The sequence below is a fragment of the Sebastes fasciatus genome, chromosome 19 (genome assembly GCF_043250625.1).
Source record: "Sebastes fasciatus isolate fSebFas1 chromosome 19, fSebFas1.pri, whole genome shotgun sequence".
Lineage (NCBI taxonomy): Eukaryota > Metazoa > Chordata > Actinopteri > Perciformes > Sebastidae > Sebastes > Sebastes fasciatus.
Window position 1 is genome coordinate 4254221 of NC_133813.1, and position 67651 is coordinate 4321871.

The window sequence follows — 67651 nt, forward strand, 5'->3', positions numbered from 1 at the left end:
ACCTCCAGATATGTGAATGTAAATTTCTAGCACCTTAATATTCCCAAAAAAGGGGTTTAAGGCTCCCTGATACCAAATGGCCCCAAGTCAGGAGTGCTGGTTATCAACTTGTGATGACCCAAAGTATAGGCTAAATGGAAATAATAGTGAGAAAAAGGTAGCAGACAACATCCTGAGAGGTGGACCTGGCTCCCGGCCTATAGTCATAGTCAAAATATTGGGACATTATAGTCATTAAAATGGATATTTATAGTCTTTTTTTAGCCTTTTGAATTGAACACGTCAGCACACTTTCTTAGCTTTGACTCCACTTAACTGTGTAAATTATAAATGAGTCGAGAACAGCAGGCGGTATGCGGAAGAGGTAAATGACAGGAGCTAAATAAGAGTCTGAATCTTGCAGCATTGAGTCATCACGCTCCTCATGTTAGACAGATTCAGACTGCTGGGATCCTTTCCAGGCTTATTACGGGAGCTCCATGAAAGGCTTTCCTCATTATGAAGCTTCTCACAGTTCACTAGCTCAGCGTATCGTCTTTCAGGAGTTAGATTCTGTAAATCAATTATGGGAATAGCTTAGCAAGCGTAGCATGACAAAGTGCTTTAATGGAGTTCTGAAAGTGTGTGTGTTGCAGCCGTATACGTACTCCGTATACCTGCTCCCTTTAGGAATGTATTCTTATTATTGAAATAAACAGAAAGTTTTCTGTGAACAAGTTACATCCCTGTGTTTCCACTTTAGATCTGGTACCTGCAAAAAGCATAGTTAACTGTCAATATGTACATAACAAAGGATTTATTAACCTTAATAAGGTATTGTTCTCGCTTTACATCCGGTATCTGCAAAAAGCACAATTAACTGTCAATAAGTGCATAGTAAACTGCTAATAAATGCATAAAAAAAAGTAAGTATTTATCTTAATAAAGCAACAAAAAAGCTTAGTAAAGGTTTAATAATGACACAATAGGTAAGATAACCTCAATACAAACTCAGTAAATGTGTTTGTAATGCTGTTTAATGCTGTGTTAAAAACTGTATTAATGCTCTTAAGCAGTTTATAATGCTATTATTAACACATATATAGTCATATTAACACATTATAATGCTAATAAGCATCTTATTAGCTAATGCTAATTACAAGGCCCTTAATATAAAGCGTTATTGCATAAAGGGACTACAACTACATTTCATTGTGCAACTGCAACCCTGTGTTGAATGACAATAAATTAACCTTGAACCTTGAATTGTAATGTTTGTAGTAGAAGTTTTAATGTCTCAAAACAAGTAATGAACTGTAGCCTGAACATAGAGTTGTTTGAGCATAATAAAAGCTTCTTGTTTCTGCTGGTGAGCTTCCTCAATGTGTTAAACAAGTGAAAAAGACGAGAAAGGAGAAGTGATCATTCAGTCTACTCAACCAAAACACCACACTGCCTTCTACTGGTCACACTGGACACAGACGAGTTCTGTGGTTTTCCTCCCTGTGATATGAGCTCATTCTAGTAGAAAGATTTCTATTTATCAGTAGCAGCTCTCTCTATTTCTATTGCTATACAGAAAAAAATTCTACTGAGGTTGCAGATTCATAAACATAATGTTTTATCATGCCTTACTGGAGGTGAGAGTTCATGTAATTGAAGTCTAACACTATTGAATGTAGAATTACATTTTTTAATTTGCAGCGCTGCACTCAAGAATAAACTGATTCATTCATTTTATTCTACTCATAACTAAAGAGCACAGGCAGCAGTGGAAACTAATGAGTGATAAATATGACCTCCTTCCTCCTCAGTACTTCATGTGGGCTGAAATAGTCTCTAAAGGGAAGAGAGTATCTGTTATCTGTCTGGAAATGTTCACTTCTTTATACACTTTTTATACTTAAAGGACCGTCTGTTCAGTTGAGAATCCTGAACATTGATACTGAGATTATACATGGAGGGAAAATGACCCCGAGTGCTTGAGGACTGAAATAGATCAGACAGACAACGCCTGTTGCAAGAAACTTGTACAGCAGTTTCAGAGTGTAGTTTAATAACATAAATATATGCAGGCTTAATCACATCCTTTATGAAGTTCATGTCTTCACATTAACAAATCTTTCATCCACTTTTATATGGACAACACTTATGGACTGGATCACTGTAATACAATGACATGCTGTATTTAATTCCGTTATACAAAAAACAATGTATTGGTTTTAACTGTGAGTTTGTATTAATTCTTCCCAGAGCTCTTCAGACTTACCTGACCAGTTCAATAATTTGAAACAATAAGTTGCTGAGCAGGTGTGTGTGTGTGTGTGTGTGTGTGTGTGTGTGTGTGTGTGTGTGTGTGTGTGTGTGTGGATTGAGAAGATGCACTGCGACAATTTAAATTAAATTCAACAGTGCTCTCAGGAGGAAATTGGAGCCACTCGAGGCAAATATTTCTCATCTGTCTGGACAAGACAGCAGCGAGGACAGAAACCGGCTTGACAGCATCCATAATGCATGAATGAGTCCACGCTGATCTATTATATATATATATATATATGTGGCTGAGCACACTTTGAAATGTCTAAGAGTTAGACTTTATACAGTTTATCTCTTTATTCTCAGCTCACAGTGCTCCGTGGACAGTCAGAGATATATACTATATAAATATGCCTTTGGGGATTATGTTTGTTTAAAGTTTGCTTGAGACTTCAAAATGTTGGGATTTTATTTCTTATTGCAGCAGCATAAAGGTTCATACTGCATGTAGTACTGGCCTCAGACAGCAGAGGATGCTGCTTCCTCTATCTTCTGTCTCTGTTTAGTTTTGGGTGTTTTACTAATAAAAATATTTTGTAAATTTGTTTTTCAAAGGTGTATTATTAAATTATTTTATTTTTATTATTATTATTTTTATTATTATTATTATTATTATTATTATTATTATTATTATTATTATTATCAAAAATATGCAGCAGATAAAATAAACTCTAAATTAAAAAAGTACAAAACTTATTTTTATGCTTTATTTTTATAGCATAAAAAAATATTTTTTCAAAATTCAAAACATTCATTTCAAAGGCGCTATAAGTAAAGTTGTTATTATTATTATTATTATTATTATTATGAATAATAATAATAACAATAATAATAGCATTATTATCAATAATAATAAGGATAATAACAATAATAATAATAATAATATTACGATTATTATTATTATAATAATGACAAAATAGATTCAAATAGACTAAAAGTACAAAACTTTTCCATGCTTTATTTTTTATTTTTCATGCTTTATTTTTTAGAATTCAATTTTAACTACACCAAAAAATTAAATACAGTAGAATAAGATTCATAAATAAATTATATAAAATAAAAAGATTTTACAAAAAAAGTAATCAGTACATTAACTATCACAGTATACATATAGAAAATGCTATGCTGTTAAACTGGGAACTTTGGCTGCCCTCTGGTTAACTCGTGCACATGACGCACGCTGCCTGTAAACATTTTAATACTTCCTCCCGGTATCCTGGCTACTGTTTCAAAGTCCTCTATTAAAGGATGTTATGGTGTCAGGATTAGTGTCACAGCTGTTGCATCTTGATGAGATAAAACCACACACACACACACACACACACACACACACACACACACACACACACACACACACACACAAACACCTTTATTATTGTCTACAGTGTGTTTAAAGCAGTGCGGGCCGCCAGCAGAGGGCACAGTCAGCTTATACAGTAAGGCAGGTTCACCCTGCTCCAACCTTTGCTGAGTTGTCTTATGCAAGACTCTTCCTGAGACTGTCCTCCCTCACATTCTGCTGCAGTCACGTCCACATGCAGCTGGTGCAAAATAGCCTGTTACTGATAAATATCTTATACCTCACCACTCTAGGAACTGTTGTAATACAATCAGTGCCGCCAAACAACTTGAAAGAGTTCCTGTCAGGTTTTTATAATTCCTTAAGGTCCTACTTTCCCTGACTTTACTCTATTGTTATATTCTTGTCCATTAGGAAGTGTATGACACATATATGAAGTAAATGAATCCATCCCGGTGAGCCAGATGCTTCCTTCCCTCCCTCTTGCCCACTTGCTGCTGACCCGTGTGGAACATGCAGCTAGAGAAAGAGGATGTGATTTAATCACATTACTGCCTGAGTCATGGTCCTCGACTCCTGGCCTCTAAACGAATCACAGATCCACTAAGTCGGGGACAATTTGTATGTCACCGTGATTAAATCAGCTGCTTGAATCTGACCCAGTCAAACAACAGGTTATGTGTCCACGCCCTTCCCCTGGCAGTACCACCAGGTTGGAGAGTGAGTTTTTTAGGATTTAATGTGAAATCAGGGGAGTGATTTTACTAGTAAAGTCTTCTTCTAATAAAGTTTTCTTACCCACTTAAAGCTGAAGAAAGTAATTTTTATAAAACGGTCACTATATCCTGACAGTATAGTGCATGAGACAGGTAATCTGAAAAAAATCGTGTTCCTCTGTGTCCTCCGGTGTTCAAAATGTCATCTGCAAGATTTCACAGACCGGAGGAAAACAACCAATCAGAGCTGATCTGGAGCCTTGCCGTCTCTGAGCAGCTGTCAATCACTCGCGAACTCCAATCAAATGGTCAAACTAGGCAGCGCTGATCAAATATGAATCAATATTATGCTACTGTAATGCCTATTTCTCTCCTCAAATTTTTTCAGAAACATCTTGTAGTGCACTGTTTAGCTGTAAATGAGAAAGTTTGTGACCCATGTTGAGATCAGTTGAGGAAATATTAAACACCGCCCACCAGCCGGAGCAAACTTTCTCATTTTACAGCTACATTTGTATGCAATAAATAGGCATTACAGTAACAGAATATTAATTTAGATTTGATCAGCGCTCCCTATAGGGTGACAATTATTAATTTCGAATTATACAGGCTCATTTTGCAATTGGACAATATACTATATATACTGTATAACCATCCCCAGATCATGGAGAGGTATGGTTATTTTGCAAATTCACATCATTCCCCAACATCCAATAACTCAAGAATCAAGAACCTATTAATATCCCAAAGGACCATATGACAAACATGTAGAACCATCCACTATATAAAATGGTTCTTTAGTAGGGGATGGTTCTTCGTGGAACCACACAGCCATTTAAAGAACCATTATTTTCTGTGTGTAGTTTGACCGTTTGATGGAGTTCGCGAGTGATTTACAGCTGCTTTCGTTGAATGAACAGCCTATAGAAACGCTCTCTCTCTCTGAAATGACCTGTGATTGGCCAAAGTCCACCGTCACGGGCCTGAAAACAGAGCCATGAGGAGGTGCAGAAGTCTAGTTATCTCTCAGAACACTTGAATTACAATATGCTGAAAGGTTATTATGGTATTTTTGCCCAGTGATGCCAAAAATATCCTGCTACTGTCGCTATAAACTATGTACTTCCCTCTCTTGTAGTGTGTTTATCACATCTGATATGATGATAAATGCTTTGATGGAGGAAATAATCAATCAATCAGACAATATTTCCAGAAGCCATTAATGAAATTCTCTTTCTATGAAATTCAGTTTGGATTAGTGAGTTCACTACTGGATATTGTTGTGGCAACAGCTTTCAAAAACCTGTTAACTGAACTCTCGGCTTCCTGCCACTCACACGTTTCCTTTTAATGGAGGAGGAGAGGAGTTGGATTGTGCAGCTAATAGAAGTCTTGTGGTTTCTTCGGTTCCGGGTCTCATGATTTCATAGAACTGCTTCAGACTCACAAAAACACATGACGGCTAAAAGCTCTCCTCTCCTGTAACTCACTGTATGAGGTAAATCGAGCAAAGGATTATCACATGACTCATGGTTCACATTAGTACAGGCAAGCTTATGTCAAGAGAGGGAAGGAGATGAAGAGAAGCGGCATTCTTTATGTATTAATCTGTTATGTCGCTTATTATGAAGTGTTAAACAATAGAGTATCTCCCTCCAATACATCAGACCGGAACATATGGTTACTTCGTAAAAAGTTAACGCCACGCCCCCTTTTGGGGGAAAGAAAACCGAAGATCCCATTGACTTCAATGCAATTTAACGTATGTTTGGATTGTAACTTTGACAAATCTGTATGTATTCATCTCTTCTTATACAAACGTTTGTTTTATACACGTCTTATAATTATTTTGTGACCTTGCCTGAACCTGAGCGTTCACGATACCTTAATAAATTCAGGTTGATCGCTGCCATGTCCCTTCAGTTTTGCCCCGTCCAACACAGTGGCCGGATATTGCTTATCATAAAGCCCATAAAGCCCCTCGATTATATATTTTTTAGGACACGGAAGGGGAACAAATTGGAGATCCACACAGCAACTCTTCTGCATATGCGTTATTTGTTTAAAGTAGAAGTTTGGAGACATGTTTCAACTTCTTCTGTTTACTCTGTTACCGTCTATGAGGGTCACGGGGTTGTTTTCATGGTGGTCATGAGAGGCTACTCTGGATGACGTATTGCTGGTCTGACGTACCCGTAAGCACGGAAAGAATCATGGAAACCTAAAACTATTACTCATTATTTGAAGCCCTTACTGAACCCATGATAAAATGACTAATGCTGTAGTTAATTTGTACATAGGTTGCTCCATTAACATCATAAACAGTGAGACAACCTAAAAACAAACTAAAATGTTGTAGAAAAAACACACAGGTTTGTACTGTGTGTGGGCATTAAAGCAGTGGTTCCCAACCTAGGGTCTGGCCTCCCTTGGGGGACGCCAAAGATCAGAGGGGGTGCACCAGGATTTGTCTGCTCTGAGGTTGTTAAAATTAGCTTTGCACATGTATAACTAAAATCATAATAACACACTTAATGGATAATTTATACAAAAGTCTGTATATAAAACTAGTTTAAAGGATATATTTTGTGCTACCTAGTAGGCCTAATTCTGTTTAAACTCTGTATTTGTGCACAGTGTCAGATAAAGATCAGGGTCACACTATTATTATTAGTATTACTATTTGTAGAATTAGATTCTAGTGGTGGCTGCGGGGGATTGCTTGTGACTGGTGTGATCCAAATATTTCCAATAACTCTTGAGCGTTGTAAAGTCATCACTTTATTTATGTTGACGAGACTGACGGCTTTTCTCGGATACAAGTAGAGGGAGCTTCAAGGGAAATAGGTTGGGAACCACTGCATTAAAGCAGAGTGGTAATGTATTCTGATTTATGAGTGCATGCAGGCAGATAAAAACTCAAGATTGTAGCCATCAACGAACACATGAACGTGGATATATAAATAGATTTTTCAGTGGATATTATCTCTGCCTCTGCACCGCAGATGAAACCTTGTTTGACCTCACATATATTTGCTAATGTTCCTGTGGACAGGCCTCATAAACGTGTAAGTGCTGATCCTGACTGCAGTCTTTGTTGGTTGGTAAAGTGACTCTGGAGACGGTGCTGCTGGGGCTCCAGAGGGCCTCATTATAAAGAGGAGGCGCTTCATTTCACCATAATTTAATTCACTAAAAATACTCCTCCCCTGGTGTAAAGAAAACAGATGATCACTAAATCACTTACAGTACAGTTACTTTCCTGGGATGAATCTAATCAAACTAAGGAGCACACTAATGAAAAATGTTCCTCCCAGAACTAATATACAGATTTAAAGGCCCTGAAAAAACTATTTTCTTCATCAGCTTCTTACTAGTAGAAACAGGAAGACAAAACCTTCTGACAAAGTTTGAAGAGCTTTAGTTATTTCATATAAGAGATTTCTGTATTCGTGTTTTTTTTGTGTATTTTGCAGTGACCTGGACTCAGCCGGATGAAGCGATGTCATACACTTCCACATGTTCAGTTGAGCAACATGTGAATCAATATGTGATGACACTGACACTGTCAGTAAATGTTATCAAACCTCACCCACACTATCTCGGTGAAGCAGATTAGCAGGCTTGATAAAATGTAGAGTGTCAGAGGGTTTAAGGCTAACAAGAATCACTCTAATGAGGAAATGTGTGTCACAATTGCATGTAATTTACAAAAACAAAGACAGCTGTCTTTGGTTAATTTGATTAATTGCCAATTTGTTTGGGAATACGCACCTCTAATATCAAGTCAAATGATGCAAGCCTTAAGTATAAGTACAAAAGTAGCATCAAAATATACTTAAAGTACCAAAAGTAAAAGTACACATTATGCAGAATGTATATTATATTACTGGATTATAATTAGTGATGCATTAACGTGTTCCCTTTAATGTTGCAGCTGGTAAAGGTGGAGCATTTTTTGTATTACCTACAGGCCTACTGCTGGGTAGCTTAATCTATAATAATATGACATAATGTATTATTTGATGCATATTTTGTTTTAATAAGATGAATCTGCAGAGTAACTAGTAACTAAAGCTATCAAGTAAATGTATATATATAATATTAACTAATACATTATGATGTATTATCATAGTTTAAACTACCAGCAGTATATAAAGTAGTTAAAATCAGCTCCACCTTTACCAGCTACAACATCAGTATGCTTAGACATTAATGCATCAATAATTATAATTCAACAATATAATATATATGATTCTGAAATCACTCACTTTAATAGGCTACTCTATCACAAAGTAAGCACTGCTACAAGCCAAGTATACCTTTATATAGGCCTATATGGCAAGAATACTTAATTATACTTTTCTTAAGTATATCTCGATCAAAACATTAAGTACAAGTAGGCCTATAAACCAAGTATACTTACACTCTTCTGAATACTTCTCAGTATGAGCCAAGTATACTTTTGTTAAGTATATCTCTGATAAGTACAGAAAAAGTAAACTGAAAGTATACTCTCTTATTTTAAGTTTAAAAGAAGTATACTAATAGCACACTTGAATAATCGTATTTTTAGTAAGGGGGGACATTCTGCATAATGAGTTTGTACTTAAAGTGTATTTTGATGCTGATACTTTTGTACTTTTACTTAAGTAATATTTTGAATGCAGGACTTTTACTTGCAACAGAGTATTTGTACATAGTGGTATTGCTACTTTTACTTCTGTAAAAGATCTGAGAACTTCTTCCATTATTGCTAAAGTTGTGAAATAAATGTAGTGGAATAAAGAAATACAACATTTGTCTCTAAAATGTAGAGTACAAGTATAAAGTAGCATACACTGGAAATATCCAAGTAAAATACTCTACAAGTACCTCCAAATTGAATTTGAGTAGCCTACTGTAACTTGATATATTTATTGTTATTGTTGTTATTATATATATCTTGTTCTAATTATTTGTTATCACTATTATGTAGTCAATTATGTAGTCATATTATTTCTTTATATTAATCTTGTCTCTAGGTGGAGGCTTCAGATAAGCCCAGTGTTTTTTTTTGCCTCTTCCTGCACTGTATATTATTCTTTTTTTTTTTTTTTTTATGTTGTGTAGTCTTAAATTGTGCAAAACAAATAAACAAATAAACAAATAAACTGTAACTGTACAGTACTTGAGTAAATGTAATGTGAATTATTGTTTTGGTAGCAAATTGACTGATTCAAATTCAGGGATTCCCTTCCAGTGTACTAAAGCGAAATTAGGTTAATAGCTGCCCCTTCTTTAATCTGGAGCATCAGACTGTTGTCCTCTGCTCTATTTCCCTGCTCTCAGTCTATTTCCAGGGTCTATAAACAGGGGGCGGGGCCTGCTTCCATATAAGGAGTGGTGATTTGATGCCGTCATCGCAGCCAGCGCCCCTGCGCACCACCTAGTGATGGGAATTCCGGCTCTTTTTAGTGAGTCAGATCATTTGGCTCAGCTCACCAAGAAGAGCTGGCTCTTTCGGCTCCCGAACGGCTCTTCGCTTTACCACTTCTGCCTTTTATAATTCAGCCAAATTTAGCTTTAGCTGTTTTGACCTATGATTAGTATGTGCGCAGATATATCACTTAAATTATTCAATATAATTATACTTAACCTTATAATTTCCAGAATACCCTAATTTTACATGCTGCTTCGTTTCCGACTGTCACTCATCTTGTCTGCTATTCGCACTCCTCTCTCTTTCTCTCCTGCTCTGTACCTGTAGACCGTCAGCGCGCCGCACACTCCCGCCCCTCGCTGCTTGATGTTATGCTCCTTGTCTGTCATTACCTGATTGGTCGCACGGATGTCAATAACACAACATTCAGTCACAGTCAGTGCATGGAGTGCCCGTGGCGCAGAGAAGATCGTCCTATCATTCTGCCTTGAATTAATAAAAAAAATTAAAATAAACGTCTTTCGGATAAGGATGTCACGAGAACCAATACCGGTTCAGTACCAAGTCGATGCCAACATTTTAAAATAGTGATGGTACTCTTTTTCTACAGTACTGAAGGTACCGTACGATGCCTGTAATGGTCGTTGGTAGGGATGCGACAGTGAGAAAAATGTTCCCATCGGTTAATAAACTTGTGACAACACCGGTGTTACCGATTACACCGGACATTTTACAAGAAAGATTACGGTCAATATGTGCAGAGCGCTGACTCTGATCTTTACCGTCAGGTGGCGGTGTGTCTGGCCTCTCCGGTAGAGCTTTTGCTACGGTGCTCTGCTGCGGGGGTCTACCTGGCGCCGCTGCTCTGTGCACACCGGCTGTGACGGCTCCATCCACCTCGCGGCGATTACCTCATTAACGTTATGGTAACCTTATAGCATTGGGATTAAACGTGAAATATTGCCAAATAGGTGCGTTTGCTTTTCACTTTGACAACAAATCCTCTGCCTCTTGCTCCTGATACTCTGAGATTACGGACCAGATGGTAAATGGTAAATGGACTTGGACTTATATAGCGCTTTTCTAGTCTTCCGACCACTCAAAGCGCTTTACACTACATGTCAGTATTCACCCATTCATACACTGATGGCAGAGGCTACTAAGGTGCCAACTTTGCCCATCAGGATTTTAATCTAAATACTCATTCACACACCGATGGCTATGCCTCCGGGAGCAATTTGGGGTTAAGTGTCTTGCTCAAGGACACATGTCGATGTGTCCTTGAGCAAGATCCGGAGCAGCCAGGGATCGAACCACCGACCTTCCGATTGGTGGACAACCTGCTCTACCCTCTGAGCCACTGCCGCCTACCGATGCATTCATGGTCAGTATGTAGTGTCTGTCGTCTATCGATTAATAGAATGCCGCTGATGCGCCAAAATGAACAAAATGGGTCAATTATTTTTACTTATTACTTAAAGGCTACATGCCTCTGTTTTTTGTAATGTTCAAATGTTTTTAATAAGACTTGTTGTTGTTGTTTGTTTGTTTTTACCGTGGTATCGAATTTGGTATCGAGTATCGTGGAAATTCACTGGTATTGGTATTGACTACTAGATTTCTGGTACCGTGACATCCCTACTCTCGGACGGGAGCCGGCTCATATCGTTCACTTAAAAGAGCCGGCTCAAAGAACCTACTCGTTCGTGACTAACACATCACTAGCACCACACAAGCTGGGACACGCGCTCACCGCTCGAGCTTCACCCAGCGAGGAAGAAGCTCCAGACGTCAGTTGAAACATGGCGCTGACGAGGAGAGCTGTCATCACCATCAGTCCACAGGAGGAAACAACAACCACTACCACCTCCACAGCTTCTCTCTGAAACTCAGCGACGGGATTACCTGTTTACTACTGAAGCTTACTGGAGCACATTTACCTGCATTTCATCCTTTTGTCTGCCACCTCTCGAGGACTCAACGTAAGCTAACGTAAGCTAACTATTACCTGGTGAAAGGTGTGCTAACCTGTTAAGCTAACCAATGCTAATTTGAGAGGAGCTATCTAGCTAGTTATTGATCCAAGTCAGCTATTTGTGTCTGTAATAACACAACATGATTCAGTGAACTGTTGCTGCTTATCTGCTTGTCACTCAGGTGCTGTCAGTTCACACCTGAGCTGAGTTTTTGTTTTTATATACTACAGTGTTATGTTTTTATATACATTACACTGTAAAATATATAAAAACATATAACACTGTAGAGTCTACAGTGTTATGTGTTTTTATACTACAGTGTTATGTTTTTATATACTACAGTGTTATGTTTTTATATACATTACACTGTAAAATATATAAAAACATAACACTGTAGAGTCTACAGTGTTATGTGTTTTTATACTACAGTGTTATGTGTTTTTATACTACAGTGTTATGTTTTTATATACTACAGTGTTATGTTTTTATATACATTACACTGTAAAATATATAAAAACATAACACTGTAGAGTCTACAGTGTTATGTGTTTTTATACTACAGTGTTATGTGTTTTTATATACTCTACAGTGTTGTGTTTTTATATACTCTACAGTGTTGTGTTTTTATATACTCTACAGTGTTGTGTTTTTATATATTCTACAGTGTTATGTTTTTATATACTCTACAGTGTTGTGTTTTTATATACTCTACAGTGTTATGTTTTTATATATTCTACAGTGTTGTGTTTTATATACTCTACAGTGTTATGTTTTTTTTATACTTAAGTCTTGTGTTTTTTTATACTACAGTGTTAAAGTGCCAAAAATAACGTTGAGGAAACATGTCAGACAACCAGAGCTGGAACTCCTCCGGTTCCGAGGAAGATGTGGAGCCCAGAGATGAGTCTGGACATCTTATTGGTATCGTGGACTTGAGTGGAGTCCTCAGTAAGGTAAGTCACCTTTTTAATAAACTGGAATTTCCTGACAAGCTGGCTTGGTCAATGTCACTGCCAAAAAGGGCACGGCAGGGAGGTGTTTGTCTGTCTACGTATCAGGGTGAAATGAGGATAGTGTGGGAATGGTTTATTATGACAAATCATGGCATGTCTATTTTGAGATTAGGGTTTCAAAAAACACCTCAAACACCACCTGTTCATCAAGGCCTCTGATCTCAGCTGACTCTTCATACACATCACTCTTTTAATTACTTAGCTATAGTTTCCCCTCTGTGTTATTTATTAGTATGATTTTGTGTGCCCCCTTTGTAAAGCATCCTTGGGTTTCTGAAAGGAGCTATATAAGTCCAATTTATTATTATTATTATTATTATTATTATCCAGCATCCTATGCTGCACAGGAATATAACACCGGTAATCCCCACTGAAGCAAAAGGAAAGACCCCTATACAAACTGATCAGAGGGGTATGCAATGCAGCAGCCAGCAACATTAGCTCATACATCCCTCTAAGATAGATTTACTGTAGGTTTATACACGTGACATTGTATATTAATTTTAAACATGTAGTTTGCACTAGCTCTGCACTGCCAAGCTAGTGCACACTACAATGTCACTGCCAAGAAGGGCATGTCAGGGAGGTGTCTGTCTGTTTTCGTATCAGGGTGAAATGAGGGTAATGTGGGAATGGTTTATGACAAATCATGGCATGTCTATTTTGAGAATACAGTTAGCCAGCATCCTATGCCATCCATCAACATTTCCACTTTGCTGCACAGGAATATAAAACCGGTAATCCCCACTGAAGCAAAAGGAAAGCCCCCTATTGAAACTGATCAGAGGGGTATGCAATGCAGCAGCTAGCTACATTAGCTCATAGATCCCTCTAAGATAGATTTACTGTGATAATGGGTGGGTTTATACATATGACATTGTATATTAATATGCACTAGCTCTGCACAAGATCACAGTTGGCTATGGCAATGTTTGCACACTGCTCTTACCTCTATAAATACAGCTATTATTTTTGCCAAGTCTACATTGTGCAGACATTAATGTTTCCCTATCAAAAAGGGTAAAAGTCTGCTCATCTTTGCAGGCCTCCTGCATATTCCTATGCCATGTCTAATATGATAACAGTGTGGGTACAGCAAATGCTGTTAGTGTTTATGGGCAAATATGCAGCGATACTGTAAATATTGATTAGACAACAGTATGCAAGGTGCAGGGGAACCTTTGCTGGGCTGCTGGTACAAGTAAACTATGCTTGTTTAAGTGCATGCACTGTGTAAATAGGCTGTTTTTCTTTAGTAAACAGACACTTTAAGTCTCCTGCTAGACAGTCTTAGTAACCTATTTGGCCATATGCTTCTGCTTACTTGTGCAAGGCTTTGTTTTTGCCAAATTGACCACCGTTTTAAGGACTTAAGCTGCTCGCAAGCTAATGTGGTATTGATGTCACTGTACGCTAGTTGCCTCTAAACAGATTGCATGCTGACCCGCTAACCAAGCATATTGTGAGATTAAGCAGATCGGCATCCAGAAAAGCTCACCTCTTCAATCATACTAAGCCGTGTACACGTCACGAGTCTCGTGAGGATTAATGAGTCCATAAAATCCCACATATGTACTGGTTGTCCCAGAAGTGCAAACATGCACATACGTCTTTATGTTTGTAATGTACACTGAGTTACCAGTAAAACTACTCTTAAACATTTAACAAGAGTCATTTTAATAAAAACCTAGTTGTTGATTAAACTCTGTGTTGAATGTTTAAGCTGTAGTTTGTGGTTTTGTTGTACTAGACTGTTGGGTGTTAAATGTTTTTTATGTAAATAAGGCAGACAATACGAGCTGGACACCTTTCAGTACAACACCACCACAAAGTCAAGCCTGTAAACCATTTGAATTCAACATACAAAGAACCAGAGTAGTAGTGTCAACAACAGCTGACTTTAAGTAAGGTGGCATTTATTGAATATAGGGCTGGGTGATATGGAAAAAAATTAAATATCACTATTTTTTGAACAAATACCTTGATATCGATATTGTGACGATATTGTAGGGTTGACTATTGGTGCTTTTTGAAGATTTTTGATAAATAATCATCAGTATTGTGGATATAATGATTAAGTGGATAAAGGCTAATAATAGAACAGCTAGAAAAATCTGTTAAGTTCAGAAAATTACATCTCTTTACTGTTAAATAAATGCCATATTACGATATACCCAAAATCTAGGACAATATCTAATCTCATATCACAATATCGATATATTGCCCAGCCCTAATTGAACAGATATCCTATTCCATTACATTGTAGAGTTTTTTTTTTTTTTTTTTTCTTGTCCCTCAGCATACAAAGATATTAACTAAAGTGCTTTATTTTTCAGTGGACAAATTACATCCATGGATGGCAGGACCGTTGGGTGGTCCTAAAGAACAACACACTGAGCTACTACAAGTCTCAGGATGAGACGGAGTACGGCTGTCGGGGTTCCCTCTGCCTTAGCAAAGCTGTTATTACTGTGAGTACTATTGAGTTTCTCTACTACAAAGCACTTCCCTTTTCTGTTAACTGCGCTTCAATATGTCACAATCCTTTAACTGCAAGCATTAGAGCATATTTGACGACAGCTCTGTGTTCTTGCAGCTGTTCTTTTGTGCAATATTGGCCCTTTCAAAATGTCTTACAACAATGAACGCTATTGTTTGTGTAAGAAGGGCACATTTGTGAAGAGAGAGGAACCATCACTCTCGCTATTAAGCCACCAAACATCCAAATTTACTCTGGCACACATCCACTGCTATTCAAGACATGAGAGGATACTCTGTGGATGTTTATTTACATTGCAAATGTAGCCACACACACTACCCTTGTTTGTCCCTTCACCTAGAGCTTCAGCTGATTTGCTGTAGATATGTGTTGCTCTAGTTTGACCTTCCCTTCAGAAAAAGGCCAAATAACAGCCAGGCGGTGTGGTGTGCAGGCATTTTGGTTGCATGCCCGTGGTAACCACATTGGATATATTTGGTACATATCCACTACAACAAATGTTTATGAATGGAATAGAAATGACTGACCGATGAAACATGAGGGTTGGAAATAAGCACCATCCACCAGCCAAATGCTGGTAAAAGTGGCTGCTAGATTTGCATCACTCACCAGCTGAAAAAACAATGGTAATCTATTGTGTGGCTGCTAGATTTTGAAATCAACCAGCCACAGTGGCAGGTGGGCAAAAAAGTTAATTTCAAAGATTCACGATTCAAGAACTTTATTGTCATTATGCAAGCATAACGAAATTGCGTTTGCCCTCAAATGGTGCATTGTATTAAAAATAAAAAGACTACACTCATATATATATACAAGGAATAAATAAGGCATGAATGAAATAAAAGATTGGTACTAAATATCAACAATAAAAAGTGTAGAATCATGAGCAAAATAGAGCAACATGTGTATAATAAAATAACGCTAAAATACAACTAGCAAGTGTGCAAACATCAGCACACTTGCTAGTTGTGTTTTAGCATTATTTTATAATACTGATATAATCAACCCTGGTCTTGACCTTCCCCTTATATTTGGATGACTAGCTGTAATATGAAGTGGCTAATCGGTGTAGTCTGACTCAGTTATTTTGCTATTTGGAGTTGACATATCTTTGTAAACCTTTCAATAATCAGATCAGCAATTTGGGGAAATACGATTAAATTATTACAAGAATAACTATTGCTATCAGCTGATGAACTCACTGGTTAATCTGTCTTTATTGTCAGTGCCTACACAGATGATTTTTATCTGCCGGAATGATGCATGGGTAGCTTTTGTGGTTGGTAATGAGGTGATCAAAAGGAAGATGAAGGCTGGTAGGAGAATTGTGCAATCAGCTCTGTCTGTTTTTGCAAGAAAGACTGACTCTTGTATGGCAAATACACCAATGTATAAAATTCACTGAATTTTGCTTTTTCCCACATTGCTTTTTTCAAATCTCAAATAAGTTTTAGTTGTGTTGTTGCATATTGCATTTGGTTTGGATTGCTTGTAAAAAGAACTGCAGGAGCAAAAACTCAGTTTGAATGCTTCACCAGTTGTTGCAGTGCTGTTTTAACCTTAATAAAATGCTGCTTCAATTTTACCTGATCAAAGTATACGTTTTTCAGTTTCCATGTTATTAACACAAAGCCATGTTTTTCTAACGCTGTTATATACCATCCAAATCAACATGAATGGGATGAGTTGATCACATGAGGAGCACATGAGGAGAAATCTAAAGAGCAAAGATAGACTTTTCTGTTTTCTGCTTCCCATGGGCGTTCTCCCCTACTCCCTCTCTTTCTCCCTGAGCCTCTCACATAGTTTTGAGACGTTTGGTGAATGATATATTAGATGTGATTCAGATGTTAGCCATCCACCATATGGTTCTATTAAATTCACGAAGGAAAGACTCTAGCTCTTTCCTGGATCCAAGTGCAAGCCTGAGGCTTGACTCACTGTTGACAGTTCTAATCAGATGATGAACTTTACTCTAGTTTCTCAAACTTGTTCTTCAACAGCAGGTGATGTCCTATTTTTTTTTACAAAGAACTCCTGATTATGTCCTAAGTTCTGCTTGAGGATAACTGGCCTGTCAGGTGACTGTACTAGTTTCAAAACAACATGCTATGTGGTAACACTTTACTGAAAACTTCATCATGAGATGCCCAATCACTCTGACCTGGAAAAAGTCATTCATTCATCTTCTCAAGACTTGACTACAGTAACTCCGTACTTTCTAGCATCCAAAAATCCCTCTCTCGCCTCCAACTAGTTCAGAATGCAGCAGCGAGGCTTCTCAATGGTTTTAACAGACGACATCCCATCACCCCAATCCTGCCTTCTCTCCATTGGCTCCCTCTTTGATTTAGAATTGATTTTAAGGTTTTCACACTGGATGCATGAGCAGCGTGTGACGGCTACCCTGCTGAACTGCTGCGTCTCTCACGCGTACGGTGTCCACATTGCTGCTGCTGTCGGTGCAGAAAAAATAGGCGAGACCTTGAATCGGTAGAAGAGGTGCAGGCGTTCACACTGTTTCCAGCTCAGTCATTGACTGAAGCTCCGTCTGCGTCTCTCTCCAAACAGTAACAAGGAAAATGAATAAGTTACTGTTCCCTTAAAGCAGGCTTTGCTATTAACTCTATTTGTTCAGCTTCATCTATTCCCAGCTTATGTAAATATTAACCTCCATGCGGTGCTCTACTGTAGTCATTTCTCATTCCAGTGGAAATATGCCTCAAAAGTCTGGGGCATAAATAACAAAGAGTTATACAGTAGCTGGTGATGGTCATGCACAGACAGTTATTGCCTTTTTTGAACACATTTTTTCTTTCTTTTTCGTCAGTATTTCTCTCTTTGATTTTTCTCTCTTGTCATTTCTCCTCATGGCTCTCACATTAACTCTCAGACACAGATGCAACATGGTTTAGTATGTTCTCAGACATAAGGCTTGTTATATGTCCAGGTGTTTGTACTCCAATCTGCATCTCCATGCATTGTATCAGCTTGGTATAGAGTTGACCATCTTTGCATTTACACCATACTAAGTGTTAACAGGTTGTAGGCTTCATATTTGGCCCAGAGGTCTGAGGTCAGAGACTTTTGATACTATGGGAATTGAAAATATTATAATTCTGAATAATAAGATTAACTGCAACTATTGGTAATTTTATTTATCACTTAATTTTTTAATTGTTTTCTCGATTAATCCATCCAGTGTGCAAAGGAATATTTAGATTAGATCCTGATGGGCAGGTTGGCATCTTACATTGCAGCTTCTGCCATCAGTGTATGGATGTCTGTGTGAATGGGTGAATGCTGACATGTAGTTTAAAGCACTTTGAGTGGTCGGAAGACTAGAAAAGCGGCACATTAATGCAAGTGCATTCACCAAGTCCATTTAATCGTTAGTATTGAATAGTGAAAAGTGCCCAAGGTGCTGTTTTCAGATGGCTTGTTTTGTCCGATCAACAGCTCAAGGATGTTCAATTCACTATAACATATGGCACAGAAAAGCATTACATTTTCATATTTGAGAAGCTGCTGCCAGCAAATGTTAGACGTTTTTGCTTAAAAATCAATTATTTGATTATCAAAATAGTTGCCAATTATTTTCTGTCTAATGATTCATAGATTAATGGACTTATCGTTGCATCTCTAGTGTGCTTTCAGTGTGTATATATGTATTTAGTTCAGAGGGAAGTCTGTGGTTTAAGTTGCACAATGAGTCATTCACAGATATCAGTTAGGACACTAAAGTTCCTTCATTGCAGAACAGCCCAGAAGCATTTCTCAAAACTCCTGCAGCTTGTTGCTGGTAACCCTTTCTTCTCCTGTGTTGTGTTTTTCATGGTTGGTCTCTTCCAATCTAGTGTCTGGTTTCCATCATTCCCAGCATACCCAACAAGAGCATTGTTAATAGGTGGGAAACACAATAAATCAGCCACAAAAGCAATTAAAATGCAATGAAATAGACCTACACTTTAAACTACTGCCTCAAATTTCATCAGACTGGAAACAACATGTGTTTGACACAGTCTCAACTAGAAGGGAGGATTCATTGCAGAGCTGCTGGATTGGATTGCATTATACACGGTTCATTTCTTTGTGTCTACCACCTGTCTACACAATAGTATAGGTAGGTCATAATCGCCCTCTTTGTGTGTTCACATCCACCTCCGTTACTAGGGAACTTGATGACACTTACTGAATTAGATGACATTCAGTGTTACAGTACAACCAACATATCTGGTGTGCACAGAGAACGAATGTTACAGACACTAGCATTAGCAAGTTACAGTTAAAATAACACAAGTTATTACAATAAATACAGTGGAGCTGAAACGATTAATTGATTAGTTTTCAACTATTAAATTAATCACCAAATATTTTGAGAAACTATTAATGGGTTTGAGTAATGTTTTAAGAAAAAATAGTCAAAATTCTCAGATTGCAGCTTCTTAAATGTGAATATTTTCTGGTTTCTTTACTCCTCTATGACAGTAAACTGAATATCTTTTGAGTTGTGGGCAAAACAAGACATTTGAGGACACTGATCGACATTCTTTGCCATTTTCCGACATTTTATAGACCAACAACAACTAATCAATTAATCGAGAAAATACTCAACAATGAAAATAATAGTTAGTTGCTGCTCTAAAATACAGTTGTAGCATTTGCTGGTGTTAACCATTTATCTCCCTATGTTCTATACATTCAATGGCAAACAAGGAAAACAATCAAACTCTGTGTTGACAGTTAACTTGGACATGGACTATCTTCAAGGCGGTGGCACGGGATGCAATGATCTGGCTTCATCTTCTCCATATCCGTCATAAAGAGATACGAAAACAAAGACTTGAGGTCAAGTGGAAGTTGAATAGATCATTCCGAATGACGTTAGGCTTGTCGTGGAAATTGCAAAGTGTCTTCAGCCAGGAAATGAGACTCTTCCTCACAGCATGTAACTTCCTCTATTTTGGGGGTCATGAGGAGGGTTAAGACCCACATACCCGTGTGTGAATGTGGTTCTCCCCCTTGTTTATTTAACCTTCCCCTTCCTTTTTCTTTCACTCTGACCACTTGGTGAGTCAGTGTTTCCTGCAGCGGGGCCACTAGGATCCCGTTTTTGAGTATACAGAAAGATGTTCCTGGCACCAGGCCTCAGTAGTAAAGATGAAGGAACAAGATACTATATTTGTCTGAATCTCCTCTGCAGAGAGCATAATTCTAAAGTTTAAATTTGTACAAATGAGTAATGAAATCCAACCGGGTGCGCTGGGTGCAGCTTTGTAGGTTTCCGTAGTGTTTGCATTGGTTTCAATCCCTCTGTTGTTTTAGGTATTGGAAAATCACAATCTTTTTTTAAATGGGAGCTCCCTTCCATTCAGTTGTGGAAACTGTGACTGCAAACACGTACACCAGCTCAAAATGTGTTGGAAGGGAGAGGACAGAAGGGCAGTCTTTTTGAAGCTGAGTAGGAAAGTTGTGTTTGAAGAAAATAAAGACATAATAAAGCTGTTTTGTCTCATCGTTTTGATTTTGGCATTCATATTACTTCTACTAGGGGTGGGAATCACCAGAGGCCCCACAATACGTTATTATCATGATACATGCAGTGTAAACATTGTTGTCTACAAAATGCATCTCATCATGGTCACCTGGATAGTTTAAAAATGTGTTGTGAAGTAACATTGTGGGAAAGATTTCAAGGCGTAATATAGACTTAATGCCTTTTTGATTTATTCCTTATTTGATTTTGTCCTTTTAACTCACCGAGATAATCAAAATATTGATTTGGAGCCAAAGTGCTTTGCTGCAGTCGCATCTAAAATATCCATCCATCCATTTTTATTTTTTTATATTTGCTTGTCTGGCTTGTTGGAGGGTATCCCAGCATGCACTGGGCAACAGAAAGTCTCCTTCATATTGACTCTGTTCTGCATTGCCCTGCGTGTTAAGTTGTTCATTAATCAACCTACACACACATGCACATGTACACAGACACACAAACCAAACACTCCATACAGCTTTTTTTCGTCTGCTTGCCTTTCACATAGGGTCGAGGCTGAGATCAACGACAGCATGTCATGTCATCTTGTGATGTGCAAGGCTGCTAAAATGACCTTCACGTGATGGATTATTGTTTACTGTATCCTTGGATCCCAGTAACCTTCTCCGACCCAGTGCAGGCTTTCATTCCTCAACCAGTCAGTATACCCATGACCCCGTAGTCCCGAGGTGAATCCATTTTCTCACTTTCCTAGCAACCAAATCCCATCTACCAACCAAACACTGCAGCGTTCTCTGTAATTTCACATGGTTTTAGTGTAGTATAGTCACACAAAGCTGGGGAAATGCATGTGGTAGGGCTGTCAAAATCTTTTGTCTTCTTTATAACACATACACGGTTAAGGAAGCATCACACTTGTTTCCTTCCTCTTCTTGTGCTACCTATCTGGTGTTGATCTAATGCACAACATGCTGTTGGTGACTTTCAAATGAGCATCTGGTTTGGCAAGCTTTCAGCATCCAGCCTCATATTGTGCATTATTGACACTGAGCATCTGGTCTTGGCCTCAGTGCCGTCCAGGTGTCGGGCTACGCAGCCAAGTCGCACTCCTCCAATGAAACCTCTTTAAAGATCCCATAGTGGCCCATTTATTACTCTGCCAACCCACTGAAGCAATACAATCTGCAGTAATGGTTTGGGCTCAGGCTGTCTCTGCGCACAAGCATTCTCTGGGTGATATTAGACTGCAAGCTTGCAGTTGTTAATGATCAAATGTGCCTGTTTTATTACAGCTCGTCTCAGAGAATATAACAGTTTTAAGCAGTGCTAATCTTGTATAGATTAAATAGAGTTGGTAGACAGGATTAATCAATAAGGTATAATTATATTTAACCTCACAATACCATATTGATTCACTAACTCAAATAATCAATAAATGCACTAATTGAACAAACAATTTTAATTCTTTCTCTCTGAAAGTGCTGATCAGTGGAATGAGTGGCTGTAGTTGTTCTTGAAGCATTGCAGACTCTTGGCCCTCCGTAGTAAACGATTCCACTTATTGTGCATATACTCTAAGACCGGGATCCCAGATGTGTTTATTGCATCGTGGCCAACACAGGAATGCAGTGGTCTCTTCTCTGATGTGGTTTCTCTTTTGCTTACATTTTAACTGCAGTCTCTGGCATTTCTGCTCAATTCAGTCTTTTCCAGTTCTTTGTCCTTCTCAAGCTGTGTCCTCAGCTACACTCCAACAAGCCAGACTCTCACTCACACTGTACTGCATATCAGCCTGTTCTTTCACTGTGATTAGACCTTTAGATTGGGCTGTCGCAGTAACTGCAATATTGCAATACCGCACTATTGCAGGGGATGGCAAGTAAACGCTGCAACCACTAGGTTCACGTTTTTTCTTTTTTTTAATCTTTGCAATGGGAGCACCGGGTATTTACATTATGCTACAAATGCCAGCACCGTGATGAGGCGCTGAGCGTCTATTCTGCGCTGCACGTTTGGTGTTTTTTTTCTGGTTGCTGAGAGTTGGCTTTTTACCCAGCCGTCCAATCACAATGGAGGAGGAGCGAGACAAATACAACAAAGACCAACCGTCACATCCTACATGTACAAAAGCTGAACAACAACAACAATTGAGGAGATCTTAATACACATAGACCGGTGGGTCCGTCCTTTCTCCCTACGTACTTTAGCCTTCCCTTCATCCAGAGCAAGTACTCTACCTCGTGCTGACATTTTAACTTCTGCGGATGTTCCGTATCATAGCAACCAGACACAACCAAGCGTCTCAGCTGAAAAACTGCTGCGCCTCATTGCCGTCTGGATTTAACAATAAACAAGTATTAAATTAGTTTTAAAACCGTCATCTTTGTCCTTTAAAAAGCAATAATATACCTAATAATAGCCTAACAATAAAGCTTATTTATATAGCACTAAAATCAGGTTAAATTAAGTAAGATCTGCCTTCAGTGTGATTTAGCATTGGGACTCACTGTAAAGGTGTCCTTTCAGAAGGCCTGATGCATTTGGTAAATACTAAACAGGTAAATACCATTGCTGTCACCACCATTACCTCCACCTCCACCCTCCCCCACACACCAACACAAACACAGTCCCTGGTTGCTGTGTGTCCATGCCAGCGCAGCAGTTTCTCAGCGCTGACGGTACACTGGAGGGCTATTAGGAATACGCACCATCCTGCAAGTTGCCTTAAAAGGCCAGTCATCTGCCACTTCTCCTAAGGGACGCTGTCTGAAAATGGAGTCCGCCGTGCCTCTGGTACACTCCTCTTTGTCTTCTATCTCTGTGAGATCTATAGATATAGGCCATTCTACTCCCATCACTGTGACTGTGGTAGATTGCCATGTTTCTAGTTGTTACAGCCATCTCAGGAACAGATTGTCGCCCACCATGTAACACGCTGGAGAGAGATGAGCGGTTTGCTATTTCAGTGTCATTTTAATAGCTATTTACATGGATCGCCACCTCTCACATATGCCTCTCTCTGCGGGAAACAGATTTGCTTTTCCTCTTGCTATGAAAAGAACATGACAGCAAGCTAAGAAATGTATGACCCCATCATCACAGCTTTCAAGCCAGCTGGGTTCCCATAACTGGCCTCCAGTATCCTCCAGTATCTGATGTCGAGAGAGGATTTAATAATAAGTAGGGATGTCACAAGAATTTATTCTTTGGTACCAAGTCGATGCCAAAATTCTGAAAACGTACTAGTTTTTCCACTGCAGGTACCGTAAGTATCGTCAGGGCTCAAGACTAACGGCGTCCCATCATCAATAGTACAATAGCAAATGTGTTTGGGATGCAGTAAACTCACTATCGATACCATCTAGGGGACAAACCCTATTTTTTCCCTGATAATGCGACATTGTGAACAACAAATCCATGTATCGATATTTAAAGGATCAATAGCAGTATATTTTCAATGCACACTGACTAAACCTTTTGTCCTGTGTCCTTTTTTCTTTTTCAGCCTCATGAGTTTGACGAGTGTCGGCTGGACATCAGTGTAAACGACAGCGTGTGGTACCTAAGAGCACAAGACCCCGAGCACAGACACCAGTGGATTGACTCCATTGAGCTGCACAGGGTAAGTCATGCGCACCTCTTTAACACAGCAGACAACAATCAAAAGAAACCAAATCCTTGTCACATTTGCAACAATTGAGTATCATGTAATACAAGGTTGGATTTGTGAATGCGTGTGTGTTTATTGTTTGCATGTATGTGTGTGTTTCTATCAGAGTATCAGAGAGGGGAGGAGAGAGAGGGGAGGAATCCAGGGAACAATATTCATCCCTCCACCACTGGTGCGTTTGTTGGCAAGTCTGTAGGACTTAGTGAGCACTTCACTCATCTTTACCACAGTGCTCTGTAGTAGCAAGTGTGTGTTTGTGCTTATTTAGTCCATATAAGAAGCGTGTATGCTGTGTGAATAGGTTTATCCCAGATGGTTCACTATTGGTGCATGTAAATACTTTTAACAGAGGTCACGCTTAGCTGAAAGTTATCTCAACCTTGGACTAACATTTGGCTCAGGGTTAAGATAATCTCTTTTCATACACAGACATTTAACACACAGGTAACTCTGAGAAGGGAACACACAGTCACAGATGACATTGTTTCAAATAATTTCATCCCTGTACTACGAATCCATTTCAACATACCCCTTTTCGTTATCTGGGTTAACTAACCCTAACAACCACGAATTGTGGTGTGTACTGTGACACTTCCTGCCTTCTTTTAGCTGCGTCCCAGACCCCGGAGGTGTGAAACAGACTTGATAACAGGAAATAATAAATGAATATAAAAACATAATACAAAGTGGTAAGCGGACTTACTCGCTTAACTTGCTCTGGAGCAGGTTAGGTATTCAGTGTAAGTTATCATACACCTGTAAGAAGTGAACCACCGTCGTAGGACTGAAAACCCTGAAGGGTTAACCCTGAAGTTACCTCGCTAATCCCAAATCCTGCTTCATAATACAGGTCTCTAGAGGAGGGTTGGTTTGTCCTGGACCAAAGTCAGAGTTTTCTCGCTTTGTCGTTTGCCTAAAATATCAGTACAATGTGAATTTACATAGGGCTGAAATACAAGTTCAACCTGAAAAGCCTTGTAGTGCAGGGAGAACAAAAGTAGCGCCCATTGTATTCGGTCAGTGTGAAGGACAAAGGAAGCAGGTTGCAATCCCTACGGTTGACTACGGAGTAGAAGACAATGGAGGCAGGGAAGACCTACAAAGTGTTTATGGTCATATATACAAGGCAACCAACCATCAAATATGTAAATTATGTTTTGCATTGTTGAGGAAAAGAATCCCATGTGACATCTGGTAATCGAGTGTTTAAGATGTTTATTCATCTAGCTCTGAAGAAAAATGATTGCACAACATCAACAAAGTTTTTTTTTTATACTGATTTGTATGTTTTGAAAGTCTTAATCTAAAGCAGACATAATCCAGAGTGAAGCAATAGTTGTGAGTCTGTCTGGCATCGATGAGGAAAGTCACCACACCTTCTGCCTGTCTGCCCAAAACACATGCTCGCTCACTCGTGGTGCTTGGTTTAGGAAATCCCCCCTCTTCCCTCCTCACTCACTCATCCCTTCACCGGGGAGCCACCGTGACTCATGCACACACCGACCGTCCCACCCACTATGAGTCACTGCTGAAAGCGCTCCTTCCTAGAAGGCCCCGCTTCCCTCTCAAACCCACATTACTCACAGCACTCAGTAGCCCAGCGTCTCCACGGATACACAACACACCACAGCTAACACTTCAGCCCTCTTACAGTTTGAGACAGTGAAACATCCAAATATGAAAACAAGACTTGTTTCTAGGATACGGTCTTTATTAAAGTAAGCTGTGCTTGTTGTATATTTTAAATGTGCAGTGACAGCCATGTGGCATAAATTCCAGTAATGTGAGGTCATCTTTTTGTAGGGCTGTCAAAGTTAAAGCGATAATAACGCGTTAATGCAAAATCGTTTCAACGCCACTAATTTCTTTAACACAACTTGCGATTTTTTTTAGGTTGTAGCGGGCTCAGTTTTAAAGCTAGAATGAAGATACTGGTATCATATGAAGCTAAAAAACCTAAAGAATCCATTGGTACCAACCATGTCATACTAGCTTGTCACGAAGGACGCTAAATATCGTTTAACAGTATGCTAAATTTTGGTGAGGAAAAACTGGCATGGCCATTTTTAAAGGCATCCTTTGACCTCTGACCTCCAGATATGTGAATGTAAATGTGTTCTATGGGTACCCACGAGTCTCCCCTTTACAGACATGCCCACTTTATGATAATCACATGCAGTTTGGGGCAAGTCATAGTCAAGTCAGCACACTGACACACTGACAGCTGTTGTTGCCTGTTGGGCTGCAGTTTGTTATGATTTGAGCATATTTTTTTAATGCTAAATGTAGTACCTGTGAGGGTTTCTGGACAATATCTGTCATTGTTTTGTGTTGTTAATTGATTTCCAATAATAAATATATACATAAATTTGAATAAAACAAGTATATTTTCCTCTTCTCGTGTTGATAAGAGTATTAAATACTTGACAAATCTCCCTTTAAGGTAGATTTTGAACAGATACAAAATGTGCGATTAATTGCTATTAATTATGGACAATCATGCAATTAATTATGATTAAATATTTTAATCAATATTGCCCTATTTTTATGGCAATTAAATTATTTTATTTTGTGATTTGGATACGTCTGTTTCTGCTCCTGGCAGCTTTTTATCAGCACCAGGCTTTATGTCTCCTATTCAGTCAGTAGTGTGTTTGCACTTACTCCCTTTTCATTTGTATTTTCTGGTTTTATCAAACAGTATTGCTTCAACAAAACCTCTGCCTGCTTTGATTTTTTCCTCATGCAAACTGTTAGATAGTGCAATCTGTGCTGAGGGAGTCTGTAGGGTAGCAGTATGTTGGCTAAAGGGCAGCAGCACAGACTGAAATCCATGCAAAAGCAAGGCGGAGTTACTCCTGGCCGTTGACCGACAGTTACCCCAAGCTCTTACAAATGCCAGTCACGTTAGTTGACATTTCACGCTCTCTGGTGGTTGAAATGGGAAGTGTCTCTTAAAGGGAAACACATCTCTGTTTCTGCTTTCCACCAGTATCTGTCTGTGTTGGTGAACCATCTATTTTGAGTGCCAGGCTGTTATGTAAGAGGAGAGGGGGAACCAGTCGGGTTTACAGGAAGCCAGTTGATGTTTCATTTGTGTTGCCATGGTCACTGAATCTGTGTCATGTCGTGCTGCTGTTGAGATCACTATCCTCAACATTTAATAGTTTAAATTTCAGAGTTCAACCTTGCGTACATATTTGGATGTAACACCAAATCATTTAAAAAAAATAATTCAAAGTACTTGAAGGGAAGAGAACATCTTTTTCAATTTAGAATCAGGTTTATTTTGCCAAGTATATACATACATACATGGAATTTAATTCAGTTTTTTAAGCCGCTCTCTCGATGTACTTACACAGAAAAGAAATAACAGAATAAAAGAATACAATAATACAAATAAAATAAATATAAAATGCCTATATACAAGTCAAGTGTTTGGTACAAGTGCATGTGCATTCAAACTATAAATTATAATCAAAAAATGTGCATTGAAGACTGTAGATTATAATCTAAAAATGTGCATTAAATACTGTAAATTATAATCTAAAATGTGCATTAAAGACTGCAAAATATAATCTAAAAATGTGCATTAAAGACTGTAAATTATAATCTTAAAATGTGCATTAAAGACTAAATTATAATCTAAAAATGTGCATTAAACACTAAATTATAATCTAAAAATGTGCATTCAAAATGTAAATTATAATCTAAAAATGTGTATTAAAGACTGTAAATTATAATCTAAAAATGTGTATTAAAGACTGTAAATTATAATCTAAAATGTGCATTAAAGACTGCAAAATATAATCTAAAAATGTGCATTAAACACTAAATTATAATCTAAAAATGTGCATTAAAGACTGTAAATTATAATCTTAAAATGTGCATTAAACACTAAATTATAATCTAAAAATGTGCATTAAAGACTGTAAATTATAATCTAAAAATGTGCATTCAAAATGTAAATTATAATCTAAAAATGTGTATTAAAGACTTTAAGAATTATAGTCTTTAACGGTAGCAGCAGATATTTAATGTTAAAGAGTTATTGACAGTGTATGGCTGATTAAGTGTTCATCAGAGTTATAATTAAATACTGGTGTGATGTTTAAAACACCAGAATAGGTGGGACACAACTCACAATTGCTGAATTATGGCAGTTTTTCTTTTCACTTTTTCTCATGCATCATGTCTTTTGTTTTGATAACATTTTTGGTTTAAATTATTAATAATAATGTATTTTATTAAGTTAGACTACTTTGTGACAACATCACTAACTTGTCGGTCTCTTCGTAGGCTGATTCTGGATATGGCTCAGAGTCCAGTCTGCGGAGACACGGCTCCATGCTGTCTCTCACATCGGCCACCAGCGGCTTCTCTGCCACCTCCACATCCTCCTTCAAGGTGAGTTTTCTGGTTAATGTTTACACTGGCTGATGAATTCACTGGCTTCAATTTTATATCTGCACACATGAGGGATTTTCTGGTATTTGTAGGCACACACACACACACACACACACACACACACACACACACACACACACACACACACATGGAAATGGTCCATGGAAATGTAAACAAAGGCCTAACCTCTCTGTTGCTTTATTGTTTCTTCAGAAGGGTCACAGCCTGAGAGAGAAGCTGGCAGAGATGGAGACCTTCAGAGATATCTTGTGCCGGCAGGTGGACACGCTTCAGAAATACTTTGATGGCTGTTCAGACGCCGTGTCGAAGGATGAGCTGCAGAGGGATAAAAGTAAGACCCGCAGACACCTACACTCCTTTAAACAATTATTTCATTTCTCTGTAGGGGATCTGAATTACTTGCTACACCTTTTCTGTCCAAGAACGTCACAACATCCGGTTGAAAGGTCGACCGCCAACTTGACACAGAGAAATCGAGCAGTAAAGCCACTGTGAAATCCATTTATCTTTGTTTACTTTAGTCAGTGAGGCTTTTAGTGCTAAATTACCGCAACTTCATCATTGTCATCACGGCACGCAGGTTTTGGTTGCTTAGTAACGGCAGGCGCGACAGGAGCGCAACCTCCCAAGCACCTTGGATAAACGGCTAGCGTTTTCTACGCGTTTTAGACACGGCATTTGAACAAACCCATATACATTAATCGTGACAGCTCTAATAGTAAACTAAATATGTTTTTCTTTTGATAAAACGATTTGAAGACGGCACATTTTTCACTATTTTTTGGCATGTTATAGACATAGATAAATTAACAGATACTGAAAATAATTGTTAGTTGAAGCCTAGTTTATTTTGGCATTAGGTCTAGCAATGTGTGGACATAATAGAATGGTACACAAAGGTTATTGTAATATTTGGAGATTAGAGGAAACTTGTCGTGAACTTTGCCTGGAATGTGTCAGTGTGTTGTGACTCAGACAGCAGTCATTCTGCGAGCCCCCTCATCCTCACCCCATCCTGGCTGGCTGAACATTTGCCCATGGCAGCCTGCGCTGGGCGCCTGTGGATGACCACAGTGAATGAAGCCCTGCTTTTGTCCTCCTCACCTCCCTCTCTCCGCTCCTCGCTCTCTCTCCCTCTCCATTCTAAAGATGAAACCAGACCATTGTCATGTTGTCCAGCACAGCAGAGTTCTGTCAGTCTGATGGTGTGCTGCTGTGCTGTAGCTGCAGTTGTGAATGGGCCACAAGGCCTTACCCTGCCCTGGTTGACTTTTTAAGTAAGGTTCCTACGAGAAAAGGCCACCTTTCCTCTCTGAAACTTTATTTCTCTTTTTTCAGTCGTGGAGGATGATGAAGATGACTTCCCCAACACCCGGACAGACGGAGAGTTCCTGCACCAAAACAACAACAACAACGGCAGCAAAGAAAAATGTGAGTAATGCAAAATTCTTTCATTAAATATTCACAACTATCAAGCTTAAAGTTTGGAAAAACAGCATTAGACAGTATTTATTGAGACAAAAATACAAAAATCTCTCAATTGAATTAACCATCACCATGTTCTGACTTTGGCCAAAAGAACTATGTCTTCAAATCTTTATGTAGGACCCCGTTGTCATAGTAAGAAGGTGATACAACAGAACAGTAATAGAACAGCTAGAACAGTCATGCCATATCACAATATCCAAAATCTAAGACTATGTCTCATCTCATATCACGATATCAATATGATATGTTACCCAGCCCTTGTACAGATTTGGTGTTTGTTACAAGCAGAGTTTGTTTTAATCCCATCATGCTCCTCTTATGTGCAGTGTTCCAGTCCTTGAGTCCCAAGGGAATCAATGGCATAGACTTTAAGGGTGAGGCCATCACATTCAAGGCCACCACCGCTGGGATCTTGGCCACTCTGTCCCACTGTATCGACCTCATGGTGAAGAGAGAGGACAGCTGGCAAAAGAGAGTGGATAAGGTGTGTAACATTCGGATCTAATTAGCTAGGCTTCATCTACATGCTGGAAGAGAAAGCCTGTATTATTTACATTTTTATTTGTCACGCAATAGTGATTGTTTTTCTTCCTTTATCTACAGTAGAGAAGCAGTTATTGTAGAGAAAGTTACTGTAGTATTTGTTTAATGATTCAGTATTTTTGTGTGTGTCTAGGAGATGGAGAAGCGGCGAAGAATAGAGGAGGGCTATAAATCTGCCCTCAATGAGTTGAAGAAAAAGTCTCACTTTGGAGGTCCAGATTATGAGGTGAAGTATAAAATCCATAAGGGCCTGTGTCCATATAGCATCTTCTGAGGAGCGTTTCATCGGAAAAGCCTACCGAACACTTTTTTTCATGTACATAAAACATATCACCACTCCAACCACCGTTGTATGATAGACTTGCATCGCCCCTTTGCTTTTTATTATCTATTTGAGACACTATTTGTTGGACATTGATTTTTCACCATGAGCACCAACCGGAGGAAGAAGTAATTAACTTAACGCTACATTAACAATCGAACAAACTGTACAGCTAATGGTGATAAAAGCACAACACACACCATCAGCCGATCTGATCCCACAAATGGGTTTTCTGGTCTTCTGTTATGATAATGTCTGTCTGACGTATCATAAAGCTCTGGATAGACTGACACGGCCAAAACAAGCTTCTCCTCCATTTTCTTGGTAACTTTGGTGACGATTCCCCCCGAAGGCGACGTCACCAGTGCTTTGTCTGAAAAAGTTCAGAGGTTTTCAACTAGATGCGCTCCGAGAGGAGAGGCTGCACAATAAAGGCGAAGCGCTCAGAAAAAAGACGCTGGGTGCAGCGCCTTTTCTCTAGGTGGCCGCAGACGCCCTTTCCTCATTGGGAACAATTTAAGAAAGATGCTGGTGCTCAGAGAAAAACGCAAAATGGACACAGCCTTAATGCAGCATGAATTTTGGGTTGTGTAAGAAGAACTTTTCATGTAACGTTCTCTCTCCCCTTTATTGGCAGGAGGGTCCAAACAGCCTCATTAATGAGGACGAGTTTTTCGATGCTGTTGAAGCTGCTCTCGACAGACAGGACAAAATAGAAGAACAGGTAAGCAAAAGATCAGATCCAGTAGTTACTTAAAGAATGATAAGTGCTAAGGTGACGTTAAACTTTAATCGTAGTATATTAAAAAATACTTATTTTTGTGTTTGTGTCCAGTGTCACACTGAGAAGTCGAGGATACAGAGATCCAGCCCCGTCCCTCCTGGAGACGTCTATTCCAGCACCGGCACACACAGATTCTGTGACAAGGTTAATAATAATAACCCTTCAAAAGTGTTCACACCTACGAGCTGCTTTCATCATTCCACCTGTTCCTCCTCCATTTCTTCATGTTCCTCATTTCACACTTCTGTCATTGTTTCATCTCACATCCCTTTTGTGTAACTTTGTGTCTTCCTCTCTTTCATTTGTTTTTGTCCGTCACTTCCTCGATTCTCATCTTCCCTGTAGCCTCATAGTCAGTCCTCCCCTGTTGTGATAGTCAGCGCCCCTCACGATGTCCACAGATTCAGCACAGAGGTAACAGGCTCAGCCAGTCACCCCTCCTCTGTGTTTCACCTGTCTAGACTAAACATCATGTTTGCATAACTGTTGAATCCCCAGTAACTGCGTAAGCTTAGGCTGTATTCACACCAGATCCAGCGGTGCGGTGAAAACTGAAGTAGTCCTCCCATTCATTTTGAATGGCGGTAGGGCGTTTTGGGGTGTGGCTGCGGTGGCCTGCGGCATAAAACTAGAAACGGAATCAACTTTTGGAGAAACGCAACCCGACAAAAGACGTTAATTGTCGCAGTCAGTGGACCATTAAAGTGATTCTTCCACACAGAATCGCCACAACGCCTGATCTGGTGTGAATACTGCCTTAATCATGGTACTAACTGTAGCAGCATGAACTATGAGCTCCCTTTATATCTGTGTGATATACTAATTATTGATGTTTAAAGACAATGCACTACGAGGTCTGTTGTGTAACATACAAGTTCAAATACAGGTCTGATTGGTGCATCAAAGCTTTGTGTCCTCCGGTGTTAATTCTGGCCCCTGATTTAGTTTAGTTAGTTTTAGTCACAGTTTGATTTTTGTTAGTTTTAGTCCACAGAAAGCAGACCGTATATAGAATCATTAGGTGCAGCTTCTAAGGCGGTGTTTGCTTATGTCTGAGGGCCTTTTCAAATTGTCATTACATAACCGATCTCCCATCCTCTTTCTGTCCCTGGCCTTGTGTTACAGGTGGAAGAGATGGTGCAGAATCACATGACCTACTCCCTGCAGGATGTTGGTGGAGACGCCAACTGGCAGCTGGTTGTAGAAGAGGGAGAGATGAAGGTATGAGGAAGATTTTTAGGTTTCTGTAAATCAACTGTAACTGTAAATCACATGGTAGAGTATATTTATATGTATTATGTTTGCTGAGTCATACACTAAATTAGGAAATTATATTTAAAAAGTCTCAAGTATGTCCTTAAAATAACATTTATCTGGAATTGATTATTGGACCACTACGGCAGCGTATTGCTGCCACACCAGAAAAAAAAAAAACTGATAAGTATCATGTTATAACATGAAAAGTTTATTGTTATAACAAGATGTTTTCACATTATTATGACATACAAATTTATCACGTTATTATAAGAAACTTTTTTTGTTTTAACAATATAATATTCTTGTTATATCATGAAACTTAAATGTGATAACTTATTGTTTTAACATAAAATGTTTGACCTTTTAATGCGTTTTCTACACACCTTTTCCTCATTCAAACACAAGTTTCACGTTATAACAATATGCTAAGTTATCACATTATAACGTGACATATTTTATGTTAAAACAATATCAGTTATCACGTTAAAACATTTTGTTGTAACAATAAATTATCAGGTTTTAACATGAAAAGTTTCACGATATAACAAGATAAATAGTATATTGTTGTAGCAAGAAGACTTTCTTGTTATAAAATGTTAAGTTTGTATGTTGTTATTACATGAAAATATGTTGTTATAACATGAAAAACATCTTGTTATAACAATAAAGTGTTCACCTTATAACGTGATACTGATCCGTTTCTTTTTTCCTGGTGAGGCAGCAAAACGCCGCCGTAGACAGTGTTTTCTTAAACCCAAATCAAATCCTACTACATGTACACACACATTATAAAATGGGATTATAAAATGATTTTGCTTAACTTTCTTGTTGTGTGTGTTTGTGTGTGTGTGTGTGTGTGCAGGTGTACAGGAGAGAGGTGGAAGAAAACGGGATTGTTCTGGACCCACTGAAGGCCACTCATTCAGTAAAGGGGGTGACGGGTCACGAGGTCTGCCACTACTTTTGGGACACGACCTACCGCAACGACTGGGAGAGTACGTCCTTTAAATCAATGCTACTTTAAAACCATTTATTATGATTGAGGAAACCTTTTTTAATACTCCCATGTTCTCTGCCTCTTTTAGCTACCATTGAAAACTTCAATCTCGTGGAGACGTTGTCGGACAACGCAGTAATTGTTTATCAAACGCACAAGGTAAGAGCCACAAGATCACAAACAGAATCACCACACCTGATCGCCAGTTGAATCTGAAATGATAAAAGATAATCTGCGTTGCAGCGGGTGTGGCCGGCGTCTCAGAGGGACGTGCTGTACCTGTCGGCCATGAGGAAGATCTTGGCCAACAATGAGAACGACCCCGACACCTGGCTGGTCTGCAATTTCTCCGTGGATCACGATGAGGCACAGGTGAGCCATCGAGTCCGTTCAGACGCCGTGTGAGTGAGAATCATGCTGCTGCTGCTTTTCTTAATTCTCCGTCCTGTCGTCACACAGCCATCCAACAAGTGTGTCCGAGCCAAAATCAACATCGGCATGATCTGTCAGACCCTGGTCAGCCCGCCAGAGGGAGATAAGGAGATCAGCAGAGACAACATCCTGTGTAAAATCACCTACGTCGCCAATGGTGGGTATCCATCTGTTATTTTGGCTTAAAGATTAGAGTATCTACAGGTAATATAGATTTAAAAAACATTCAAAAAACTTCAAAAAATGCATTTGAAAGTATAGAATTTACAAAAGTCTTCGATATATTCTCTTGCCTCTCTTTGCCTCTTTATTTTTAACCAACCATTTCAACCATTTTCTTTAAAATTGATAGGATATTATGTTGATTTTGTAATGGCAAACTATGAAAAAAAAGCCATTTTGACACATTACGATGCGCTCGTTGGTTGAAACCTTCTTGCTCAGTAAAGTTTTGACTCCTGTGTTTGTGTGTGTGCAGTGAATCCAGGAGGCTGGGCTCCTGCCTCCGTGCTCAGGGCCGTGGCTAAGAGGGAGTACCCCAAGTTCCTCAAGCGCTTCACCTCCTACGTCCAGGAAAAAACTGCTGGCAAACCCATCTTATTCTGAGGCTCACAGGTAACACAGGAGCTCACTAATACGGTTTTATGTGTTCACCAGGGCTGTCAATCGATTAACATATTTAATCGCGATTAATCGCACAGTTTTTATCAGTTCAAAATGTACCTTAAAGGGAGATATGTCAAGCATTTAATACTCTTATCAACATGGGAGTGGGCAAATATACTTTCTTTATGCAAATGTATGTATATATTTATTATTGGAAATCAATTATCACAAAAACTGTCTGTAAAGGGGAGACTCGTGGGTACCCATAGAACCCATTTTCATTCACATATCTGGAGGTCAGAGGTCAAGGGACCCCTTTGAAAATGGACATGCAAGATTTTCCTCTCCAAAATTTTGCATAAGTTTGGAGCGTTATATAACCTCCTTCCCGACAAGCTAGTATGACATGGTTGGTACCAATGGATTCCTTAGGTTTTCTAGTTTCATATGATATATGATGATGATATCTTCCCAACTAACATATCACAAATAGCGTTAAAGAAATTAGTGGCGTTAAAACAAAACTTGTTATCATCACATTAACTTTGACAGCCCTCGTTTTCAGCCGTCACCTCTGCATCTTTATTCAGCACATACCCCCTGCAAAATGATAATATGAAGCTTCTCCATCTTTCCAGTGTTGACACATGAGGACAGATCTGCACATGAGGCTTTGAGGACACACCGTCTTCAGACTGACTGCTGCTCTGCTGCCGTGACAAGACAAGTTTTCTCCCTTCCAGTTCTTAGCTACAAGTTAGTCCCAGTAGAGGGGAGGAAAGGTCATAATGGTGCCCTCTGGTGGCCACATTCAAACATCTGTGGGACAACCCCTTGACCCTAGTTAATTGGCAGTGATGTCATAATTTATCATTTCAAGAGAAATCACCACTTGTTTAATTGATAAAACACTAAATTGCTGTTATTCAAAAGGAGATTAATTTGAGCGTCAATAGAAACCCAGTAAGAGTCTACAGATATGAATACACCCAGCAGGGGGCCCAGTCTACCTTCCCTCCCCATGAAAGCAGCTCCTAATGTCCCAGCTGAGGCCATACTTCATGCTCATGTAGAAGACTGACTCGTCACGTCTTTTTTCTTACAGATATATTAATATATAATGTATGTACGTCCTATAAGGAGTTTGTAAAAAAGAAACAAACAGATCTTTGCTAATAGACTGAACTATTTTATTCTTGCCATTTATAGTTCATATTTTTTTTTTTTTTCATAATTAGTAATTTCCCAGCTTTCTTTTTAAGCTGCTAACTTTTGCTAGTAAAACATCGATTAAGTCCAGAGGGCTGTCATCAACACGTGACCCCTATGATATAAGACTTGACCTCTCTGACTCCGTCGCCTCTCATGAAAACACCTCTCGTCGGTGCTGACGGAGGGACGAGCCGAGAGGAGTTTGTCATATATTTAATGTACAAAACAGAGTTCCTGTACATTGTTTGCTTGGCTTTATATTAGTTTCATTGTAAAAAAAAATGTCGTAGTGTCATAGCACATATTTTGAATGTTAAATTGTAAATAGCGTCACTAACATTTCTCTGAACGTCGGATAGATTTCGTGACTTGAGTCGAGCCCAAATGCCTTAGTGTTACAGCTGAATCTAGTTTCAGATGGGATGCTGTTAGTGCACCTATGAAATCACTAGTGAAGTGCCTCATGGCTGCGTCCCCCTTATTAATATCTCCTCTAGGAGAAAACAAAAATATCTACTGAATGAAGCAGGTGACACTTAATTTGGATTTCCCACAGATGGCTGGCAGGATATTTTTTACAAGTTCTAGTATTATGAAGATACATTTCAATTTAATTTCAGTATAAGCATCGCCGCCTCAACATTTCAGTCAGTGTTTCTGGTGTTTGGTACATGTGCTTCAGTACGTACCGGCAGTTAAAGTACTGAAGCCGTTCCGTTAATACAGTCAAGCTGTTTTTCTGTCTAAAAGTGCAGAACTGCAAAGTCCAGAGTTTAGCGTCTATAGAGAGGCGAAGTTCCTCCCCTTCCGGTGGACCCTTGTTTTGGAAAAAATATGAACGATAGTCATCGGAGAGAGATAAATATTTTTTTGATCCTGTTTGAATTGCGCTACGAATCACACATATGATGTTTGTCAATTTAAAAGATAACTTTGCAAGTCAAGAAAGTCTCAGTTTTGTCGTCGTATCATTGAGTTTTGTGCGACTCCTGGTCTTTTTTATCAGCCGGGAAGAGAAAGAACGAGTCAGACCCGTCGCTGGTGTGAGTTCATCCCAGTAGGAAACACACCGGCATCGTAGCTTCAGAGAGAGAGAGAAACGTCGCTACGACACTTTTGGGTGTGTCGTCTTTCTAATTACGTATTTTCACAGTCTGATACTTCAACAGTTTTAAAACAAACTGCAACTTTCTTGACTTCAAATTATCTTTTAAATTGACAAACATCATATGTGAGATTTATGGCGCAATTCAAACAGGATTAAAAAATATTTGTCTCTCTCCGTTGACTACTGTTCATATTTTTTCTGAAATAAGGTCCCATCTTCACCTCTGTATTTAAGTACTTACGGTGTACTTACACTTCTGTTATTAGATGTTTTATTTGCTCCTCCTGTTACATTTAAAAGTGATTTGTTTTAAGTAAACAGTGAAGCTTTAACTCTGGACTTTGCAGTTTTTTACAGGCTGAAACGGAACCATCACAAAACCTTTTTAGGAGGAAGTTACACAATTTGGTTTTCATGATCTTAAACATTTCCAGACTTTTCAAAGTAAAGCACCTCTTACCTGAATATATTTTTAGTACCATTCCCACCTGCACAAAATGATTTTTCTCTTGGGTCATATCTATGATGATAGATGTGTAGCTATAGTCTTCAAGCTTACAGCAATGATGAAGGTGAGAGTGAAGCCAGATGATACTGAGCCTCTCGGCGGCTAAGTGGAGAAGAAGCCAGGCTGAAGCTCTCTCACCTTTAAGCAGACATTTCTAAATTCTAGTTCAAGTATCTGAATGTAATTAGAAATACATTTGTTTTGTAAATAATTTGTTCATACTAATGCTGTGGGATCAACTTACAAAATGTACCGTGACAGCGTTGCACTTCTGCCCTGTTTTAAAAGTGAAATAAATAAGTTTATCCTCCAGTTTTCCTCGTTTGGAGCCTTTTGTTCACACACACATACACATACATTGCACTTAAAGGGAGCTACAGTGTGCAGACTTTCCTCTACATTTTAAATTGTCAATAAAACCTATATTGTGAGCTCTGCAGGTGAACCTCCATCACCATGAAGCTGGTAGAAATCTTTCTTTTTCAGCTCATCAGATGAGACCAGATACCTTCCTTGAGGTAAGTTACCTTTTTGTTTGCTTCCTGAAGTAGCATCCTCAGTTTATAGAAGACATATTTTATTCAGTTTCTCAAGCGTGTGCTCGGTTTAGCTTCTCAGATATTTCAGACCAAGATCTAAAAAGTGTAGTGTGTTGTAAAAAAGTGTCCTAAAATGGACAAAGTCGATTTACAACAGAGAATGTGTATAGTATAATATAGTATGTGAAAAAAAGTCATAGTATAGTAAGTCAAAAAAACTTTTGAAAAAAAAGTCATAGTATAGTAAGTCGAAATTTTTTTTTTTTTAAAGTCATAGTATAGTATGTCGAAATTTTTGGGGGGAAAAAAGTCATATAGTATGTCAAAACTTTTTTTGAAAAAAAGTCATGGTATAGGATGTCGACATCTTTTTTGAAAAAAAGTCATAGTAAAGGATGTCGAAATTTTTTTCGGAAAAAAGTCATAGTAAAGGATGTCGAAATTTTTTTCGGAAAAAAGTCATAGTATAGGATAACGAAATTTTTTGGAAAAAAAGGTCATAATGTCGAAAACATTTTTCGGAAAAAATTCATAGTATCGTATGTCAAAAACATTTTTGTGAAAAAGGTCATAGTATAGTTTGTCGAAAAATGTCATGGAAAAAAAGTCAGTGTGTTGTAAAATTTCACAAGTCATCAAATGACGCCACGTTTACGACAAATGAGACATCTTTAAGAGGGAACATTTTCAGTTTAATTCTTTTCTTGTTAAATAAAACATAGTACAATCTTTTCAAAATAATAGCTTAAAATTGAATATTCTATCTAGACATGCTAAGGCTCAACGTCTCCAAGACATCCTGCATGTAAGGCCATCTCTGAGCCACATTGCTTTCCGAAAAAGGACAATACAAGATCCTGCAGTATAGGAGTAGTCAGTGGTGCCTTTAACTTCCACCATGCCAATAAATCCTCCCATTGTCTCGCACATATGTTAGTGTAGCATGAAACTTTATTAAATTAGTTAATATGGCTTTGAATTTCCTCAAACAAACAACCCGCCTGTAACAATCTGTCCAAAAAAGTCACTCTGTGACAAAAACCTGCTTTTTCCTTCATGGAACCAGCAGCCACATTCATTCTACGGTATACACGGTATACAGTAGCATCTTACATCAGGAAAGGTTGTGCAAGTGATATCCTACAACACTGATTAAGTAAAACATACATTCAGGCAAAAGGTTGCCATTTTTAAACTTGCGCAAATGTCACCCACGTTGTCTCAAGCAAGCATTTGGCAAGTGAAGATCCAATTTCTCAGAGAAAAACATGTTATGGCTGTTTAAAGATCTCACTTCATGCATTTTAGATGAAAAAAACGTACAAGAATCAATGCGGTAGTTCCATTGTATGGTAGGAGAAGCGATTTGACTCTCAAGAGGCACACAGGATACTTGTTCAAGACTTTGCAGCGTGGTGGATTTCACCAATCCAGACCACATCAGTAATTCACAGTTGTCTGAAAGATGAATGCCAACAACAAAAACACGACTGCAATGTTCAGTTGCAGGCAAATGGCACAAATAAGTAACGTCAACAAAAAGTCTTTATGCAGTCAGCGGGGCGTCAGGCAAAGCATGCACACGTTGGCTGTGGTCTTCAGCATGTGTTGGGTCTGCTTGTTAGCCTATTAGTCTTTAACATCTAGATGTCCACGACAATGAAATCTTCTCAGTTCTCACCGTGAAGTTTTCCTCTGTTAGCTGGAGTGCTCGTTCAGTTTGGCCGACTGATGATGGACCGGCAACATTTAATGTCACGCGGCTGTCTGCGACTTTGACGAAGGTGTTTCTGACAGGTTTGTTTTAGATCTGGGAGTGAGAAACGGGACAAAGTCAGCAATCATGGGGGAAAACTACCACGTTTACAAAAGGTGAATAAAATGTGAGTAATATATCTAACCTGTTGTGGGCCAGGTGACTCTTGACGAGGTGTCCAGCAGCTAGAGCGGCCATGAGGGAGAGCTCACCTGCCAGCACGGTGGCACAAACCACTCGGGCCAGCTGACGGGCGTTATCACCTGGCTGGTTGGAACTGGTACCTTGGACACCGAGCATCTAAAGACATAGATGGATACAGCCATTGGGTGAATTATACATCAGCAAAACATCATAAAACTGTGATACCAATCTCATCAGTCTGTATTTAAAGCTGAAGTAGGCAGATTGGAGCAAATTATAGGTGATATTACCTGTAGACAGGCCTGCTGTGGTGCCAGGTTTGTGCCTCCTCCCACAGTGCCCAGCTCAATGGAGGGCATCGTACAGCTGATGTACAGATCCTCCCCTTCTGGACCAGCAGGCTCCATCTGAGTGATGCAGTTGGAGCTTCCTACTGTCTGAGCGGGGTCCTGAAACAAGCAATACAACAATTTTACTTCAACAACTAAGAAACTTAATTTCAAGTGTGGCACCACTAGTATGTCTAAAAAAAAAAATCATAGTATAGTATGTCGTAAAAAGTTAGAAAAAAAGTCATAGTATGTCAAAAAAAAAAAAAAAAAAAAGTCCTGGTAAAGTATGTCGAGAAAAGTCAGAAAAAAAAGTCAGTGTGTAAAAAAAAAAAAAAAAAAAGTCATGGTGTATGTCGAAAAAATTCAGAAAAAAAAGTCAGTATGTTAAAAAAGAAAAAAAAAATCAGCACAGTCTGTCGAAAAAAGTCAGAGTATGTATATTAAAAAAAAAAAAAAAGTCATGGTATAGTATGTTTCGACATACTATGTACTGTGATTTTTTTTATTTTATTTTTTTTTTTATAACATACTATGACTTTTTTGGACCTTTTTCGACATACTATACTGTGATTTTTTTTTATTTTTTTTTTTAACATACTATGACTTTTTTTCTGACTTTTTTCGACATACTGTACTGTGATTTTTTTATTTTTATTTTTTTTATAACATACTATGACTTTTTTTCAGACTTTTTTCGACATACTATACTGTGACTTTTTTTTTTTTTTACATACTATGACTTTTTTTCGACATACTGTACTGTGATTTTTTTTTTTTTATAACATACCATGACTTTTTTTTTTTTAACATACTATGACTTTTTTTCGACATACTGTACTGTGATTTTTTTTTTAATAAATTTTTTTTTTTAACATACTATGACTTTTTTTCTGACTTTTTTCGACATACTATACCATGACTTTTTTTTTTTTTAACATACTATGACTTTTTTTCTGACTTTTTTTCGACATACTGTACTGAAAAAAGTCATGGTATAGTATGTCGAAAAAAGTCATAGTATGTAAAAAGAAAAAAAGAAGTCAGTATAATGTGTTTGAAAAAAGTCATAGTATATGTGAAATTTTTTTTTTTAAAAAGTCAGAAAAAGCCATAGTATTGTTGGATTTATTATGTACAAAAGTGCTTACAATGACCTGCAATAACCTGATTGTTGGATTTGTTGTGCATGAAGTGTTTGCGAGGACAGGGAGGATGCACATTCTGTTCTTTTGCAAGGTCAAGGAGAGAATGGAGTCAGAAGAAGAAACAAAAAAGAAGATATGCAGCAAAAACATCACGTGCCATAAGCTCATGAATATTGATTTGTGTAAAGCTTAAATACGCTGGATCAGGGATAGCTCGGGGTTCAGACTTCACGAACTGACCCATGCACTGTATGTTGTCAGGGACATGTTGATTGGATCCAGATATCTGTAAACTCTTTTATTTTTACTTATGCAACATTAATTGTTCGGAATAAATTGTATTATTATGCTTTAACCCGTCTGTTTGGAAAATCTCTTTGTCACACAAGATTAACCAACACGTAACTGGGCCTTGACCTCTTGGAGGTAGAAGGCCAGTTCCTTCAGTATGTATATAAAAAAAAAAAAAAAAGTCATAGTATTGTATGTCAGTATGTGTATAGTATAGTATGTGACTCAAAGTCACGACTGAGTTACACCAGGAATATGAGCCATTTCACAATGTAAACATGCTGTAATTATTTTTATCATCATTCTGAATCCTCTGGATTTTTTTTAACCTCATTGTATGTTAGTTTCAGAAATCAAAGGCTTAAACATGTTGAGTGATGTATTACCTGTCCACAGGCGATGTAGATGGCTGCTACAATGTTGGCCGCATGAGCATTAAAGCCCCCGATACTGCCAGCCATGGCCGAGCCCACCAAGTTCTTGTTGATGTTCAGCTCCACCAGAGAAGATGTGCTGCTTTTCAACACCTACGGACACATTAATGGGTTGTTTTACTAAGAAGTGTATGATTTCACAAATAGAAATAAACAAAAACTGTAAATCAAATGAATGAATAAACTGTGATTTTTGTTCCCTGACTGATATAAGATTGGTTTTAGCAAGTGAGCAGGTGAATTCCACTGTTACGATTTAAAATACAAACAGAGGAGTTTGGTTTTAGTTGTCTTTACCTCCCGGACCACGTTGGCAGGGATGGTGGCCTCACACACAGCAGACTTTCCCCGACCCAGGATCCAGTTAATGGCTGCAGACTTCTTGTCAGTGCAATAGTTGCCACTGACCGACAGCACCTCCACGTCTGGATACTGCTGCTGGAGTCTCTGCAGAGCCTGCTCAGTACCCTGGATAAAACACAGCACACACACACTTTTAAGTATTTACAGCATTGGAGATGCAAAAATACACAGACAGGAGCAAGAGTTACATTCAAATTGCATTGACTGCTGTGCAACATTTGGTCGTACCTTGGAGAGCATGTTCATGCCCATGGCGTCTCCTGTCTGAGACTGAAAGCGAATGTACAAGTTCCTCCCAGCTAAGCCCACCAGCAGCTTCTCCAGACGAGCAAACCTACAAAGAGCAAATATTCATTTATGATCTGTTCGTCCTCCAATACTACCAAAATAACATTTTATAGGTGTGACCAAAGGAAAAGCCTGCAATCATTCCATCAGTGTTTTCTGTCCCGGTGTTTCCACTGACCTGCTGGTCTCGTCGAAAGCCTCTTTGATCATGCTGAATCCGTCCGAGGTCTCCAGCCAGACTTTGACCTCTGCAGCCCGGCACGCCGAGGGCAGCCTCACCACAGGACCCCTGGTCATACTGTCAGCGAGGATGCTGCTGCGGCAACCCCCGCTCAGCTGAACAGGAAGAAGACAATAGAGTCAGCAGAGCACACACACACACACACACACACATACACACAGGCAACAACAGCTAGAGCTAGATCTGCCTCACTTACAGAAAGCGCCCTGCATCCTCTGTTGGTGCTGGCTACCAGGCAGCCCTCTGTGGTCGCCATAGGAATGTAAAACTGCTTCTCATCCAACAGAAGAGGACCAGCCACTCCTACCGGCACCGGCATGTAGCCAATGACATTCTCACAGCAAGTACCCATCACCTGCAGGGCAAGAACACAAAGTAATACAGACTACATCAACACCATGCAGCAGCTGCAACATGAACACACAAACAAATGTGAGATAATGAATGTGCTTGTAGATTAGACCAGTGATTCTCAAAGTGGGGTCTGTGGAACTCTTGTCAGGATGTCCGCGAAATAATTTGCAAATTTGGGGACTATTTGCACCAATAAAACAAGCATCTTGTGTCCATTATTCACCAACGTTACCTTTGGGCCAATAGAAACTGTGACATGAACAAAACGACTTTTTTATGACATACTACACTGACATTTTTTTGCTAAATTTTTCAACATACTATACCAAAATTTTTTCGACATATATACTAAGATTTTTTTTCATGACTTTTCTATTCTTATATTCTATGACTTTTTTTTTGTACAAAATTTTAACATACTATACTATGAATTTTTTCCATAAACTTTTTCAACATACTATATTATGACTTTTATGAAATTTTTTGAAATACTAAACGATGACTTTTTTTATGAAATATATCAACATACTAAAACTTTAGTGAGTTAAAAAAGATTTAAGTTGAGAACCCACAGATTAGACAACATAGACACCATCAAAAGTGAAAGACATGCATGTCACCAATACCTTAGAATAGTCGTAGTCTTTATAAGGCAAAGAAGCCAAAGCAGAGAGAACAGGCAGTTTGGGTGAAAGCATTTCTCTTCTGATGGCCACGCCCCTCTCTGGAGTCTCCAGGACAGCTTCCAAATTATAGTTCAGGATGTTACGTGAGGTTACCAGGTTCATCACATCTTTATCGCTAAGAAAACGGGGCCCCCTCTGGAAAGCAACAAACCAGTGATTTATTAAACCTTCAGACAAATAAAGGACTAAAGATATCTTCTGCTTTCCATCTCCTCCGGCAGCTTACCTGAGGATCTGAGAGGATGGTCATACATTCCTCCAGCGTCCGGGCCTCTGAATCACAGCTACTTTGAGGAACATGAGGTGTCGGAGCAAGAGAGTCCCCAAAACATGAAACACAGGGGCCGTTCTCCACTGGGGCTGCTGGAGTCTGAGTCGCTTCTGTTGTCCAATTATAAGCCTCACCCCGCTTTCTGAATGCCGTGTCAGCCTCAGGGGAAAGTTTAGTGTCAGGGCTGGTTACTAAGAAACCGTTCATGGTTGTCTGGGGTTTCGGGGTTGAGAAGTCCCTCCTGCAGCAGTCCCCTGCCACCCTGGGCTTCTGGGTCGGAGGAGAGCTGCTAATGGGACTCATCAGAGATAGGGAAGACTCTGTCTCCGTTTGCTCAAAGAAGACGTACTTCACAGCCAGGAGCAGGGCTAGACCGAGAGTTATCACCTGTTCCAGGTCCATACTGGTCGGAGGGGAAGAGAGACAAAGTGATACATCAGTAAGTTACTGCACAGGAATCAATAACAGGCAAATGTATTCATGGAATGAGCAGCTTCCTTGTTTAATGCTTTTACCTGGTGAGCTTCAGAGGCCACATGGTACCACCAGAGTCCAGTCTCTTAGCTATGGGCCCCTCCACCGAGCGATTCTGATTGGGATGCTCAGCTGCTAGTCGAGTGTGAGCATGAACCAAGGCCAGGGCCAGAGACTGAGGAGGATATCAAATACATAGATTGTTTACATCAGGTGTGTCAAACTCTATTTCACTAAGGGTCACACTTGGAAATGAGAATCACATCAAGGGCCAGACATATATAGTTTCTATATACTTCCTATCTGTGTTGCATTCCTGTATCTTTGCTGTTGCAAATAAATTAAAAAAAAGAGTTCTTGACATCTGTGTTAACAGAGCTGAATACAGTTTCTCACCATGATGATTTTAACCCTCTGGGTCACAGGATTGGGCTTGTTGTCCTCTTCTTCAGCCAGCACACGGGCAAAGTGGCTCAGCTGCCAGATCGGACGGCCCTCACGACTTTCCCTGGACAGCTAATACACACAAACATGCAGCATGAGCACACACACACAGAAATTCACTTTGAGATGCAAGGAACTCATCTCAGACTATAGTTCTCCCAAATGTAACTATATATCATCCTTACCTCCAGGACCAGGGAGACACACGCAGGGAAGAAGGTCATGAAGACAACGTAGTTGGCCAGGACAGACATACAGCCAAAACAACACATGATCTCTAATTGAGGCACACCTGGAAAACAACAGAAAATAGAAATGATTTATGATGATCACAGAGTATTAAAAATATAGAACATAGCTGGCACCGTGCTGGAGAACAATACATATTAGTATTCCTCACCTGACATGGTGCCAATCCCAATGACCAGACACTCAACCAGAGCATCCAGGGTGAAGGTGGGTCCCAGGATGGCCATGCCCTGGGAGATGTTCTCCCTCACCTCCTCCTATACACAAGACACAGATCCATAGCACTAGTCAGCGACACCTCAACTACCTATGAATCAACACAGATCTTATTTCAGTTCACACATACACCTAAACAAGGTGTATGTGTTACATTACCTGAGAGTTTGAGCTGAGGGCAAATTTGGCCAATGTACAGGCTTTGGACAGGTCAATGAGCAGGAGGAAGAACGGCAGGGCTTCACTGGAGGGGAAAGAGACGAAAGTCAATCAGGGAAGGTCATTGTACTATTTTACTGCGGAAGCGTGTCTACATTGTTGAAAAGCCAAAGAGGTCCACAAGTGACACTGACATTCATATGGGTCAAAGTGTCCTCTGTGACAACTTTAAGATCCTTCTAGTGATATCTTTTATATCAGAGCTCTGGTTATGACATACGGTGTATTATCATGTCTCTTTGATAATCATATTGATGGATGTGCAGGTAATTTTGACCCTAATTCTTAGTCACAGCTGTAAACCATTGCAATAGGGCTGCACGATTATGGTAAAAATCATAATCACAATTATTTTTGTCAATATTGAGATCACGATTATTTAACATGGTTACTCAGACTTTAAAAACATCATGGATTTAGAAAGAACATTTTGTAGCCTACATTTTAAAGTCAAATGCATCAATGTGGTGCACTTTGAGAGCTAAATTAAGAGACTACACCTATGAAAGACTTTGTGCTCTAGTAAACAATTTAATCATAAACACATTGGTTGTATAGATATGAATGGTGATGACAACGCAAAAAAGTCACACCCACAAAGCATGGCAAACGAGACGAGGTCTGTATGTTTCAAGACGGGTCAGGTGGGTTGCCGACATGACATCCTCAGTGTGGCTGTCCCACAACGAGCACCAAGTGGCGAGGTCCAGGCGCGAGCAATTGCACAGCCCTACATTGCAATGGCCAGAGGGCACAGTACTGTATATCACCTGACCGACCTGAATGCAAATTGTTTGATCTCACCGCCATACTACTTGTGTTTTGTTCATCTATTAACTGCGGTAAGGACAAGACAGGACAGGAATAGCAACCTCAACCATAAGCAGAAAGATTCAGCTATCATAAACTGATGAAGAACTTGTAATAATCTGTCTGCGGAATAATAAATATATGTTAGTACACTTACTTTAAACCTGTCAGCTCTTTCCCAAAGAAGTGGATGACCACTGTACTGAAAACAAAGCTGGAAAACACTGTGAACAACCCTGCAATACCTGTAGGAAGAGAAAATTATGACAGTTTAAATATATATACTGAGTGTAGCATCTTCATAACTACAACTTTGTTCTACAAAATCCCATCACACTAACCTAGTATATATTTGGAGCCCAGTTGTCGCAGATTCTTGAACTGGAAATAGATGTAAACGATGGCCATGCAGCGTGTGATTGTTAGGATGATTATGTCACTGCTGTGGACTTTCTGTAGGAAAACAAGAACACACATATTTTGTTTTTAACACTACTTGAGCAACTCCTTCTCTTTCTTGTTGACATTAGGGATGAGCTGCCACACCCACGCCTAGCCACCTAAAACAGACTCACCTCCTCGACTTTAGGGCACTCATTCCAGGTGCACATCTGGCTGCTGGCTGCCAGGTTGTTCATAGATACTAGGCAGACGGTGAGAGCCAGGGTGCCCACTATTACCTCCCATGGGTGGGAGGCCACCAGCAGGCCATGGAGCCTGAACAGACGTGCCAACATGGTGCCTTTCCTGCTACCTAAGGTCACAGCCTCACCTATATTAAAAAGGATGAAAGCACAATCATTCCCAATCAATGCGACAATAAGATATATAAGATGATTAATGAGGTGATAATGGCAAACCAAACTGTCTGAATGTTTAGCTAGCAGCTGTAAGACCATAATATAGCTACCGTGAAAGATAAGCATATTGTTTATTTATTTTGCACAATTTAAGACAACACAACATAACAAAAAAAATAAATGAATAATATACAGTGCAGGAAGAGGCAAAAAAAAAACCACTGGGCTGATCTGAAGCCTTCACCTAGAGACAAGGTTAATATAAAGAAATAATATGACTACATAATAGTGATAACAAAACAATTAGGACAAGATATATATAATAACAACAATAACAATACAGTAAATATATCAAAAAAGACGTGTGTGTGTGTGTGTGTTGCGTGGAAGTGTATGGTTAGTGTTTGTGAGGAGGATATTGATTTAAATATCTATAAAGACTTTGTGAGTGGGAAAAAATAAAAAAGATAAAAACAGATACATAGATTTTACACCTGAGAATTTGTTTTAAAATAGGTAAATAGGAACTGCTCAGGAATATTCACACCAGAAAGTATCTTATGAATAAAAACACATATTGAGATCATAAATAGTAAGAATGTGGAGTTCAAAATATGCAGACTCACTCAAGTGTAGTGTTCAACGTGTATAAAGACAGACAGAACATGTGTTTCAGATGACAGCTGCTGTTTCCTCTAGTTAGCATTAGCTACATGTTATAACACAGAGGTTAGCATGAGCTACATCAGCTGTCACACCCAGCAAGGTCACTTCATCCCAACACACTTTATGAACACTTTAACTACTTTATAATGAACATGTTGACTTCACGTACTTGTAAATGTAAGTTCCTTGTCGGTCAGAGAGTCCTTTCCATGACAACATCAAACAAACTGCTCAGCTAGCTAGCTTCATCATGTAGCGACGTCAACATGGCGATGCGGAAATGCTGACGTCACTTCATGATACGTCACTTCATGATACGTCACCGGGGCGTGGTGAAAGATGAAGCAGAGGTGAAGGCTGATTTATCAAGACAATATTTTTAAAGATTTTATTTTATTTTATTTTATTAGGGGAACATTTTGTTTTTGATTTCTCCAAAGAACTAATTATAATATATTATAATATATTATATATTATATATATAGAGAAATATATTTTTATAATAAAAATAAAAATAAAAATAATTATAATTATGTTATTATTTTAATTTTATGTTAATTTTAATTTTAATAATTTTAATAATGTCATTATTTTTATTTTTATTTATTTTTATTTTATTATCTTATTATTTTATTATTGTATTATTAGTAGAAGTATTATTATTATTATCATTATTATTATTATTATTATTATTATTATTATTATTATTATTATAATTATTATTGTTATTATTATTGTTGTTATTATTATTATTATTATTATTATTATTGTTATTGTTATTGTTATTATTATTATTATTATTATTATTATTATTATTGTTATTATTATTATTGTTATTATTATTATTATTATTATCCTAGCAAAATAGTTTAATCATAAATGTAAATTTAGCAACAATAAATCTTGTTTTGGTGTTTTCGTGAAGGATGTTAAACGAGACGAGGTCTGTGTGTTTCAAGATAGGTCAGGGGGTAGCCGACATGACACCGCCACACTGAGGACTGGTCTCAGTGTGTCATGTCGTCCAACAACGAGCACCAAGTGGCGAGGTCCATCAAGTTTTTATTTTATTTTATTAGGGGAAAATGTTGTTTTTGATTTCTCCAAAAAAAAAGAAGAAAGAAAAATATATAATTTTGCTATTCTTTTTTTATATTTTTTATAATAATAATAATAATAATAATAATAATAATAATAATAATAATCCTAGCAAAATATTTTAATCATAAATGTAAATTTAGCAACAATAAACCTTGTTTTGGTGTTTTCGTGAAGGATATTAAACTATATGTAAAACTAATTTCTAATTCGACCAACAAAAAAGGCTATTAAGATATTTATTTATGTTTGTTTCATAACATCTTTGTCTAATAAAAAATAAAAAAATACGGAACAAAAAAAAAACAGAAGTGAAGGCTGTGGAAACCATAGAGAAGATGACAATTTAAACAAATGACATGGTTGTTTTGATGTTTTTATCATATTTCATCATATCATATATGTTTGTTCATATACAAATGATGCCATATCTTGTATCTCTATATATATATTCACTGTACATATATTTCAGACTTTTACTTACTGTTTTACACCTGTTTATTTTTATATTATTATGTATATTTATTACTTCTCATACGCATAATTTATCACAGCCCTGGGGAAGTTTCATGGTGGTATCAAATGGGGAAGTTTCATGGTGGTATCTATTAATCAACTTACTTCCTTACGTCATAACGTTTATTGTGTGGTCAGTTTATTGGAGAAGTTATTCAGCCACATTCAACAGTCTCTCTCTGTCTCAGTAAATATCATGTTGCTTTACTGCAGGTAGAATTTTCATATGTAAGATTCATGCAAACCACATCTGTTTGTTTCACTTTCAGAGAGTCAATAAGCTGCTCTGTGCTCTTCGTGGTGTGTTGGCATTTGAATCCTGTCTCAGTTTAATTTAATCAAATTAAGTTTGTCCTGTTCCTGTAACTAGATAACGCTGACGGGATGATCAACTGGCTCCACGGTTCAGTCTCTTACAGTATCACCTTGTTCTTCAGCAAAACAGCATGTGGACTTCTGCACGAAATACCTAAATTGTTAATCACTTCATTCATCCTTAGTGGTTCAAAATACATCTGAAGTTAAATCTCCTTGTTAAGAAGTTTTAAGCAAACATGACCTTGAGGCAGCTTAAGATGTTTGGTGAGGACTAAACTCAGTGACGGCAGTATCTGCAAGTTAGAACAAGAAAAAACTCTTTCTGTTTCTGTTTCTGTTTCTACATGGAAATCATTCATACACACACACAATATGTATTTGTCTGTGCTGATGGCTGTAAATACCAATACACTCGTTTAAACAGTCTTGAGGAGGTAGAAGCCACTAGGGGTCCCTCCTGAGTCTGCAGATGCTTTGCTATTTTCTTATACTATAAAACAAAATGATACTTCCTGTTTTACCTTTACAGAGTCAATGTTTATTTTGTCAGTTTGTTGTCTGTTGCTCACCTGTTGAGTTTGTGCTGTACACCTGCAACCACTAACTTCAGGTGCATTTCTTGGGTAGATTTATTTCAATATTGGCTTAGAAACGCTTCTCCCTTATTTAAAATATAATGTATCTGTTAGAGAGAGACAATTCCTAAATGTGCTAATAAAAAAACTGATAATATTACATTCAGCTTTCAAAATACAGCTGATTCTTTTGATTTTAAATCTGGTCCAAATGTTTTGTTCAGTCAGCCAATGATATAATAGAGGAGAATAAAGTTAGATGATGTTATTCCTTGTCTGCCTGTCTTACAAATAACTGCCTCGACTAAAAAGCTATTTTTTAACTACATTTCAAAGCTGCATTACTCTTCTCCAGATCTAAGACCATCCACTTCACCCCCCTTGGACATGTTTCTATGCAGGCTGCAATGGATTAGAGTAGATTTAGTTAATTTCATAAAACACAGCAGATGACTTGTCCTTAATAATGAAAATAATCATAATAATAAACATTATTTGAATAGCACATTTCATTCAAGAAATGCAGCACTCAGTGCTTTACAATAAGGGGAAACTGACATAGAAACATTAAATTCTCCCAGTAGACTGCACATCCCAAAAACTGACCATTCATTCATTCATGTGCAATTTCAAAGTATACTAAATTGTGCAATATCAATATTTTGTGCAATATAAGTATTTATTATATGTGCAAATGTGAACTGAACCATTCAGTCTGTATACTATTATATTTAGCTTTTTTTTTTTTTACTGCTGCTGTAACACTGCAAATCTCCCCGCTGGGACTAATAAAGGATTATCTTCTCTTAAAAACAGGGAAAACAAGATGGAAAATAAAACATATTTCATTAAATAAGATAAATAAAATTAAAAAGTAGACGTACGTAAAATGCATAACATAAGATGGAAAATAAAACCCACTGAATAATAATAACACTATAAATCAGTACTCATATTTGCTGCATGAACATATACATCAATAAACACTGCAGCAGCATCAAAATGTCCCCCGTCTCTACTATGACTATGTTTGCAATATCTGCTTCTTAAAAAAACACCTGAAAACTGATTTTATAATCTCATAGTTGGATGATAAGATTTTGTTCATTTAACGCTGTTAACCCACTATCAGGTCAGGATCACTCAGTGGCGATTTTAGACTCTTAAATTTCATCTCAGCACCCCTAAAATATAATTAGGCTTAGGCTCAGACTTAATGCTAGATGCTATGAAACTAGAAACCTAAGGAATCCAGTGGTACCAACCCATGATAGCTTGTCATAGCGCTCCAAAGTTAAAGGCTAAATTCTGGTGAGGAAAAACTGTCATGTCCATTTTCAAAGGGGTCCCTTGACCTCTGACCTCCAGATATGTGAATGTAAATGGGTTCTATGGGTACCCACGAGTCTCCCCTTTACAGACATGCCCACTTTATGATAATCACATGCAATTTTTTTGCATGTGATTATACATTTCTGCATAATGGGGTCCCTAAATTGTCCCTAATTGCATAAATTGGGTATCACTGTAAAGAGATTCTTGTGGATCCATTGAATTGAATCCTCACATTGTGCCTGCATTTTGTGTTAGATGTTAATCACAAACAGTGAAGGGGAGTGAATCTCCTCTTTATCTTTAAACCAGAGGATCTGGTTACTGACTGTAAACAGGTTTTTCTCACTTGTTTCCTCCAAACCTTCCTCATCCTGAGAGGCCGGAGTCTCACTTGAAAGGTCATGTGCATTTTTTGAGTGCCACAGTTTGAACAGTTTCTCTGTCTGTCTCTCTCTCTTCTTTTAGTGAGCTCAGATGACACAAACCATGGGGTTTTCATTCATCCTCTTTAATCAGCTGCATGGATGTCTGTAATTTTATTATTATTATTATTATTATTATTAATAGAAATAATAATAATAATAATAATAATCCTAGCAAAATATTTTAATCATAAATGTAAATTTAGCAACAATAAACCTTGTTTTCGTGAAGGATATAAAACTATATGTAAAAATCATTTCTAATTCGACCAATAAAAAGGCTATTAAGATATTTATTTATGTTTGTTTCATAACATCTTTGTCTAATAAAAAATGGAAAAAAAGTACACATCCAGCAGTAACGGAGAAAAACAACACAGGTGATCATATATATATATATATATATATATATCATCAGAACAAAAAAAACAGAAGTGAAGGCTGTGGAAACCATAGAGAAAATGACAATTTAAACAAATGACATGGTTGTTTTGATATGTTTTTATTAGATTTCATCAAAGGGGTGAAATGCAAAGGGAAAATTGTGCAGAAATATATGCAGAAGTACATAAATAAATACACACATTTAAAAATAGATATATAAAAAAATGAATACAAAAATAAAAACATAAATAAATATAAGGGGAAATTACAATTTTGCACTTTGTCTCAATTTTCTTGAATGTTTATGTAAAGCACTTTGAATTTCCCTGTTGCTGGAATGTGCTATACAAATAAAGCTGACTTGCCTTATGACTTTATTATCATAATATTACAACTTTTTTTTCTTGTAAACCTATGACTTTATTCTCATAATATTACAACTGTTTTTTTCTTGTAAACTTATGACTTTATTATCATATGACTTTTTTTTCTTGTAAACTTATGATCTTATACTGCACTAGAGCTTTTACACTATTTTTATTCTCCTATAGCTTTTGTTTTTATTTTCTAATCTTTAATGTTTTTATAACTGTTTTAATTATGTCTTAATGTTCTTTTGCACTATGTCTTGAATGTTTACGTAAAGCACTTTGAATTGCCCTGTTGCTGAAATGTGCTCTACAAATAAAGCTGCCTTGCCTTGCAGATGTCTGTAATTTACGCACAGCTCCATTTGCGCTCTTTTATTCCCTTTTTACAATTTATACTACGTGTAATAACACCCTTTGTGACATATAAAACGCAGAACAAGATTTCTGCATCTGTAATTAGTGCAGTTAGACGATATCCTGAGTCCCTCCCTCATTCTTTCCGGGTTTTTATTTGGGAAGTTGCAGCTCTCTCCTCTCCTCACACAGAGACTCAACACAGATTGACATCCAGAACGTGTTGCACTTCTTGCGCTCCTCTTTAAGATCTCTTTAGATGGATAAAGCAAGTTAAATCTCGGACTTTGGTTAATGGAGAGCTGGATCAAGTTGATATTGCCTTTAGATGTCGCACCAGTCGTGCGTAAAAAGAAGTGGAAATGGCACGGAAGATAAATGTCCACTCTTCTTATTTCTCCTGACACACCGGTGAGTTGCTTCTTGTTTTTTGTTTTTTCCAGGAAACGATTTTTTTTTCTTCTTTAATTTAAAGGGAGTGTTTGTAACTTTTGACATGTATAAATCTACCTGGTCGGGATCCATGCGCGCTCGCGTGTGGCTGAAGTCTCTGCTCCTCTGCCTGGACTCACACCGCGCTCCTTCTAGCTCCACCTCTCACACTCAACACACTCTACACGTGCATGCGTGCACACTCCACACTGCAGGAGAGTTAGTTTAGCTCTGAGAATATCTAGTGAATGTACAGTGGACGTTTGTGCAGAAATAACTTCTGCAGCTCCTCCAGACCAACAGAGGTTTCCGTGTCTTATGAAGTGACAGGGCTCCTCAGCGAGAAACGTTATCATCTCCGACCTGGTGCCAGTGTCTTCCTGCGGGCGCAGTCATAGATGATAACGTTTCTCTTCCTGCTTCAGCCCCGGCACCAACCCGCTTTTCGGCGTAAGCAGGAAAAGCGTTTCTGAAAAGCATTTCTGAAAGTTACAAATAGTCCCTTTTGAAGGGACTATTTGTAACTTTAAGAAATGCTTGTTAACAGCGACACCTGTGGCCGTTAAGTCAGCGAGTAACTTTATCGTCTCCGACCGCGGCCGGAGGGAACAGGGGAGATACCGGCACCCGGTCGGAGACGATAATGTTTCTCTCTGCGGAGCCCCGTCACTTCACAAGACACGAGAAACCTCTGTTGGTCTGGAGGAGCTGCAGCAGTTATTTCTGCACAAACATCCACTGAACATTCACTAGATATTCTCAGAGCTACTAACTCTCCTGCAGTGTGGAGTGAGCGCGCGTTCACGTCTAGAGGTGGAGCGAGAACGCGCGCGTTGTGTGAGTGAAGGCAGCGGAGCAGTCTGAACAGCGTAGCAACACGCGAGCGCGCATATGCGAGCGCAGGATCCCGACCCAGTAGATTTATACGTGTAAAAAGTTACAAACAGTCCCTTTAAGGTTAAAGGAATACATACACCTACTTGTAGAGGGACATACAGACAGCAGCAACAACATTCATAAAACGAAAAAAAAAAAGAAACATAAGAAAAAGAAAAGAAAAGAAAAAAAAAAGTAATACCCGTTGTGATAGTGCAGTGTCAAGAGATAAGTTCATATTCATATACATACAACCAACCTCATATATATATATATATATATATATATATACACAGTATATACATATGTCTATATCCGCACGCGCATTCATATATATATCCACTTAGACACATTCGCTTACACAATTATCTATTCTATTATACAGACAAAAAAAAGGACATATTTACATCCCTTTAGGTGACCTTTATCAACATTTTTTATTTATTAATTTTGATTGATTATTAAATAGATTTATTGCACAGAAAAACTGGTGTATGAAATCTGAATTTATCCTAAAACTTTTAGGGTGCGACTTGATGAAACGGTTTTCAAGACGCTCAGAGAAACGGTGGAGCAAGGTGAGTGTGTTTTAGTCAAATCCACACTTTCAGGTCTCCTGTTCTCACATGTTAATTATAGCTTGTTTTGGTTTCTGCTCATCCCGTTTCTTCTCCCCACAGAATAAATATGGGATGTTCATTACTGAGACTAAGAAGAAAATCATTCCTCCCTTCCCTCCTGTCACTGCTGACCCTGTGTGTCCTGCTACTGGTCAGTATGAAGCACAGCTACGTCCCCGTGTCTCTACCTCCCCCGGCAGCTTTAGATGACATCCAGACATTTCACAAGTACAATATTAACTGTTTGGCCATCTATGACATGGACCCAGTGGAGGTGGGAAAGTCGCTGATCATCAGACGGAAACAAGTCGTGGAGGACAAAGATGAGTGTCTGGTTAACCTCACCTCCAACTGCCCGTTATTCATCCAGTCCAGAGGTTATGATGACGAGTGTGTCTCAGAGGAGGAGAAAGACTTTCCTCTTGCTTACTCGCTGGTTGTGCATAAGTCTGCGTGGATGGTAGAGAGGCTCATCAGAGCGCTGTACTCACCCCGTAACATCTACTGCATCCACTATGATCAGAAGTCTTCAGCTGAGTTCATCTCAGCCATGGAGGGTTTAGCCGGCTGTTTGCCCAACGTCTTCATCGCCTCCAAGCGAGAGTCCGTCTTCTACGCGAGCATCAGCCGATTGAAAGCTGATCTCAACTGTCTGTCCGACCTTCTGGAGTCAGAAGTCAAGTGGAAGTATGTCATCAACCTCTGTGGCCAAGATTTCCCCCTCAGGTCCAACATCGAGCTGGTGTCAGAACTGGGGAAGCTGAAGGGAGCCAATATGCTGGAGACGAGCCGACCCAGTGTGACGAAGAAGGAGAGGTTCACCTTTCACTACGAGCTGAGGGATGCCAACTTTGAATATCAAAAACTGCCGGTGAAAACGGAGCGGTTAAAGACCCCGCCGCCACACGGCATGGAGATGTTCTCCGGCAACGCCTACTTCGTCTTGTCCCGGAACTTTGTGGTGCACATGGACTCCTCAGTTGTGGTGAAAGATTTTTTGGCCTGGTCAGAGGACACCTACTCACCGGACGAACACTTCTGGGCCACACTTGTTCGACTGCCGGGTGTTCCTGGAGAGGTGCCCAGATCGCAGCCCGACATCACGGACCTGATGAGTAAGACCAGGCTGGTGAAATGGCAGTACCTGGAGGAGAACCTGTACCCGCGCTGCTCGGGGGAACACGTCCGCAGCGTTTGTATTTATGGTGCAGCGGAAATGCGCTGGTTGCTCAACTACGGTCACTGGTTCGCCAACAAGTTCGACCCCAAAGTGGACCCCATTCTCATTCAGTGCCTTGAGGAGAAGCTGGAGGAAAAACAAAAGTTATTTCAATCAGTGGCATCTCCTAACTGTCGTAAGGGTTAACCAAAAGCTACTGTAGAGCAGCAATGATTAGTCGATTAATCAGTTAGTCGATCAAGAGAAGATTAATCAGCAACAGTTCGTTTAAAGAAGGTCATATCGTGAAAAATTTACTTTTTCAGTGCTTGTTTGCTCAAACATTTGTGTATCTGTAGTGCCTATCAACCCACAAACTGTGAAATAAGACAACACAGTCAGTTTTTTGTGGGCTGTCTAGATCAGAAAACATGTGATTCAACGAGCCATTCAGATGTGGCTCCCCTTCCCATGTCACATGCAGGCTCATTAGAATTTACCGCCTACAGCTTGAGAACTACCTTTAAGAGACCGGCGCTAAAACGGAGCATTTCAGACCAACCCGGTCTCAATCCCAACTCGTCAAATACCAACAATTAGGCAGCGCCTCTTGGCATCAGAAACCGCTGCACGAAGGCACCCTTAAGCGACAATATGTGATGAACCGGGCTTTCAACTAACTCCAATGAAAACCCACCTGCGGCGCTATTTGACGGTCGGATCAAGTGATGTAGTATTAATAAAGGGAAGGGTGGTGGTGGTGGATGGGTCAAACAAACAAGACTTTCAACCAGGAGACTGGAGTTCGTTTCCCGTGTGAAACTAAAACAAAATAACATTGACTTATTTTGTCACATGAGTCGCTAGTCAGTGAGGTTAACGTCAACCATGACCATTTCCTAATCCTCCGAGCAGTTTATTCAGTCTATTTTCACACGCTTCTTGTCAGTTATAATTGTATATTGTGCCCTATGGGCAAGTGTGTATCTCTGTTTTGGCTTATATGTGTTTTATCTATTTATTATTGAGCCTGTCAAAGACAAATTTCTGTTACTTGTGACAGACAAAGTTTTTCTTATCTTATCTTATCTCGAACTTGAGCCAATCGCAACGCTCGACTGCAGCTCCGGTTACACTGCACATGTGTTAAACCACCAACCTCAGTCTCTTTCAATAGGCCTTGACCCTTACTAAGTGGTTGTGTTGCTTAAACATTACATCCTGTGAAAATGGAAGTTCATTTTGAAAGGACACTATGCATATAACAAGCGTATGTTGACACACCGTGTGACCGTTTTGATTACCTCAAAAGTAACGCAAGACACATACCCCGTGCGTCAGTCTCCGATGTATCTGACAAGTTGGGAGTGAGAACGTGTTGTTCAGACAGAGGGTGAATACAGGTATATTCAGGCAGACAGTATGAGAAAAATAATGTGTTTTTTTAACATTAAAGCATGTAAACATGTTTTAGCAGTAACCCAAAATACAAGTATGAACCTGAAAACGAGCCTGATGTCTCCTTTAAGACGTTTTTCAGCACACATTTGATGGTTCCACTTTGTGAAATGTGGGAATTTATTGCTTTTTTGTCCTAAAAATTGTACGAAATTGATTCCTTTTGTATTTTGAACTGTTGGTGAAACAAAAAAAAGACATTTGATATCATCATTTTGGGTTTTAAGCAATTGTTAAGGGCATTTTTGTAAGTTTTCTGTTGTTTTATAAACCAAACGATTAATCAGTAATGGAAATAATCATTAGCAAAACTGTTTATTGCAACATGGCGTTATAGAGATTCTGTTTCCTTCTTACTGACATTCAGTCTTTCTTCAGCCAGGTTCAGAGGTTATAGTATATTTTGAGCTTTTTAAAAGGTATTTTAAAAGCCAACATGAATCCAGCATTTCGCCTTAAAGGGTTAGTTTATCCAAATGTATCTCTTGTGGCGTTTGTTTAGTAGATGAGAGGTTATTCTCTGTCTCCTGCCAAAGGACTACAGACGTAATCCATCACTTTTTTCTTGTGCAACATAAATTAACTACACCTTACATTTTGTTGTGCAACCCAACCCTGTGTTGTAGAATGAACAATAGATGAATAATGTCGGTGTTACTCAGGATGATTCAGACAGCTCACTGTGAACACTTTTCTTGCTACAGAAGAAATAAACAGGAGGAAATAGTCATGAATTGTACGTGTGTATTGTAAAGGAGAATGTGTTTGCTTTGGTATATGGAGGTATAAAAAGAAAGAGAAAGGATGGTCCAGGCTGTATTGAATGATTTGGGTGAAGGGAATGGGTGAAGGGACGACTGTCATCGGTGGCGTCGACATAATGCGGAAAAGCAAGTCAGAAAAATGGTAACATAGTCGTCATACATGGTCAAACTGCATTCTTTCTGCTGAAAGCATGTTGTCTCACCACACAACATATCGTTTAAATACCAGAGTTTCCCAAACTCCTTTTCTGGAGACCCATTTTTTAAAAATGACAAACCATCGCAACCCAATTCATATCTATCTTATTTATAAATCGTGAGAAGAGCAGATTTGTGCATAAAAGAACATCTTTACTGACATTTCCACATCACCTTATAATAGGTAAACCAGCCTTTTTCGAAGAGATATACGTGTTACGCATGTTTTACTGAAAACATATACACATGTTAAGTACTTAATGAGACCAAATAACTGCTTTTAGGCGAAGTTAAGAGGCTCTCGCTTTTTTCCTCTCATCCGTAAAACAAACATAGTATGCTAGCCTTTCATATTAGATTCAATGTTATAAGTACAAACACAATGTGAACATTCAGGCTCCCTCATGTGGCACAAAGCTCTACTGCAGATATAAACGATGGAAGTAATTCTGCAAAAATATTTGGCGACCCTAATAAAATATCCTGCGACCCACTTGAGGGTCGCGACCCAGTCTTTGGGAATCACTGGTCTATTTTATATAGAGACTAGGCCTGTTAATGGATTAAAATATTTAATCGCACATTTTTTTATCTGTTTAAAATGCTTATCTTGGGAGAAGTTTAAAATCTTTTGCCATGACGAATCAACTTCCCCGTCTGTATTGCGAAGCTGTTTGCATCGAGAACTATTAGTACCAACAGTGACGGGAAATGGAAATGTGGTGAGACTTCCTTTTGAGGTTTTAACTTGAGAAAATTTAGGTCACAGTTTGACAAGAAAAAGGCTGACAGTTAGCACTGAACAGGTTTTATCTCTTAGTGGTAGTCAACACTGACTGGTATCAAGTGTTAAGTACATACTGTATGTAGTACGTTCTCCTCAGGAATGTTACACAGCGTCTGTTTATGACCCTTGAACCATAAATTAGGAGAATATCTGTCCAACCTGTAACTATTACCTTAAACACAACACAACAAAACTCGCTGCAGTTTAGTTACAGAACACGGGCCGCTGCTCACGAGGCCATGACGGGGCGTTTAGGTTTCAGTAAATTATTAATTTTAGTGGTTTGTGTGACTGAGCTACATGACCTGGCATGAGAACGTTACACCTGCTGTGTGCACCAGCAGGAGTGTCAGGTGTTTGACTGGAGTGAGATTTTCTGCTGATGTTTTGTTCTACAGCCGACCTGGAGAGCAACTTCTGTGAATTGACGTTTTTTGTTTTTTTTACTTCTTTTTATTTGTACTTTTTCAATTAATTTATTTTAAAAAAAGATAAATTAAAAATTAAATTAAAAAAAAAATTATAAATTAAGAAATTAAGATATAATAATAATAATAATAATAATAATAATAATAATAATAATAATAATAAATACAGAGAGTTGCAACTAACGATTTTTTAGATTACTTTAAAAAAAATATAAATTAAAAATTTAAACATTTTAAAAAATTTAAATTTAAATTTAAAATTATAAATTTAAAAATTTAAAAAATTTAAAATAAAATAATAATAATAATAATAATAATAATAATAATAATAAATACATAGAGTTGCAACTAACGAATTTTTTAGACTTCTATTTATTGGTACTTTTTCAATAAATTACTTTAAAAAAATATAAATTACAAATTACAAAAGAAAAAAAAGAAAATTAAAAATTAAAAAATTTAAAATAAAATAATAATAATAATAATAATAATAATAATAATAATAATAATAATAATAAATACAGAGAGTTGCAACTAACGATTTTTTAGATTACTTTAAAAAAAATATAAATTAAAAATTTAAACATTTTAAAAAATTTAAATTTAAATTTAAAAATTATAAATTTTAAAATTTTAAAAATGTAAAATAAAATAATAATAATAATAATAATAATAATAATAATAATAATAATAATAATAATAAATACATAGGGTTGCAACTAACGATCGTCAGCAAATTGACATAATTAGGAAATTTATGGAAAAAGACTTTGGGTGCCACCAAATGGTGAAATTAATGTATCCAGCCTGGGGATACATTAATAAAATAATCACGTAGATATCCCACACACATAGGGGCTTTACATTTATTGTGAGATTAAAAATCATTTTTAAAGATTCTTATCCTGTGTCGCTGTGTTGATTATTAATTCATCTCTTTGTAGAGAGACTCACTATCGCCTCTCGAGGTTGTGGAGACAATTTCTGTTAAACAAGACACGAGAAAAAGGTCACAACTTGTCTTTTAAGAAAATTTAATTCAAAGCATCTGCAGATGGACTCGCTGGCGCAGTCGACTGAGTGAAGTGAAACAAGTGAGCCCAGAGCACATGAAAAGTCGGGCTTTTATACACACTGATACTACATAACACACTGATTCATGCAGAGTCATGGAGATATAGTAAAGTGTACCTAAAGTTAATACAGAACAGCCTCTTCACAGACAACACAGCGTCACAAGACATCTTATCAGGCTCGTCATGCCTTGTTCCCGGACATTGAGCGAGTACATCCGCAATTTGTTGTTTACAGAGGTTATCTGTGAGACGCCTGGAGACCTCTCCACAGGTATATGGTTTACTTTTATTGGTTTACTCCTCCGTCGGGGGTCTCAAAGTCTCTATTGCAGGTATGAAAATTTCCATCACAAGGTACAAGTGTTATTACAAGACGAGACGGGGCGGGGCGGCGGCTAGCTGGTTCAATACGTTCTCATCCCAACTCGTCACATTGTGTCACTTTAGGATTAGGCAACAAAACCACTTCGTTAGGTTAGTTTGCACTTTAATTAAGTGTAACAATGCCTATGTATTGTCCCTGTCAAATAAACTAATAAATAAAAATAACTTAACGAGAAAAAAAGAAAATAACACATAACATTACTACTTTATAATATTATTAATTTATTATCACAATATTACGACTTCTTTTCTCGTAAACCTATGACTTTATTCTCTTAATATTATGACTTTATTCTTGAAATCTCAGATTTATTTTTTTCCTCAAAGTAGCCCTAATACTCCGTCCTACCATAGACCTACAAAAATGATAAATAAAAATGAAAATGTAAATAAAAAACAGTTAACCTGCTTAACTAAACCAAATGTGAGGTGGAGACTTTTACTGGGAAAGTGTCTGCCTGCTAAAGTTAACACTCCCGGACGGTGAACTGGGGACTCAGTTGTCTGTTGTGCTCACACACTGCAGCTGGCGCACCACTGCATGCAAGGCACAAATCTTGACGGTTAATAATTGGTTAACGAGGGTCAGTTATCGGTTAAGAAAATGTTTAAAAATCAGCATCCAAAATCCTAACCTAAACTATTCAATGTCAATAACCATCTCACAAAGTTTGCTGGTTCCCTTTCTAGACACGACCGTCTCCTGCATGAAAGCCCTGTGTTTGTTGGACCCCACCTGTCCTTAGTGTGTCTTTTTTTCGCTCTTTAAACTACGTCACCTCACTCACTCCTGCTGCACTGTCTCCGAGCGTTTACTGGTTGTTTTATATTGAAGTTAATGGAATGTGCGATGGAAACCCACGCCGACAGCCGTGACAAAGTGTTGGTATTTGACACCCCAGGAATGAGCTGGTTAGCATACACACGTCAGTAGATTATCTCTGCAACACTAGACGTCTTTGACATAAATGCTTCACTGTACAACCTCCTCACATTCTGTTGATAACATTTTTTGAATGTTTTAAAATGAGACTCTGGCCAGATCTCACACATCGCACCTTTAAAGCCAGCACTTGACACTTTGACATTTAGCATCTCTCACATAACCGCTTAGTTAAGTCAGGTTTGCCCTTAAAGTTAAGTGCAGTCTGCTGGCGAAACTGGAATCTCAAATACAAAAACGTCTCTTTAACCAGCAGTACCAGAAATACCTCTGTTTGTTCCAAGGAAAAGGTCATGCAACTTGCTCAAATAGGCGTGTCTTATAATTGTCCACATGCAATGGAATCTCTACTTGATTGTAAAACGGAACTTTGTGTTTGTTTCCTGTGTTCAACACAATGAAGAGCATTTTTTTAATCTTGCTGTTTGTTTCATGTCAGGGTGAAGTACAGTTGAGGTCAGGATGTTTGGGCTGGTCCTTCCTCTCTACTCTCTTTTATTCATTTCAACATCAGATGTTTTTATAAAGCAGTTGAATGTCTATTCTACCCCAAGTGTTCGTATTCATTTCTGCACATACAGCAGATTCTCTCATTCTTCTCCGCTGACGGTGAATGACGAAGCACAACTTACAATAAAAGCATTTTAAACTATTGTTCCATGTGACTGTTAGAAAGTCTCAGTTTAAATTTAAGCTGCTGAGGTTTTTGCACAGACGATTGTTGGTGAACAGGAAAAAGGTGAGTCACGCCAAAAGCCTCAAATAACTCTCTTTGGCCCCTCGCTAACCACGTGTTTCACAAGTGTCGAGTTTCGATCTGAGCTGTCTGGTTCACTCTGGTTCGAGCTCTACAGAGATGCTAATGTTCATTGTGAAGAAGAACACACGGACAGCCACAGATAACATGACTCACACAAGCTGTGTGTCCTCTATAATTGTGTTTGCAGAGAATTGAAACTGATTTCGTTCTTTTGGTTTGGCTTTTAACACACTGACATGACAGTAAACAACCCATACATAAATCTCTCATGTGAACAAAATTAGGGGCTGTCAATCGATTCAATAATTTAATCGGGATTAATCACACGTTTTTTTTATCTGTTGTCAAATATTTAATACTCTTATCAACACGGGAGTGGGCAAATATGCTGCTTTATGCAAATGTATGTATATATTTATTATTGGAAATCAATTAACAACACAAAACAATGACAGATATTGTCCAGAAACCCTCACAGGTACTGCATTTAGCATACAAAATATGCTCAAATCATAACACAGCAGTCAGTGTGTCAGTGTGCTGACTTGACTATGACTTGCCCCAAACTGCATGTGATTATCATAAATTGGGCATGTCTGTAAAGGGGAGACTCGTGGGTACCCATAGAACACATTTTCATTCACATATCTGGAGGTCAGAGGTCAAGGGACCCCTTTGAAAAAGGCCATGACAGTTTTTCCTCGCAAAAATTGAATGTAAGTTTGGAGCGTTATTTAACCTCTTTCGCAACAAGTTAGTATGACATGGTTGGTGCCAATGGATTCCTCCCGCTACAGCCTCCGTAATATGGATTGCGTTAATGCGTTAAAGAAATTACAAAATATATTTTACTTTATTAACTATCACAAAACTAAATTCCAGTGGTAGAACAACAGATTTGACCTCTTTGCTTCACTATGACTAGTTTAGCCTTCGTCATTCAGGATTTGCAATACTTGAGATTCTGACTGTGCAAGTCTCCCGTCTGCGAGACTGAAAGACCACATTGTTCAACATTCTTTAAAATCTTGTCTAGAATGGAACCAAAGTTCAAAAATAATGTGAGAAACATTTATTGATGCAAGCTGCGGTCGGGACAGTCAAGGCCGTCACGTCAGTGTCATATAATGTGGGAGTATGAAGTTTACACAGCGGCACCTTTTCCCACATCGTTTGTGACAAAGAGAGAGATGTGAAGGCGTCACTATTTCTTGCAGAGAAGCATTTGAAGATTATTCTGTGACAAGGCCGGTGTAACCCCGGCAACAAAAGGGAGGAGGACACAAGGAAAGCAGGTAGGATGAAGGATGAAACTTAACTTGAGGTGATGGTCAGGAGCAGGCTGACAGGTTGGTAACAGGTGGTCGGTCCGAACGGAACCGAGGGGGGGCATGACAGGTGAGCAGGTCTGGAACAGGAACAGAATCCGGTTCAGGTTCAGGTGGCTGCAGAGGAAAGACATAAACATCATGTGGCAGAGAATGAGAGGAAATGGTTCCAGGGCTGATGAGGGAAAGTGAGAACAGGTGAGCAGGTGAAGGTGGGAGAGTCTGAGGGCATCTGGTGGACGGATGGAGAATAACACAATATCACATACCTTTTACTTTTAGTACTGCAGCTGCCCTTACAAAGTACGTACTGTAGCATGCAGTGTGCATACAGTTGGGAGATACTACTCCGTCATTACGCCTTAAAATTTGACCTCACTGGGCGCCTGGGTTTGCGGTAGCGGGAGAGGGATAGAGTGGGTCTGCCGACCAATCAGCTTCCAGGATTTCCATTTTCTCTAGACAAATCATGTGGCGGCTTTCCATTTTCACTGCCGACGTCATCCATTTTCACCGCGGATACAGCCAATCGGAGCTCTGGATTCCATTTTCAGGCAACGAATCGTGTGGCTGATCTCCGCCACGTCATCCATTTTTGAATAGCCAATCACAGCCGTCCCAGCGGACGCGATGCGGAGGAGGGACTTTTAAACTATTCACTGCCGTCGTCGCAGAAACGCCTATTCAGCTACAGACAGGTAAATGTCATTATTAACATTATATTCAGCTACAGACAGGTAAATGTCATTATTAACATTATATTCAGCTACAGACAGGTAAATGTCATTATTAACATTATATTCAGCTACAGACAGGTAAATGTCATTATTAACATTATATTCAGCTACAGACAGGTAAATGCCATTATTAACATTATATTCAGCTACAGACAGGTAAATGTCATTATTAACATTATATTCAGCTACAGACAGGTAAATGTCATTATTAACATTATATTCAGCTACAGACAGGTAAATGCCATTATTAACATTATATTCAGCTACAGACAGGTAAATGTCATTATTAACATTATATTCAGCTACAGACAGGTAAATGTCATTATTAACATTATATTCAGCTACAGACAGGTAAATGTCATTATTAACATTATATTCAGCTACAGACAGGTAAATGTCATTATTAACATTATATTCAGCTACAGACAGGTAAATGTCATTATTAACATTATATTCAGCTACAGACAGGTAAATGTCATTATTAACATTATATTCAGCTACAGACAGGTAAATGTCATTATTAACATTATATTCAGCTACAGACAGGTAAATGTCATTATTAACATTATATTCAGCTACAGACAGGTAAATGCCATTATTAACATTATATTCAGCTACAGACAGGTAAATGTCATTATTAACATTATATTCAGCTACAGACAGGTAAATGTCATTATTAACATTATATTCAGCTACAGACAGGTAAATGTCATTATTAACATTATATTCAGCTACAGACAGGTAAATGTCATTATTAACATTATATTCAGCTACAGACAGGTAAATGTCATTATTAACATTATATTCAGCTACAGACAGGTAAATGTCATTATTAACATTATATTCAGCTACAGACAGGTAAATGTCATTATTAACATTATATTCAGCTACAGACAGGTAAATGTCATTATTAACATTATATTCAGCTACAGACAGGTAAATGTCATTATTAACATTATATTCAGCTACAGACAGGTAAATGTCATTATTAACATTATATTCAGCTACAGACAGGTAAATGTCATTATTAACATTATATTCAGCTACAGACAGGTAAATGTCATTATTAACATTATATTCAGCTACAGACAGGTAAATGTCATTATTAACATTATATTCAGCTACAGACAGGTAAATGTCATTATTAACATTATATTCAGCTACAGACAGGTAAATGTCATTATTAACATTATATTCAGCTACAGACAGGTAAATGTCATTATTAACATTATATTCAGCTACAGACAGGTAAATGTCATTATTAACATTATATTCAGCTACAGACAGGTAAATGTCATTATTAACATTATATTCAGCTACAGACAGGTAAATGTCATTATTAACATTATATTCAGCTACAGACAGGTAAATGTCATTATTAACATTATATTCAGCTACAGACAGGTAAATGTCATTATTAACATTATATTCAGCTACAGACAGGTAAATGTCATTATTAACATTATATTCAGCTACAGACAGGTAAATGTCATTATTAACATTATATTCAGCTACAGACAGGTAAATGTCAT

The 67651-nt window shown here is 38.3% G+C and overlaps 3 protein-coding genes across 8 annotated transcripts; 2 read left to right on the forward strand and 1 right to left on the reverse strand.

Moving 5' to 3' along the window:
- Window positions 1–11525: 11525 nt before the first annotated feature.
- On the forward strand, window positions 11526–38267 carry LOC141756948 (ceramide transfer protein-like). 5 transcript variants are annotated; one of them, XM_074617020.1, is made up of 20 exons: window positions 11526–11725; window positions 12520–12662; window positions 15059–15193; window positions 24225–24341; window positions 24496–24561; window positions 28689–28796; window positions 29010–29148; window positions 30156–30248; window positions 30632–30789; window positions 30982–31074; window positions 31808–31894; window positions 32006–32098; window positions 32300–32368; window positions 33080–33175; window positions 34074–34206; window positions 34297–34367; window positions 34452–34580; window positions 34668–34797; window positions 35119–35255; window positions 35885–38267. In XM_074617020.1, exons 2-19 carry the CDS (start codon window positions 12552–12554, stop codon window positions 35244–35246), a joined length of 1956 nt encoding a protein of 651 aa, XP_074473121.1. In that variant the 5' UTR covers window positions 11526–11725; window positions 12520–12551; the 3' UTR covers window positions 35247–35255; window positions 35885–38267. The 5 variants fall into 5 exon arrangements, with proteins under 5 accessions (XP_074473121.1, XP_074473125.1, XP_074473124.1 ...); XM_074617022.1 differs by having other exon boundaries at window positions 11575–11715; XM_074617024.1 differs by lacking the exon at window positions 32300–32368.
- Window positions 38268–39283: 1016 nt separating this feature from the next.
- Window positions 39284–49102, reverse strand: LOC141757245 (3-hydroxy-3-methylglutaryl-coenzyme A reductase-like). Its single transcript, XM_074617599.1, has 19 exons — window positions 48966–49102; window positions 47906–48102; window positions 47672–47783; window positions 47488–47575; window positions 46461–46545; window positions 46237–46342; window positions 46022–46128; window positions 45789–45908; window positions 45434–45567; window positions 44874–45321; window positions 44588–44782; window positions 43804–43962; window positions 43545–43702; window positions 43307–43412; window positions 43013–43183; window positions 42668–42808; window positions 40804–40962; window positions 40515–40669; window positions 39284–40423 (listed from the first exon to the last, which is right to left on the reverse strand). Exons 2-19 carry the CDS (start codon window positions 48065–48067, stop codon window positions 40369–40371), a joined length of 2661 nt encoding a protein of 886 aa, XP_074473700.1. The 5' UTR covers window positions 48068–48102; window positions 48966–49102; the 3' UTR covers window positions 39284–40368.
- A 5109-nt stretch (window positions 49103–54211) lies between these two features.
- LOC141757430 (beta-1,3-galactosyl-O-glycosyl-glycoprotein beta-1,6-N-acetylglucosaminyltransferase 4-like) lies at window positions 54212–59970 on the forward strand. Of its 2 annotated transcripts, XM_074617913.1 has the most exons (3): window positions 54212–54580; window positions 56003–56055; window positions 56158–59970. In XM_074617913.1, the coding sequence occupies exon 3, from the start codon at window positions 56165–56167 to the stop codon at window positions 57461–57463; it is 1299 nt and encodes a 432-aa protein (XP_074474014.1). In that variant the 5' UTR covers window positions 54212–54580; window positions 56003–56055; window positions 56158–56164; the 3' UTR covers window positions 57464–59970. The 2 variants fall into 2 exon arrangements, with proteins under 2 accessions (XP_074474014.1, XP_074474015.1); XM_074617914.1 differs by lacking the exon at window positions 54212–54580 and having other exon boundaries at window positions 55784–56055.
- Window positions 59971–67651: the final 7681 nt, after the last annotated feature.

What these genes read in the sequence shown, in the direction of transcription:
- LOC141756948 (XM_074617020.1), top strand. Translation starts at nt 12,552, where the DNA reads ATGTCAGACAACCAGAGCTGGAACTCCTCCGGTTCCGAGGAAGATGTG. An exon ending in TATTCATCCCTCCACCACTG is followed by an intron (nt 24,562 to 28,688) that starts GTGCGTTTGTTG and finishes GTCTCTTCGTAG; the next exon opens with GCTGATTCTGGATATGGCTC. An exon ending in TGAGCTGCAGAGGGATAAAA is followed by an intron (nt 29,149 to 30,155) that starts GTAAGACCCGCA and finishes CTCTTTTTTCAG; the next exon opens with TCGTGGAGGATGATGAAGAT.
- LOC141757245 (XM_074617599.1), bottom strand. Translation starts at nt 48,067, where the DNA reads ATGTTGGCACGTCTGTTCAGGCTCCATGGCCTGCTGGTGGCCTCCCAC. An exon ending in AAAGAGCTGACAGGTTTAAA is followed by an intron (nt 46,546 to 47,487) that starts GTAAGTGTACTA and finishes TTTCCCCTCCAG; the next exon opens with TGAAGCCCTGCCGTTCTTCC. An exon ending in GCTTTCGACGAGACCAGCAG is followed by an intron (nt 43,413 to 43,544) that starts GTCAGTGGAAAC and finishes TGCTCTTTGTAG; the next exon opens with GTTTGCTCGTCTGGAGAAGC.
- LOC141757430 (XM_074617913.1), top strand. Translation starts at nt 56,165, where the DNA reads ATGGGATGTTCATTACTGAGACTAAGAAGAAAATCATTCCTCCCTTCC.